At 41.5% G+C, this 72089-nt stretch overlaps 2 protein-coding genes across 3 annotated transcripts; both read left to right on the plus strand.

Annotated features, from left to right (window-relative positions):
• The first annotated feature begins 2067 nt into the window (after positions 1-2067).
• adgrl4 (adhesion G protein-coupled receptor L4) lies at positions 2068-22393 on the plus strand. 2 transcript variants are annotated; one of them, XM_080005203.1, is made up of 16 exons: positions 2068-2157; positions 2726-2875; positions 7122-7271; positions 9178-9336; positions 9751-9821; positions 10549-10740; positions 11565-11748; positions 12113-12220; positions 12825-13024; positions 15252-15431; positions 16024-16227; positions 16714-16934; positions 18258-18324; positions 18445-18536; positions 18943-19111; positions 21965-22393. In XM_080005203.1, exons 1-16 carry the CDS (start codon positions 2112-2114, stop codon positions 22025-22027), a joined length of 2256 nt encoding a protein of 751 aa, XP_079861329.1. In that variant the 5' UTR covers positions 2068-2111; the 3' UTR covers positions 22028-22393. The 2 variants fall into 2 exon arrangements, with proteins under 2 accessions (XP_079861329.1, XP_079861330.1); XM_080005204.1 differs by lacking the exons at positions 2068-2157; positions 2726-2875; positions 7122-7271 and having other exon boundaries at positions 9245-9336; positions 9753-9821.
• Positions 22394-29535: 7142 nt separating this feature from the next.
• Positions 29536-59444, plus strand: vtg3 (vitellogenin 3, phosvitinless; the record flags this gene model as incomplete). The annotated part of the gene is made up of 25 exons (XM_079997058.1): positions 29536-29664; positions 32561-32812; positions 32902-33063; positions 33178-33326; positions 33417-33567; positions 34045-34202; positions 35881-36046; positions 36840-36965; positions 37059-37277; positions 37459-37676; positions 39160-39257; positions 39361-39485; positions 39982-40083; positions 40279-40398; positions 40506-40695; positions 43033-43120; positions 50859-51044; positions 51168-51306; positions 51592-51760; positions 52389-52498; positions 52585-52671; positions 53552-53761; positions 57317-57462; positions 59055-59193; positions 59334-59444. Exons 1-25 carry the CDS (start codon positions 29560-29562, stop codon positions 59442-59444), a joined length of 3726 nt encoding a protein of 1241 aa, XP_079853184.1. The 5' UTR covers positions 29536-29559.
• Positions 59445-72089: the final 12645 nt, after the last annotated feature.

Here is a 72089-nt window from a genome sequence, read left to right on the forward strand (position 1 = left end):
GTTTTGGCACTTTCAACCCACATCCACCCATTCTGATTCTCATTCCTTTCCTCCTGAGCAGAGAATGGGGTAATTTCTCTATGACGTGGTGTTTAACAACCCAAAAAAAAACAAAAAAACGGTTGTTGTTTTATTGCTTATCATCAAAGACACACGCAGTGAATGGCACAGACACAAAAGAGCCTTATCGTTCAGTTTGTATCGCTCGTTTTGTTTTAGACATCACAGCGATTACTCAGAGCATGCTGATAGAAATACACTATCGTTTAAAGGCAGAAATGGTGAACAATAGCGAATTTCATCAGCCGTATTTATGACAGATGTTCCATTGAATGTGTGTCTCGGTGGAAGGAGGCGATGTTACTATATCTGCATGAATACAAAGTGCAAACATTTAGCAAAAAGGAAATAAAGGGAAATATTTATATTAACTGCCACAATGATGGGTGTTATTTTTAACGCATGTAAGAGAGGGGAAAGAAAATGAACTGAAAATACAAGGTGTTTTACAGTCACTGAGAATATAATGATGAGTGAATCCCATTAAAAGTATATACATATATAAATATTTTATTTGTAGAATACACGGTTACAGTATCTTGGATTATACTGAATATATTTGGCTGATTTGACTTTCTGGGTCAAATCTGGGTCCAACTTGACTAAGAATTTATCAAAACAATGACTGAGAAGTGTAAAAGTGGAAACTAATTTTTAAACTTACTTTCAGTGCTAGAGTGAACTTAAAAAACCCTCAATTTCTATTCAGCGAGCAGTCAAAGTGGGGTTAGATCAAATGAACAAATGCATAAGATTAACACTGTAACATAACATTTATTATGATTTAAATTTGATTTATTAACGATTTTTGAAATTAATGGCTTTGTCGATGAAGTTGCCCTTAGTAAACAATGCCATTGTTGTTTCTTTTTCTATTTTCTATGATAGTATGACCCTGGCTAAAAGACAAAAACAAATTCCACATATTTCATTTGATAATGTTTGGTCAGAATTCAGGTTTCTGTGTGGAGAAGATACTCATGGTAGATAAAGTGATCCCTTTATATACTCTAAAAGGTATACTATGTGTGAAATATCCGATTTTCCATTGAAGTTACATTGCTGTAAATTGCAGTCTGTCATTTAAATTACGCTTTTGTCCAAAGAGCCTACTACAATAACTACATTTTGTGAGCAGCAGTCAAAACCTATATACCTATAACCAAAACCTATAACCTATAACACTATATCAAAAGAAACAGCTAGACCTTCTACAGAAAGAATTTTAAAACACACTTTTGTCTAAGGCATTCAATAAGTAAAATTTGTAGATAGCAGTCAAGCCGAGTATTCCACAGTCACAGACAGATGGACCGTCTACAGGAGTAGGAAACTGTGGGAGAGTAAAGAGTATTTTGTGGATGTTGTGGTTAACAAAAAAGCATTGAGGCCATATTCCAACCTTAAGTTTTGAGTAATTGTCATATTGGACCCGAGTTGGTCATCACTATTTGTGGAACATATCGGCTTCTCAAGGGTTACGCTTGTTATTCCGTGGAGTGGCCCATAATGTCTCTTTCCCTTCACTGTCCACTAATGGCCACCCCTGCTGCTTGGAGCGTATTTTGGAGATGAACAGCATTGGAATGTGATCTCCGGCCCCTGAGGAAGACGGAAAGGAAGGGAGGGGAGGAGAGGGGGGTCGTCCTTTAGTCCAGTCAGTGTCTTGGCCTGCTGTTTACTCAGCCCACTACTGTACGTGCTGGAGAACAATGGCAACCAGGGTCACCATGTACACAACACTATCTAAATTCCAACAAAATGAGCCCCAACAGAAACTCACACAGGCCCTTTACATTGGTTTGATGTCTCAAGGGCTGTTGAGGAATACTGTAAAGAGTTTTTTGGGTCCTTTGTGGCACTCCAGCCTGCTGCCTACTGTCCCTGCTCAGTGTTTGTGAAGGCTGATTAAAGATCGGGACAGGAAAGGGCCAGGTTTAAGGAAACAGGAAAACCGATGTCAGGAAGTGGGGCTAGCTACGTCACCCAGCCGGCTACACCCCCCTCCTACAGTCCTCGGCTAAAAGTGAAATCCTTGTCCCAGCTCAAGTATGGAGGATTTGCTTATGTCCCCAATGAAACTTGTTCTATTGACAGGTAAGGGATGTTTTTTTTATACATAGGCCTTTAATGCACTTTAATGTACTGCTCCCAAAAGACCAAGATGGGTATTTCAAGGATCTTCCAAGGATCCTTGGTATGGCTCGGCCGAGTCCATCACTTAATGTATTTTCAAGAACCAATGTACTATACTCCTATTCACAATAGTAGTTTTGTATTGATTGGTTTTCACTTATTGCATTCCAGGATCCTTGTTAAGGCTCTGTCCATGAGGCCATGATTTCTTTCATGCAAAAGAGCCAATTGTGCTATTTACATTTTGTAGGATTTTGTTCAACTTGCTTTTCACCTCTAGCATTGTCATACTTCATACTAAAGCGCAGAACTCTAAAGTTAACTTTTGTTTGTACATTGTAACATAATGGGCTTGAGTCCTTGTAAAGAACTTGATGACTTTTTCCATTTTCCTATGGTGAGAAAAAAAATTAAATAAAAAATGTCCAGTCTATAAAGTGCTTGGGAGCAAAAAAAAAGGTTTTGTGGGATAGACTTTCATGTTTTTTTTTTTTTACCGTGGTACCTGGTTGTTTGTGTGTTCTTGCAGTATGGCTTTCTGCTCTGATGGACCCATGCAGCTTCTCTGACATTTGCGACTCCTGCCACCGACTGGCGACCTGCATGGCCCTGAACGGATCTAACCAGGGCTGCTACTGTAAAAGTGGATACACCGGCGACGGGACAACCTTCTGTCACGGTAAACAAAATGAATGTTTTTAAAAAGATCTCGGCCATAACTCAAACATAAACAAGATGGCTGCTGCGCCTGCCCCGCTGCGAGATAACAGGGATGTGGAAAGTGTTTAGTATGATGGAAGACTGTTTGTGGCTGGGATTTTGTTTTGCTTTTTCTTAATTGTTTTTTTTCATAAACTGTTAATGTGTTTTGGGGGCAGGGCTCCTAAAGCAAAGCCCTTTTCTTTAACAATAACATTTACTATCACGAGTTGTTACAAGTACAGCGTAATTAGGGTTGTCAAAACAAGAATAACTCAAACGGCTCACTTCAAAATAGTAATGAAGAAAAAATATTTTCTCAGGATGGTTGTACAAACACTTGTGGGTCTTATTGTTTTTAATGTTTTCAAAACACCTTATTAGGCTGATACTGCTCCCAACGTTCTCAGAACATGAACATTCTCAGACATGAAACACAGAAGCTCCATCTGCTCGATTTTTAGCGAGAAGTGGGTTTAACCCTTTGAAATACACTCCATGAAAGAGCAAAGCAAAAAAAGGTATTTTACATTAATGACTCATCACTTTTGACCCAACGAGGGAATAACAATAAAACAAAAGTCTAATGTAGAAGATACAGAACTCTACAAAACAAACTAGCTTGTTAAATCAAACCACATATCATCTTTGTTGTGGCTGATCTGAAATACATTTTAGATGTGACACAGCACCGTAGGAATTTATACAATCAAGCAGCCCTTTATAAATGTCATCATAAAATACATTTTCAGCCAAAAAATGACCTGACCTCCTTAACCCCAACCACTGAGCCACAAAAATTGCACCAATTTGGACGCTGCACATCCTTGCAGTACACCCACGAAGTGTGAAGTAAATCGGACAAAAGGTTGTGGAGATAATCAAAGGACATACAGAGATTTCCTTCATACTGTAGTTAATAAACTTGATGGGAGCCCAGAGTTCTAATGACCTGAGCTTTGTCCCTCAGCATGCATTGTTTCTTTCTATTATGTTTTCTGGAAGGTTTAGAATTCCTGGAACCTTTTTTCTTTCTTATTTCCTGACTCGATTATAATGGAGTTGGGTTTGAGGAGGCAAATGTAAACCAAACCATGAGTATTATAAACAGCAATGAGTAATGGATTTTAAACAAAATAGCACAATGAAGCCGGGGTTATAAATCTCTTGTATATGAAGTGGGTGTTTGATTTTAGTTAAGTTCATTTGACGTCAATGAACATATCATTTGATTTATAGCGTCAACAAATTAAGCTATCATGCTATAAATACAAAATATTCTTTATATTCTTGTTTCATACCACGTGCAGTATTAGCTCACAATTATAAATGATAAATTATGTATAAATATTAAGAGCCACAGATCTTAGAGATTATTGAAAAAGAGTTGGTTAAACTGCAAATTTAAGATTTTTTTTTATTTCCATCCACCATCTATCCAATGGGGGACCTCCCAGGACCCAAAGCCTTTCACTACATTAAAAAAAGAACAAGAAAGAAAAAAGAACAAGAAAATACCTCAAAGTCAAAGTTTATTATTACAATTCCTCAGGGTGCTGTTTTTCGTGAAACAATGACAGTTCAAACGTCTGGAACGTTGTGTTGTGTTGTGAAATATTTCCCCCTTTCAATATTTGTCACCTCCCATTCCGAGAGCAAAGGATATCCTCAAGGTGCATCAGGGACAGAAGAGAGGAAAAGTGATATGTCCATTATGTCTGGAAAAATGAACAGAGCAGCTGAAAAAAAAAAAAAAAAAGTAAAACTGTGATTCCAAGGAAGGAAGGAGTTGCATTGAGGAAAACAAATTGGGCCCTCAAACCCCCATGAAAATTTTAAACTAACTGGAAGTGAAAAAGACCCAGGCAGAGGAAAAGCATGTGACCCACCACAGCAAAACTCGCCATCTCACGCATTTCTAAAATCGCCAGGAGCAGCCAAATAAGTTAAAAAAAACCTTTCTTGAAGGAAAATTAGATGTTTCCAGATTTGTGCTCCTTTTTTTTTTTTTTTAATCTCTCAACGTATTTTCAAAACAGAGTTTAATTTATAAATAGTAGAAAAATATTAAACTGTGGAGTTAAATATTCCCGTTGGATTACATTGGGAAACGCAGTTCACTTACCGAGACGCAGAATAGCACTTAACAACGCCGATTGATGGTTTCCTTTAAAGTGAGAGTCCAGGTGAAGATCATTCATCCATATTCCATGTGATATGAAGCCACAATGTGAAACCGTTTTGATAGAATTCAACCTTTAAATCGTACTACCTTTTTACACACTGAGCCATTGTTGTGAAACAGCGAAGAAGAAAAACCCTTCACTTCAAGTCAGTGTTAGCAGTGCGTACTGGACTCAATTTTCCGCGATGATAGTCAGTTCTCCCACAGCGATGTGGAGAACGACAGTGATGCTGAATCTGGTATTATTCCGGACTTGGAGAACATTTCAAACAGCGGATTTCAAACTTAATGTGATGACGAAACTGAATATTTTCAAGAACCACCGGAGGAGACCGACGATACGTCGAAAACGTGATGAAGTCCGTTGAGGTTGGTGACAGATTTTCAGATTTCAGATTTTCTGGGACTCATAATATTGATAGACTCTACATTTTGTTGTGTTGTCTGTACTTTTAAACTCCAAAATAACTCCACTTTTATAAAACATGTATATTATTACTGTTAAATAAAAGCTTTCTTTAAAAACAAAATTAGTTGTTTGTTGTTGAGCTGTTTGTGATTGGCCCATTCAGCAGAATGTGAAGTAGCCATGAGGCTTTGTTTGTCCGCCAACCCCATTTGCATCGTGGGAGCTGGCTGAATGAACCTGGTGTGGGTAAAACTTTGAAGGTGATTATCTCAGAAACACGGTTTGCCACACCCTTGTCATTAACAAGTCACGGTTTTAAAAATATTTGCTTGCACAAGTGACACCTTGTTTGGAAGCCCTGATTCTCCACTTTCAAAAACAAAAAAAAATAACAAAAAAAAAAAACAAAGCCGCCAAATGACCCTTAAGTATGTGGTTGGTCACATGTTTTCTTGAAGTAGTTTCATTGTCTGGAAATCAAAGAAACAATCACATATGAAGGAATTTAAACACACGATAATCAAGGACTGGGCTGGTAATCAAAGACAGACCAAGGCTGGTTTGCAAAGATCAGACCACAAGGAAAGAGGCTATGTCAAACTCAAGATCCAGGACCAGTGAACTGATATTAAAGAATATAGATGTGAAGTTTAGGTTTTACTGTAGACAAATGGGTTTAGGCTTGAGGTTATAGATGGGTAACTTTAGGCTTAAAGGCTCATTTTTACACAAGTTAATATATCTCTCTGAGGTCTCCAAAACATGCTTTTACATTTTTTTTGCTGAAAATACCATTGAAATTATGCATTCGAGCCATTCTGATGCTTCTAAATCCATCATGTTCCTGACGGTGGGTTTAAGTGGGAGGATCCACAAGGTGCCGTCCTGAAGTCTATGAGCCAATAGGGTATGAGCACAAGTTCCAGGAGCCAATGGGGTTTGAGCTTCACTTCTTCCGAGCATACAACTTCTGTTGTATTTACTCCGTAACTTCTACTAATTTCACCAAATTTTGTTTTTGTTATAGCGGTCTTCCCAGCAGCACTTAAGCGCTTAGCGCCCTCAGATGGAGGGTGATTCTAACGCTACAGAAGCCCTAAATTATGTAGATAAGGGCTGCAAATCTGAAGGGTGTGTTTCACCAAATTTTCTGAAATAGACTGCTCACAAAAAATTGACTGGGTTGTCTTATTTCACAGTTTGTGTGTTAGTAGGACAATCAGGGACCCAAATGTATGTGCACAAGCACTGGAAAGGTGAGTTATTCATAATAGGTCCCATTTAAAGTTATTGGTGGTTAAGTTTAAGCTTTAGGCTAAACATGTTTATCTAAAATTAAATAAAAGTCTGGTTTTTAGGTCAAAGATGGATGAGTTTAGGCTTGAGGGTATTGATGGTTAAGTTTACATTTTGATTAAAAGATGGTTAAGCTCAGGCTTAAACCATTTTTTATTTCATTATACTTTATTTACAGAATATTTCACGCAGCAGGAAAAAATAACCAGCACATGTTTTTGCTGTCTAACAATTATGCTTGCCGTTGTTCTAACTTCCAAACCATTTCTCGAAGCAGGCTAGCGTTTCGTTGCTTTTTTCTCTGCTTTTTGCCCCAACAAATTCTCTCTCTTCCAGATGACAACGAGTGCCAGAATGTGAGCAGTATTTGTGGGGAGAAGGGGGAGTGTACCAACACGCAGGGCAGCTATTATTGCACCTGCCTCCCTGGGTTCGCCTCCACAGGACCGGCCCGCTTTCGGACCAACGACGGCACCCAGTGCACCGGTACCTGGAACTGGAATAATGTTATTTATTTGTACACATCCAATTTCCCCGGAGGGAGAGAGGGAGGGATAGATGGATATACTAAAAATAAAAAATGTATGAATTATTTTTTGGAGCAGTGAATATGGCTGTGGACGACTATATACACCAATCAGCCACAGCCTTAAAGCCACTGACAGGTGAAGTGAATAACATTGCTCATCATGTTCCAATGGCACCTGTCAAGGGGTGAGATATATTTAGGCAGCAAGTGAACAGTCAGTTGTTGAGGATGATGTGCTGGAAGAACATTGGAAAAATGGGCAATCGTGAGGATCTGAGCGACTTATACAAGGACCAAATTGTGGCTAGACGACTGGGTCAGACCCTCTCCAAAACGACAGTTCTTGAGGGGTGTTCCTGGTATGCAGTGGTTAGTACCTACCAAAAGTGGTCCAAGGAAGCACAACCGGTGAACCGGTAACAGGGTCATAGACGCCCAAGGCTCATTGATGCGAGTGGGGAGCCAAGTCTAGCCCGTCTGGTCCGATCCCACAGAAGAGCAACTGTAGCACAAATAGCTGAAAAGGTTAATGCCGCTATGAAAGAAAGGTGTCAGAACACAGTGCAACGGAGCTTGCTGCGATGGGGCTGCTTAGCCGCAGACCGGTCAGAGTGCCCATGCTGACCTGTCCACCACCGAAAGTGCCTGACAATAGGTACGTGAGCATCAGAACTGGACAGCTGTTTTCTTTGACATAATTTGAATGGCTGGGTGCGTCTGCATCGTTTACCTGAGGAAGAGATGGCACCAGGACGTCGAGGAGGTTTGATGCTCTGGGCAATGTTCTGCTGGGAAACTTTGGGTCCTTACACGTACCACCTACCTAAACATTGTTGCAGACCAAGTACACCCGTTCATGGCAACGGTATCCCACGATGGCAGTGGCCTCTTTCAGCAGGATAATGCACCCTGCCACACTGCAAAAATTGTTCAGGAAAGATTTGAGGAACATGACAAAGTTGAAGATGTTGACTTGGCCTCCAAATTCCCCACTTCTCAATCCTATCAAGCATCTGTGGGATGCGAGGGAACAACACAGCTGATCCATGGGGGTCCCACACTGATGGCAGTGGCCTCTTTCAGCAGGATAATGCGTATATATTGCATATAGTATATATATATTGAAGAATCTTGAATATATTTTGAGTCATTTTACACTTGTTTGGTTACTACGTAATTCCATGTGTTATTTCATATAGTTTTGATGTCTTTACTATTATTCTACAATAGTAAAAATGAAGAAACTCTTAGGCTCACTGACTCAGACCAGAGGTAAACCCAAGAGCACAACGCAGGAGAGCAGGTTAAGGTTCACAACTCAGGGGTTTATTAGAACAAACAGACCAGGGTCATGAAAGCCAGGATATCCGTGAGCGAAGGCAAACAAGTCAGGCAAGGAGCAGGCAGAGAATCAGAATCTGTAAAACAGGCAGAGGACCAAAACCGGGGAATCAACAAAGTATTAGCAAGATCACTGGACGGCACACTGGAAAGCTCAGCCTAAGCAAAGAGACAATCTGGCACCGGACCGATGAACTAGACCAGTATACGTACAGAGTGCCCGATGAGCAAATGATCTGCGGGTGAGGGGAAGAGTGGGGAACCTCGGTGGTGTTGTAGCAAAGGGGAGTGGCTTGAGCTGAAACGACAGGAGAGTTACTGACAAGACTAGACTAACTTAAATGAGTAGACCAAAGAAATGTTGATCTCAGTGAGGGTTCATGACAGAAACAGCCTTGAATGAGTAATGTTAAACACAGTAACTGAGAGTAAATGGTTCGTTATTCAAAAATAATTGATGTGCAATATTTGGGGGAAAAAAATTCTCCATTCCCCCCTTATTTTATCCTGTCTCATCCTCAGATGTAGATGAGTGTGAGTTGGGGCGTCCACAGGGTCCCTGTGGATCCTTCTCGCTCTGCCATAACACCAATGGCTCCTTCTTCTGCAGCTGTCAGCGCGATTACGTCCCAACGCAGGGGCCCAGGCACTTCCACCCGAGCGACGGGGTCGCATGCACAGGTGGAGGGGATGACAAACACACCTCACTATTTTTCTTCGATGTAGCAGCAACATTTACACACACACACACACACACACACACACACACACACACACACACACACACACACACACACACACACACACACACACACACACACACACACACACACACACACACACACACACACACACACACACACACACACACACACACTGTCATGATGCAATGCATCAGGTAGATGGAGCAACACCATCTTTTCAGAAGTTTTAGCACGACACCGCCGTCAAAAGAATCCGACGTGACGCTGCGTGGTGTTCGCCGTCTCTGAGGCGGAGTTTGAAATGACGTATAAAATCATTTTTGGGTTTCGAGTCACTTATCAAACCAACATTTTATGAGATTTTTTTTCCCCCAATTTTTTTTCTCTCCAGAGAACCCCCAGAGAAACTGCCACAACAGTGCAGGGTGCATTACAGAGACCGTCAACAAAACACTGGCATCTGTGAGTTCTTCTGCTTTAGTACTTTCAATGCAACGATTAACATGCACATGCTGGCACTGCCCTCTACTGGTGCTTAGTGGTAAAACATAAGTAAAATGTAACCATACTTCACTAAATTGTTGTTTAAACATTAAATTCCAATTATTCTTTAATGCATAATATTGTCTACTTTAGTAAGCAAATATGAATTATTTTTTACCAACCTCAACCGATAATTGAAAGTAGAATCACACTTTGGATACATACTTTTATCTTTTTCTGGTCTGTGTTTTTGACAATTTTTTAAATTTCAAACGGTTTAACTCCTTTAATGTCAACTGTCTGCATAGAAATGGACCAATCCTCACGTCACCAAATTTACTTGTCAAAATGCATTCTCTTAGGTAATATAAGAAATCAATTTTTTATCACACAGCATCTTCTTAATCTTTCTATTGCTTACAAATACCTCAACTAACCCTTGCCAATTGCTAGATCTTTTCACTTAATGGACAGATAATTTTGATTATTATACATTTAGGTTTTAGGTTATAGATGGTTAGGTTTAGGTTTAAGGTAACAGATGGCTAGGTTATGGCTTTAGGCTTTATAGAACGTTACGTTGAGGCTCACAACTTGAAAGAGGAAGACAATTTAAAGATGAGAAGAAAAAAGTTTTGGCTGGCGAAGAGATGAGGACATTGAGCTAATCATCATCATGATCATCATGTCTCCTGTTGATTTGAAGATGAGCAACCTCACGGAGCCCCAGAGCCTCCTCGGGGAGATGGCCAGGCAGACCGCCGGTGACCTGACCCCAGTGGAGGTGATCTCATACGTGGAGGTCCTGGCGCGATCCGCCTCTGCGCTGGAAGAGAAGATGGAGAAGGAGGGGAAGGAAGATACTGCCAAACCCACGGCCATCAACTGCACTCTTACTGTAATCTTTGTTTACCATTCGCCTCTAAGCACAGCATCAGTCTGGAACGTTGCCCGACCCCTGATTACCGCCCTGAACTGCATTAGAACTACGCATTGATTACAAGCCAAATATTTATTTATTTATTTATTTATTTATTTATTTATTTATTTATTTATTTATTTTCATAAACCTTTTCATGTAGTTCAAAGATTTAAACTCCAGCTTGCTATGCTACAGTATATTGTGTTGTATTCTTTAAAGTGGTAATCCGTAATATTATTGCTTTAAAAAATCCCCATAATTTCTATGCATTTTTAGCTGGCACTTTATAAGAAGCGACCATTCAATGTATTTGCGTTATACATGTGCGCCTTTATAGATGTATGTTATTTCTGTTGTTGGTGGTGGGGTCCACCTTTCCCGTCAAGAATGCGAATATCAGGCATGTGCAAGAAATGAAAGGCAGCTGCTGTGAATGAGGTAAAGCAGCAGAGCTAGTCGTGGATAGTAAACTTGATGATGTACATTCACCAAAAATACAAACTATCCCCACCACCTCAAGTGACCAAGAAAAATCAATCAAGTGACCGATCAGAATGTTGACTTTCGAGGAAAGCAAGTGACCACTTAAGAGCCAATACGAGGGTAACCCCGGCTGTTGAAAAAAAAGTTGCCGTTTCGAACGGAATCCTAGGATTTCTAGAATAATCCACCCAAAATAGTCAACCTTATGGATTAGCACTTTAAATAGATGAATAGAAATTCAATAAAGTTTGTTATTACACAGACAAGAAAAAAAACGATCCAGGTGTAAGAACGATCTCTTCCATTGTGTTTAACAGAACCTGGTGGCGGCGGTGAACAATCTGGTGGAGGAGGAGGAGGTGGTGGCGTGGAGCCGGATGGGGGAGGAGCAGCGGGAGCACACGGTCACCAAGTTGCTGCACTGGGTGGAGCAGGGCGCCCTGGCTCTGGCCTCCAGCTCCAGGACTCCACAAGAGCTCCAGATCCAAGCCAGCCAGATGGGTGAGAGAGGGGGGCGGGAGGGGGAGGGTGAGCCGCTAACACAGGGTAACCCCCACCTCACTGAAATCACATGAGATGAAATGGTAAATTCAGAGATTTTCCATCTGATTGTTGGCGGTGTGTGTGTGTGTGTGTGTGTGTGTGGTTGTCCTTTTTCAAAACATATCCATCTACAACCTAAACTCCAAGTGTACTCATCTATAACCTAAAGCCTAAACCTACCCATATACAACCTTAACGTACCCATCTATGACCTAAACTCTGAACTTAGCCCTCTATAACCTAAAGCCTACAGTAAACGTACCCATCAAAAACCTAAACTCTCAGCGTAACCATCTATAACCTGTCTTCCTTTCATCCATAGAACTAAAGCTGGTCAACTATTACGCCGGTCGGAGCCAGGGGAAATTATCCATTTCCATAGGAGGAGATAAGATAAATATAACTTCCAAGCCAGACGAGGACAGAAACGGTGAGATGTCTACGCTTGTTCCCATCCCAATCGATGACCCAATGGTGATGATAAGTTTGGCCCCTTTTGGAGATTCAGCTCTTTAGGAGTGAAGAGTCCATTTAAATACGCTTCGTTCGTTTGATTTCGTTGGTTTAACAAGTCTTGAGCCTTGAATGGAATTCTCACAAGAACAATATAAATTTGGGGAGAATGTAAAGTAGTAATTATTAGTGTTTGTAATTATTTTCCATCCGCTAGTAGCAGACCCACTCAGTCACCGAGTCACTTGCTGCGGGGCTTGAGGCTCATCCGTGACCCGCTGCAGTCACCGAGTTGCGAGGGAATGACTCTGGCACAGTGACTCACGGAACACTAGTCGATTAAAAGATTTGTTCGTGATAACCAAATCGTTCTTATGTCTTACAACAATGAGGGAATAGCGCAGTTCTTAAAATAAGGAACTGATAAATAAATGCATAGCACCTCCTTTGTGCTACCTAGGCTTCTTGATGACACCAACCTATGAGCCAGCATTACAGTAAAAATAACTGATAGAAAACTTGGATTTTGTTTTTAAAAGTTAAGTTTACCTCCCTTCCTGCTCCCCCCTTCTGTCCGTCAGGCAGCGTGTCAGTGATCTTTGTGCGTTACGACAGCCTAGGCGACATCCTGAAGCCTGGCTCCGACCCGGGTGTCACCGACTACTCGCGCTACGCCGCAACGGGGGAAATCACCGTCAACTCCCAGGTCATAGCAGCGGCCGTCAAACCTGCTGACGTCTTCAGACTGGACCAAATAACCTTCACTCTCAGACACAAGCAGGTACCCTGAAGAGGACCACTGTTATTATTAATATCCTTTTTGTTATTATTTTTTTAAAGGTTGTATTTTACTCCACTCCAAGTTTGACGTGAGTGAAGTTTTCTGCTCATAGTTGGTTACGTTTAAGCTTTCGGTTATTGGTGGTTAAGTTTAGGCTTCATGTTATCAATGGTTAAGTTTAGGTTTTCAGTTTAGTGTGATTACGGTCAGGATAAGCAAGAGTGGTAACGAGAGTGAAATGCATCCAAATGTCAAAGATTTTGCAAAGTCTGCCGTGGTCTTTGCCTAAGTCACTTAGGCAAAGACAACGGCAGACTGCGCTCGCAGTGCACACGCAGCGTACAATGCAGACTGGTTGAAGAGCTGGTCGTAAGTCCGAACTGTCGTGAAACAGGTAGATCGTTAAGTGAGGAGTACCTGTAAATATGTTTACGTTTAGGATTGAGGTTACAGATGGTTAGGTTTTGGCATTAGGTTTATAGATGGTTAAGTTTTGGCTTTGGGATATAGAGGGTTAAGTTTTAGGTCATAGATGGTTACGTTCTGGCTTTAGGTTATAGGTGGTTACGTTTTTTTTTGCTCCACGCTTGAGTTTCTTCTTAATAGTCGCCTGCCAAGCGCTCGCTTTGGATATTCATTTTAAAAATTCCATCAAAAAGTCATCACACCACATACCCTGCTGACAAATCGCCTTGTCGTTATGAAGCCATACAGCTTTATTAATTCCATTCCGAGTCACGCAGCTCTCTCCATAACTGTCATTTACTTCCTGGGGAAGTAAAAATGTAAATGTTTCGACACGGCAGAAACAGTTTGTGCCAGGCCACCGTCAGTAAACTTGAATCAAAAAGTTAATTTTATCTACACTACACTGTTTGCCAGATGTGTTCACCCTCAGCTTAGAAAACTGTCAATTATATGGTGTAGATCAGTGGTTCTCGAAATGGGGTCATGAAGGGCCCCACAGGGGGGTCCTTCAACTGGTTAGGGGGTCCCCAGCTAAAATGATTAGTAGTTAAACTTCACTGTTATTTTGTTTACTAGACATTAGTACAGTTAGAGAATGTACAATAACAACTGTTTTGCTGCTAGTTTCACATTTTCTCTAGAAATGTAGGATAGACAGGTATGGAATTTGACTAAATCACATCTAACATTAAATGAATTCCCAGATCGGGCTCCCAGAGACAAAATCTTATCGAATGGTGTCAGTGGCTTAATGTACAACCCCATATTGATATAGTATATCTTAATATGAATTATATACGTACCATATATATTAACCAATTATTACGGTATATACGTCAATATACTTGCTTGTTGTTCCAGCAAATCCCACAGATGCTCTAACCCCGGCCACTCACATAATGTAGAAGAAAACGTGATTCATCAGACAAGGCCCATTTCTTCCATTGCTCCATGGTCCAGTTCTGATGCTCATGTGCCCATTGTAGGTGTTTTAGGCGGTGGACAGGGGTCAGCACCGGTCTGTGGCTACGCAGCCCCATACGCAGCAAGCTGCGGTGCACTGTGTGTTTAGACACCTTTCTATCATAGCCAGCATTAACTTTTTCAGCAATTTGTGCCACAATAGCTCTTCTGTGGGATTGGACCAGACGGACTAGTCTTCGCTGAAAAATGGAGCTGGAATTAGCGATGTAGTTGTATATAAATTTTGTCAGACACATTTACAAGGCTACATATATGAAATGATGTTACTCTTTAACAGTTGACGAGCTGACAGTATTTTTAAGTTGTATTTTTGACCTCTTACCAAAATCATTGAAATTGATATGCACGATGCAAAATATAGAAACTGTAAAGTTATAGTTTTATACAACAGGTACTCCTCACTTAACGATGAGTTCCGTTCCTACGACTAGGTCGTTAATTAAAGAGCCGCCCGCCCCCTTACCGATATTTCAGTCTTGGAGATTGCGAACGCTAGCGTGGTGAATACTGCGGGAATAAGACTGAGACTGAGAAAGGGAAATGCGAGATGAGAGGCCCGACGCTGAGACGCCCCGCTGCCGTTTCCACGACCAAAGTTCTCGTACAGCCTACAATACCGACTGGTCGGAGAGCTGGTCGTAAATCCGAATGGTTGTTAAACAGGTAGATCGTTAAGTGAGAAGTACCTGTATATAGTTATTAGGTATTATCATAGTCATATTATCCACTGTCCCCAATTAGTTTATTTTTCAAATGTTTTCCTCTCATTCCACAGCCCATCAACATAGAGGCCGATGTGACCAAGTGCGCATTTTGGGAGTACGAGCAACTGGGCATGCTGGGACACTGGGCCACACACGGCTGCGAGCAGGTTTTCGTCAACAGCACAAGCACCACGTGCAAGTGCACACACCTCACGCACTTCGCCATCCTCATGTCCTCTGGACGCGCCAATGTGAGTATATCTCAGAGCCACTAAGTTATCGACATTGGGTTTCTCAGATGCTCTACAGCTGTTACTATAATCCCACTGTAATGATTTTTCTTTTGAGCAAGAGCAATTTTGTCGTATCTGGGCTTCGCAGCAGTTATCGTTATTATTGGTTGTGGTTTCAAGATTGTTTTAAAGGAGCTAATACAACTTTTACTGAAAACAGTAAAAATTCAAGTAAGTACCTGATGTGTATGTGCCTTGGATTGAACAAGGTTAATGGGTTCAGAATCCTATTTCTAACCAAAAAAAGTACATTAATACTTTTTCTTTTGTCTTCCATTTCATTTATTTCAATTGACTTTTCGTTGAGTGTAAAATCATACATTTTCCCGATAAGCAAACCTTGGACTTGCATAAAAAAAAACATTTTTGTGTTCTTAAATACAGCATTCATTATGTATTGACATTTTTAGATTTAAGTTTTTAACACCATTAGCAATCTAATGTGCGCCTATTCTAAATAAAAAACGTCAATTTCAAACAATAGCACCACATTCCAATTTGAATGAAATTAAAACATTTATATAAGAAAAAAAAAATGTGTGCGTTCCAGCTAGAGGCTCACTACAACGTCCTGATGAGGATCACCCAGCTGGGGATGATTATCTCCCTGGTCTGCCTCTCCATGTGCATCTTCACCTTCTGGTTCTTCAGCGAGATCCAGAGCACCAGGACCACAATCCACAAGAACCTCTGCTGCAGCCTCTTCATGGCCGAGTTTGTCTTCCTGGTTGGCATCAACATGTACACCCATAAGGTATAACTCATCGTCATCTGCCTATTGATCCGGTCCTTCAATTTCTCTCTTTTGGTTTGAATGGAATTGATGAGAGTAACGCAAATGATGCCGATATTGTGCTCAACATGCATTTACTACATTTGAATTTAACTGTTTAACTCAATGTATTTCCATTCAATTCAGCATGTTTCAGGCCAGTTCGATGACTGTATATTGTGTTTTTTTTTAGTTTCCAGACACATACAAATGAACTGTCAATGTAATTTTAGAAACGTAATAACCTAGTTCTAGTACTTATGCCTCTATTGCTCTTTCCACTGAAGTCCACATTAGGCTTAAGTTTAGGCTTTATTTTTATACATGGTTACATTTAGGCTTTCAGTCATAGATGGTTGAGTTTTGGCTTTAGGTCATAAACGGTTGAGTTTAGGTCCTTAAGCCAAAGATTGTTAGGTTAGGTCCTTTCTCTCTCCCTCTCCAGTTGTTTTATTTTCTTCTTTTCAGCTCTTCTGCTCAGTCATCGCGGGGCTGCTCCACTATTTCTTCCTGGCAGCCTTTGCCTGGATGTGCATCGAGGGCATCCATCTCTACCTGATAGTGGTGGGCGTCATCTACAACAAGGGCTTCCTGCACCGAAACTTCTACATCTTCGGTTACGGCAGCCCAGCGGTGGTGGTGGCCATCTCAGCCACACTGGGATCCAAGTACTATGGGACCGATAAAGTGTAAGGACAAGAGCATGCTGGAGGTGTTCTGGGTGGTTCACAACTGGTCTGGCTGGCCTCAGGATCCACATTTGTCTATAGTGATAAAGTAACGATCCAACATAATTTATCTGAACCATTCAAATGTATTTCACAAAATTAATAGTCCAGCGATCCAAAATGCTTTTTGTGCCCTGTTCAACAAGGTGCAGCAGTGTTAGCTTTGATGCCGAAAGTTCGACTGTAGCAAATGATTTATTTTGATTTAATTTGCCATGACAGCCACACGCTGGAGTTGAAAATGGTGTTTCAAAAGCATGGCAAATTCTGGAAATTCCGTACAAAAATAATCATTAATGAAATATGGGCTACTTTTATCAATTTCATAACTCTATGCATCAACACTTGAGTCGTCCTAAGTCGGGGTGATGTCATGGTGTTTCTGCTCTCACCGCAACTCTGCGGTCGGGTGGGTGCTGTGTGGCTATGAGGATGTCCTTGGCACTTTGTGCTGTAGCCATGGGGGGGGGGGGGGGGGGGGGCTGTGCCCTTGGCGGGGTATGCGGCTGGCTTCTGTGTTGGTTTGGTGTGTAGTTGCGGGTTTGGGGGGTGTGGATTGCGAGCTCGGGTCTTGGCCCCATGGTAGGCGCGTCGCTGGGGTAGTCTGCCCCACAATGGGGCTTCTGTGTCCCGTCCGTGTGTGTGCGTGGGGTGCCGTGCGGGAGGTGGCTGTCGGCCTTGCTCCCGCTGCGTGGCTTCTCTGCATCGGGTGCCCTGGTTGCCAGCAGTGGTGGAGGGCCATATCTGGCTGTCTGCAGATGTTGGCCAGGGGCTGATCTCGAGGTATCCTGCACCATGCCACGTGGGTAGGCGCTCAGGGCCTGTGGCTGGTTGTGGTATGGCAGGCCTCGGCTTTGCATGGGCCATTGGTGGTGCTCTCTTCTGAGTGTATTAAGCATGTTGTAACAAATAAACAGTACAAAATTAAAAAAAAAAAAAAAATGTCAATTCTGTCAGCTTTTTGGCAATTTCTAAAAGTCCCCTTCTTCAACAAACTCTCTCTACATATATACAGTGTATTTTGTACAGAATTTCCAATGCTGTGCTTTATGTGGACTAACAGTATACACCCATGGTCTACAAAAAAATTAGACATGACCAGAACTTCAGAATTACTGCCAAAGATTGAATTGCGAATCACATGGAGAGCCAAATGTGTTTGTGTTTATCTGCTCAAATAAATGTCTGGTTAAAAAATAATAAAGATTGCTTTAAACAAGGAAAACGAATATACAGTACGGAGACATTTGTGGTCATTATATAAAAGTCTACTTTCTATTGCAGATGTTGGCTTAGCACAGAAAACAACTTCATCTGGAGTTTCATTGGACCGGCCTGCTTGATCATTTTGGTATGTGGAAATTTCTAGCTTGGAAAGATACAATTTTTTTTAAGATTGTTTTTTTACTGCTATTTTATCTTTATCCTATTTGTTTTTCCATCTTTGTTGTGTTTGACTCCACTTCAATAGGTGAATCTCTTGGCATTCGGGGTAATCATCTATAAAGTGTACCGGCACACGGCGGTGAAAAAGCCAGAAATCAGCCACTATGAAAACATCAGGTGGGAATGCATTAAGTCAGGTTGTGTAAAGCAGAAATACAATTTGAAAAGAGAAATGACTAATGTTCAGAGTATTATGTCATTACTCGCTATAGCCAATGTCAAATTGGTGTTAGGTCATCAGAATTGGAATCTGTTTATTCCACCAAGTACCTACGTACAGTACAAGGAATATGTATCGGTAAAGATTGGTGTGTTTCTACAATTAGCATAGAAAAACCTAAGTTCAAAAAAAAATGAATCTGTAAAATAAAGTACATATCTTTTTTTATGTATTTATTTATAATTTTTTTTTTTACTTTTTTTTGTTGTTGTTTTTAGTTATTTTATTTATTTATTTATTTATTTATTTATTTTTTAACATCATCCTGTGATGGGAGTCACACTAATGACCTGCCCCCCACAGATCATGTGCCCGTGGAGCGCTGGCCCTTCTATTCGTGCTCGGCGCCACCTGGACCTTTGGCGTGCTGCACATCCTGCACGAAACCACCCTGAGCGCTTACCTGTTCACCATCGCCAACACCTTCCAGGGCATGTTCATTTTCATCTTCCTGTGCGTCCTCTCTAGAAAGGTACCACTGTCCGTCCTCACATCGCTTCAGGCCTCAAGGCTTTACAATGAACCCCAATAAAAAAGGAATCTGTTTGTTTCCATGGAAAAGTCAGATTCCGCACGCGAAAAGCTGTGATGCTCTACAATAAGCTCCGTCTACATAGATTTTGGCATACCATCAAGGCTCCGGGATTCGTTCATCAATGCGTCAATGGGTTTTTCAACTCTCGTGACAAGTTTCGGTACGACCAAAATCCACCATTGCTAAAAAAACGCTAAACGGTGTTGTTGGAACGACTTTTGAACTGCAGGTTACACACACACACACACACACACACACACACACACACACACACACACACACACACACACACACACACACACACACACACACACACACCACTTTATTAGGTATGCCTGTTCAATTGCTTTTTCACACAAATAGTAAATCAGCCAATCACATGGCAGCAACTCATTGCATTTAGGCATGTGGACATGGTGAGGATGACTTGATGAAGATCAAGCCGAGCATCAGAATAGGGAAGAAAGGGGATTTAAGTGACTTTGAACGTGGCATGGCTGTTGGTGCCAGACGGGCTGGTCTGAGTATTTCAGAAACTGCTTACCTACTGGGATTTTCATGCACAACCATCTCTAGGGTTTATAGAGAATACGTTTATGGAGAAAAAGAGAAAATATCCAGTGAGTGGCAGTTGTGTGGACAAAAATGCCTTGCTGATTTCAGAGGTCAGAGGAGAATGGGCAGACTGGTTTGAGACGATAGAAAGGCAACAGTAACTCAAATAACCACTCGTTAAAACCAAGGTGAGCAGAATACCATCTCTGAACGCACAACACGTTGAACCTTGATGCGGATGGGCTACAGCAGCAGAAGACCACACCGGGTGCCGCTCCTGTCAGCTAAGAACAGGAAACTGAGGCTATAATTGGCACAGGCTCACCAAAAATGGGCAATAGAAGATTGGAAAAACGTTGCCTGGTCTGATGAGTCTTGAGTTCAGCTGTGACATTCAGATGGTAGGGTCAGAATTTGGCGTAAACAACATGAAAGCATGGATCCATCCTGCCTTGTATCAAGGATTCAGGCTGGTGGTGGTGGTGTAATGGTGTGAGGGATATTTCCTGGCACACTTTGGGCCCCTTAGTACCAATTGAGAATGGTTTAAATGCCACAGCATACCTGAGTATTGTTGCTGACCATGTCCATCCCTTTATGAGCACTTTGGACCCATCTTCTGATGGCTACTTCCAGCAGGATAATGCACCATGTCACAAAGCTCAAATCATCTCAAACTGTTTTCTTGAACATGACAATGAGTTCACTGTACTGCAATGGCCTCCACAGTCACCAGATCTCAATCCAATAGAGCACCTTTGGGATGTGGTGGAACGGGAGATTCGCATCATGGATGTGCAGTCGACAAATCTGCAGCAACTGCGTGATGCTATCACGTCAATATGAGCAAGGTGTACCTAATAAAGTGGCCGGTGTGTGTGTGTGTGTGTGTGTGTGTGTATACACACACACACACACACACACACACACACACAGATTCACAGGCTTACAGTTCCCTCATATCTCAGGGTGTACCACTACTAATAATAAGATGAGAGGCTGAAGCTGTGACCCGCAAGGACACCTAACTTACCAATTGGGAGTTCATTCTGACACACACACACACACACGCATGCACGCGCGCGCACGCTATACATGAGCTAGGGATGTTAATAATTTACTGTTAGCCGACAATAAGAATTTTGACTGATTAATACTATCAGTTAAACAGTTAAAAAAAAAAAAAAAGTAATTCAAATTAAAAAAAAGTTTGTTGCATGGTAAAAGTTGTATAGGCTATACAGTCTATTTCTATTTCTTACATACAACTCATGCAACAAGGGCTCAATACCGGAAAATAACAAAATAAAAATATGAAATATTATTACAATAATCATTGTTTAGTTATCATCATTGACTGTCTTCCATCTGATGGTAAAAGTCTTCTGGAGAAACTAAACCTTCAGTTGCCTCTTTCGTCACTGGGAGGGAAAGTCCATTAAACATATGGGGGTCTCTTTTGTGCGTGTCCGATTATTAAATATTTAGAGGGTTGTACCTGACCCTCTGATTCAACTGTTCAACGCAAATATTCTACGTGGGGGTGCGTATGGAGGAACTGGGCACGAGTTCTTCTGTGCACAATTCCGGTTCATCTCTCCATAATCGCATGGAGAGATGCGTTTGCGTATAAAAATGTATCTATGCTATTGGTGAATAAAAAAAACCATTGTGATTCGGTAAACGGTTAATGATGGTCGGCTATCGGTCATAAAAGAAATGCTGAATTAGCATCCTTAACCTGAGCACATTTAAACTAAGTGTACAAAAATGTTGTTTTATGTTTGGCTCACAGACGGTGAAGACTGAAACTACTTAAGGAGTTGGATAGTATCCCTGGATTTCTTTCAGTGCAGTCAAACCATCCAATTTGGAAACAGTAATAAGCAGAATTTGTTCCAGCAGAATTAACATTTTCTACTGCAACTGCGAGAGCCACTAGGATAGTCACAAATAGTACATATGGGTAGAAATATATGTTTAACACACTTAATATACTAAAATGTATACTTTCAGTATGGAAGCATATACCACCCCCCCCCCCCCCCCACCCCATTTTGTCGCCTTTCCAGAGCTCCCTATTTTTCTCCAATCCAAAACACTAGATTTGCATTTTTGCTGGTATTGGTGAAAAGCAACAGTGACAGTCTAAAAAATGTTTTAAATGTATATAATATACACCTACGCTTGTTGAATTCCTCGTCTTTATTCTCTATTTCCATTTTAACCGCGCAGGTTCAGGAGGAATACTACCGGCTATTCAAAAACGTTCCATGCTGCTTTGAATGCCTCCGATGAAGCAACGCAGCCAAAAACCATTCAACGTTCTCCCACTGTACTGGTTGTACAGCTGTATAACAATGATTTCGATTTAAAAGTCCTTTTCGCAGCAGGAATATCTTTTTTCATTTCATTCAAGTCTCAATCTTCAAACCTTTATATTAATTTTTCTGTTCAATAAACACAATTCATTCAGACATTTTTTAAATGTACACAAATATTGTTTTTTGTACAATAATGGGAGTTTAATGGCTTGTATCTTCTGGTTAATCTCTTCAATTATGTTTCACATAAATTTCATCATATGTTATATTTTTCACAGCTTCTTTGATAATTGATTTTGTGTGTAATTATTTTGTAAATTATTAAAATGAATGTGGTAAAATATAAAAAAGTTTTTTGCTCCAATTTATCGCCAATTAAGCGCTTTTATATTGTATGACTTGAAGTTTCTAGCATGTTTTATTTGGTAATCCCACAAAACACAGTGTTTCCTCTGCCTTCATTGAACTGTGGTGCATCACTAAAGCCCAAATTCATTTGTATTAAATAAAATCGAATTACAATTGATCAAATAACTGAAACTCAATCCAACCAATTCAGCACCAAAACAATACGAATAAATTAGTATAATGCGAATATTAGACTATTCGGAGGGGTTGTGGGGGGTGGCTCTTCCTATCGGCGGGATAGGAGGCCTCCGAGGGCGCCATCCTACAATCGGGAGGCATTTTGCGCACCTGTCTCCCTCTCCGACAATGCAGATCATTTGTTTTAGTCTTTGCTCTTAAAAAATAACTGATAAGAGTACTGTTAAAGTACCAGATCGATAAGTAGTATCCGTAAGAGTAGCGGTACCGTTAAAATCTTAACGCGATCCATCCCTACAGAGCTCCATTCCTCCGGGCCCCATCCCCACACTGTTTTTAGTTCTTTTATTTGGAGAAACGGGACCCAGCTCTTTGTGATTGGGGCGCATGGAAAGCCGTGTTCGCCTCCTTGTCTGTTCGCGTCTGTACGCAGACGATTCACACACAGAAATATATTTATGATTCCCCTTATTTATAATTGAAATGTTATTCCTGTGCAATTTGTAAGCTTATATCTGTTGTATCCTGTTATTGTAATGCACACTGACTGAAGAAAAAAAACAAAAAAAAAAAAACGAAACACTGCTCGACTTGAAGAATCTCTGTCAAGTGATGATAAGACTCAGCGGTTTTCTGGGGACAACCCTACACTATATACTATACATTGCCCCACAGTCAACACTGTGGACATAGTACAGTACATTACAAAAGTATGTGGCGCCATCTAGTGGACAAGGTGTGATTACTCGTTCATTCGAAAGCGCTCCAGTTCAAGTTCAAGAGATTATTTGTCACAAACATATACATACGGTCATACATATATGCAGTGAAATGTCATGACACCCAGTGATCACACACAATAAGCTCTATAAGCTCTAAAAATACTGAAATGTGCGAAATGAGTAAACATAAGGGTGAAATTGGTGAGTGCTAGACACACACACACACACACACACACACAGACACACACACACACACACACACACACACACACACACACACTACTCTGAAAAAGTTAGGGATATTTGGTTTTTGGGTGAAAATTATGGAAAATGTATAAAGTTCATGCTACAGTGATATTATATCATGAAAGTAGGGCATTTAAGTCAAAGCATGCAATGGTGATTTCCTCATCTCAGACAATTGATTGAAACAAAAGCCAACAACAGTGGTGGGTGTACCACAACCAAAAATGTCAATGTCTCAATAACTTGTCATGTGCCCTTTAGCATCAATTACAGCTTGACAAGACGTCTCATGCTGTTCACAAGTCGACTTATTGTCTGCTGAGGCCTGGCACCCCACTCTTCTAGAAGGGCGGCCCTCAGGTCATTGAGGTTCTGGGGTACAGAGTTACGAGCCTCTACACGGCGACTCAGCTGATCCCATAGGTTTTCTATGGGATTCAGGTCTGGAGAAAGTACAGGCCACTCCATTTGAGGTACTCCAGTCTCCAGCAGCTGTTCCCTAATGATGCGACCTCGATGAGCTGGAGCATTGTCGTCCATGAAGATGAAATGAGGCCTGTGTTGTTCATGCAGGGGCACAATGACTGGATTAATGATGTTATTCAGGTAGTATGGGCTTGTCACTGTAACATTCACAAAGTGTAGGGCAGTTCTGTATTGACTAGACACACCTGCCCACACTGTAACACCACCACCACCAAAGGCTTGTCTGGTGACAACAGTGGCTGATGCATAGCGCTCTCCTTGACGTCTCAAACATCATTTCTGCTCAACGTGAATCGACTTTCATCAGAGAACAGCACTGAGGCCACTGGTCCCTCGTCCAGCGTAAATGCTCCCTGGCCCGTGCAAGACGATGATGGCTGTGCCTGGTGGTGTGGTCAGGTAACCTTGCAGGTCGTCTAGCACACAGACCACGCTGATGTAAACTGTTTCGAATGGTCTGACGTGACACTTGGATGCCTCTCACCTCCCTTAAATGTGCCTGGAGTTGAGTGGCATTCATCAACCGGTTCCACAGGGCACTGTTCACAATGAAGCGCTCATCAGTGTGGGATGTGGCCAAAGGACGTCCACTTCTTTGCCTTTCTGTGACTCTTCCAGTCTCTGTATCTCTATTGCAACCTGCCGATGACACTCTGTGACACTCTAAGCTCAGTGGCCATTTCCCTCTGAGAACATCCTGTTTGAAGCCTCACAATGGCGAGGTACTGTTGATCTGTTGAAGGTGTCGTCTTGGTCTCATGATGTCAAAATGTGAACAGCATGATGAAGAGGACTTGTTTAAATACCAATTCTAATTGAACCAGGAAATGTATTGGTCGATTCATGGATCAAACACCTGTTGTGAATTTTGCCGTTCAGCTCCTTGTTGGAGAACAGCAAGTTGTGCAAAAAGTACTGAAACATTGAACAGTTGGACATGTGCATTCAAAAGTTTAGAGAAGGTCAAAATACCTGTTACCTATAAAGGTTATAGTGCATTTTAGGTTCATCCTGAAATTTCACCCGAAAGCCGAATATCCATAACTTTTTTGAGTAGTGTGTATGTGTATATATATATATATATATATATATATATATATTTTTTTTTTTATTTTATGCAAAAAAAATATCCATGCCTAATTCAGTACAGGCCAGGGTCCTAAGTAATACGCAGTCCAAGAGCAACAGACAGAAAAAACATTAAACTAGGTCCATGATTGAGTGGGTCACGGAATAACTAGATATTCATCGTGGAAGCATTGAATATTCACAAGTTTGCATTACATTAAATTAGCATTTTTCATTTTATTTTCTAGTTTGTTTATTTGGTTATTGTTATTGTGATTTTGTTTGTTAAGTTTATATTTACTGTACATTACCAAATGTTCACTGATTTGAGGTTAATCTTTCTGGTTAATTTTATGGTTCTTTTTTTTGTTTTATCGTACATGGCAAATATATCTATCTTCTGGTTAGTGTTTAAGTATACTGCCATAATATTCAAATGTATTTATTTTTTTACATAGTTTTTTTGTTATTTTTCAGGTTCATATTCATTGTTTGTAGCTTAGTGTATCTATATTTTTTTCTTATCATTTTACCATTGCCATTTTTTAAAGATGCCTAAGAATATTAATCTTAAATAAAAACAAGAATAACATGTCTTTTCAATTATTTTAACCCAAATGATACACAAGAAAATCTCTTAAAATATAAGAAGGTATGTGTCTAACCCAGGGCCATACAGGGCGCATGGTGCAATCAGTAAGCAACAGCAAAAGGCAGAATAGAGACGGTCGACTGATTTCACCTTGATGTCGTCACCCCGGAGCCGTTCCGTTCCAACATGACTGATGCTTTCTGCTTCCGTGATGCTGCCTGAGACTGGAAAATAAGTCACCCAAGGATTTTTCAAACTCAAACCACTCATATCATAGACGTTAACGGGCTGCTTTGAGTATTCTCTTTGTAAATCCATATGCGTCATTACCCGGATCATCATAGATCGTAACCTCATCATTTTTCTGTCATCTTGTATCCCCAGCTGTTCTGTTTGTGTATTGTAATGTACCGTTAAATATATAAGAAGAAGAAGACTATTTTTGCAGACATGACAGTTTGTTTGTTTTGTCGCGATGACTTCACGTCCGCCATGTTTCCCCACCGCTCATCTCCATGACAACCGAAGCACGTGAAAACCTCCACCTTAATCACAACTCTAAAAATAAAAAGTTTGTCTCGCAACGTTTATTGTTCAATTTGAAAAACATCATCTGCCTTTGTTAGAAACAAAACATTTCACCTGGTTTCCGCCGTTGCTTGGTGAGAGAGCCTGATTTAATCGCTCCCACATCCACCGGTTTCTAGAACTTTCGGATTTCCCATGATTCAAGGCGTAAGCCGGTTTCTGATTTCCGGTCAGACTGTTTTTGTTTACATGCACTCTTGCTAGGCAGGTCTATGGCAACACCTTTTAGCTTTTGATGCTTTTTCTTTAATATTGCATACAATATTCAATTTGCACTAAAATTACAAAGTCCATTCTTGATATCTGAAATTCAATCACAATCCATTTTAATAAGTTAATAATCAATAACAAAAAAAATATATATATATATTGTCAAAAAATAAAATGAACATTAATTCAGTGATATAAGGAATGGAAATGTTCATGCCATTCATTTTATTTCAATTTGCTCAAGTTCAAAGTTTTTGATATAATTGACTATAAAATGACACCATTGAAATTAATGGGAGGAAAGTTTTAATTCTCACTTTAGTTATAATTTGATTTCCGATATTAAGAAATTAAATTCTCATTAAGATGCAATAAAATAGTATTTCTAATATCGGTATTTAGCATTTTTATTCGTTTAAAATAAGTGTATTGTCTGATCAGCAGAAGAAGACACACAGTGGTTATAACTCACTGGGGTTTATTGTTCCTTCCAGGTCCGGGCAATCACATGCCATAGAACTGTGCACCACACCTCCAACACTTCTCCCTCTCCTCCTTCTCCCTCTCCCCCTTTCTCACGAGACAACACATTCTAACAACCATAACAAGTTCCCAATGCATGCAGGGAAACTCAAATGCTGGGGGTCATGCGGATTGTACAGCCATCAGGAAACTGCAAGTCCACAAGACAACCAATCTCTATCAAAATGTCTGATCTGAGGATACAGGGGTCCTCAACAGTCGCAACGAACACTGTGCTGCTTATCCCATGCGTTTTTTCTAGGAAGTATTGGTATACTGTATATAGTTTATGTGAAAACTTAATTCACAAAAGTGTGGCTATGCAAATCCAATATTGATATAACATTTGAAAGAACGGGAAAAGTTACACAACAAACAAACATAGGGTTTGCCAATAAAATAAAGCATTAAACAATAAACAGATTGTTTATGTGTACAGGGAAAATAGAAGAAAAAAACGTATTGATCAGCAATCAGCAATTCTGAAAACTTTTTAAAGAATATTTGACGTAAGGAGAGCTGTTTTATTTGGTGAAATCCTAGAGCCTGAGATATAGAAATGTGTAATTGTGTTGCTGTATATGTTAAATGTAATTCTATGTTAAAAATATGAATATTCGGACTCTTCTAAAGAACTTTAGCTTCATCCATGTGATATTTGCCGAGCAAATATGAGCTTAATAATATTATTTAGAGTAGGTGATTCAGTATTACAACAGATACAGTCATAAAATAAATTAGAAACTGATTCAGGTTCTGAATTACATAATGAACATAAAGGAGACTTATCCGGTAGAAATGTTCTAAGATATTGATTGCAGGTATCATAATTGTGAAATATTTTAAAGTGAACTTCTCTGAGTCTATTTCAGATAAGGAATTTGTTCTGGTCAGGAAGCATTGGTATTTCTAACTGTGTATGACGCAGGGTCACCACAGAGGGTCCAGGCCTTTGCATTATAGTCTGTATCCAAGCCCGATGAGAATCCAATATATTTATTATATTTATATAGTGTGGTTATCTCATATTATTGTAATTTAGAATGATAAATCACTAGATATAATGTAACAAAAGTAAATGTTGAAATGTCTAAGGTAAATATTGAATGTAGTTAAGTCGAAAGAGTGTTGTTCATAGTGATAAGTGAGAAACATTCATTAACATGAAACACAAGCTAAATTTTTTGTTTATTTTGGGGAAAGCATGTAAGGAGCTTGCTTGATATGTAAGAAAGCGATATTTTGAAATCTCTAAAGTTTTCAGAAAATGTCAGCATTTTTTCTGTAATGTTCATACACGTAAGAGGTTACACATGCATCGATCAGCCACAACCTTAATACTGAGCGGTGAAGTGAATAACATTGCTCATCTTGTTCCAATGGGACCAGTCAAGGGGTGGGATATACTAGGCAGCAAGTGAACAGTCAGTTCAGTGCCCATACTGAGCCCTGTCCACCACCAAAAGTGCCTACAATGGGCATGTGAGCGTCAGAACTGGACCATGTAGCATTTGAAGAAGGTGGCCTGGTCTGATGAATCATGTTTTTTTTTCTACATCATATCGAATGACCGGGGTTAAGTTCTGATCTGATCCAGCATCTGGTCCATGGAGACCCAACCTCACAACTTACAGGACTTGGGATCTGCTGCTGGCGTCTTGGTGCCAGATACCACAGGACACCTTCAGAGGTCTTGTGGAGTCCATGCCTCGACAGGTCAGAGCTGATTTGGCGGCAGGAGGGAGAGCTGCACAATATTAATGGTAATTAGTGGTGATTTTAATGTTGTGGCCGATCAGTGTACTGTATGCTGTATATGCTTAGTGTATGAAACATGATGCAAATTCTACTCCGGCTAACGCATGCAATCATGCACTTCTAAATGTATTCTTTTAAAATACATTTAGAGTGTGACTTTTTACTTTCTATTTACTTCATGTTCTGTGATTTCTCTCTATTTACACTCCATTTAATGTTCTCTGGGTCAGTGGAGAGTCATTTGTGTCAGGGTGACACTTTGCGGTCAGCTTATCTATTCCACATGTGCCCGTGCATCACACTTTGTCCCCTGCCTTATTTAAGCCCCAACCAACTCCCCCACCACCCCCGATCAAAACCGTCACAGCATATAACAACAACCCAGAAGCCTTTCTCTCACTCCTGGATTAGACCATGAGGGGCCTACTCCTCTGCTGCCTCCTGGCCCTGGCCGGTGAGATTTTAAATATCAAATAATTACTTATTCCATCATGGTTCCACAGATTGTAAAATTAAAATTGTATTATTAATCGTCTTGTTTCTTTTTTTCATTTTTTTCTTAGCGTCTGAAAATCTCCGTTACGGTGCGTCTGTTTTATTTGTATTCACCAAAAGAAAATAATCACTGAGCGGGTTAAAATAATATGTGGTTAATCTTGTTATTTTAACTACTTTTTAATCTCTCTGTCTGTCTGTCACTCGCTCACTCACTCTATTCCAGATCTGGTGTTGGACTCCAGGAAGACATATGAGTATAAATATGTAGGGATGGTGAATTTTGGACGTGGGTTGCCGAACCTTGCAGAGTCTGGAGTGAGATTGTTATGTAAGGCCAAGGTCTCCAATGCGTCCCCTCAGACCTTCCTCCTGCAGGTAAAAAAAAAATGAAAAGCCCCTTTCCCACTCTCACTGAAAGCCGTGAATCTACTGGCAAGCTGTGTACTGGCGCCATGTGGGAATGGGAACCGGTGTCGATGTCCCGTAAAAGTCGTTTCCTAAATTTTGCCACTCTCAAGTCATATAATTTCCGTCAAAATGCCAGGACGACTGTGAATGGAAGTGTGTGGGAACTGATTTAATAACATTTGGTGAGGGTTATTGTGTCCAGGCGGGGCCTGGTCCCCTCTCAGTCAGTGGAAGGAAGAGTATGTGGGGCAGGGAGACGGGGCCCGAAGTGCTGGTCTAAAAAATTATTCTGTTTCCTAGTCTCGCATGATATTAGAAACCTCTCAAGTGAACATTACGTAATGTATCGGTAACAGTCATCTATGTGGGACTCATATACTCACATACAGAACTTTTTCATAAAGGATGCAATGTGGGAATGACTACCTATCGCCTTTGCCGGATATTTTTCATCCAGCAATGTTACGGATTCCATGTGGGAAAGGGGCTTAAGAATCTCCTTAGTCTGTGTAAAGTGAATTCAGTGATTTGTTTCTAAACACATTATACAAGTGACAAAGTAATTGCTGAAAACATGTGAAAGTCAACGATGTAGTGCTGAATTGTGGAGTTGGACAATTTAACAGTTTCTCACAATTTTTCTGTAAAGAATTTTTGTGCTGGTCTGTAATGGTGGCTCGATGACGCACTTGAGCCATTCTTAGCATGTCCCCTCCTCTAACACTGTATAAAAACCTGGAGGACATCAGTATCATCGGGCTCGAGCAGAGGTTCCCAACCACCGCGATCAGATCAGCTCCACAGTGGAGCAGCTTCGTAGAGATCAGGGAGATCAGGGAGATCAGAGCAATCTTTTCTTCAAACAAAGCAAATAAAAAAAGTGTGTTTTTATTGTAGAAGTATTTAATTTACTCCGTTTCCAAATTGAACAAAAAAAACAAAACCTGCGCTTCCTCTGCAGCATCACGCATGGCAACTTAACCCCTCCCAAATTACCCACTCCCACTTCATCCTGGCGCTGCCGTGCACTTGAGAGAGGCTGCACCTCTCCCGGGATTGGGTATAGTTTCGGCACCTTCAACGGACGTGGCCCAGACATTTCAGAGCAGAGAATACTGCTTATTTTTTCACAATTCCGAAACCTAATTTTATATACTAGGTGATGGTTTTTTTTCAATCATTGAAATTTGGCTGGGTGGATAATCACACATTTTTCTGTAGTAAGACAAACTCAGAAAAAACATTTATTTTTGCTTCACACTGACTTTCATTTTGTTGGAATTTTGGTATTTAAACTAAGGTTTGAAGTTTGCCTATCTTCCTTCCAATTATTAATTTACATTATATTGGCTTCTAGAAGTTGTTGAATTGACATATGATATTTTTAAATATGTTTACATTTCCATAACTATAACTAAAAACATGGAAGATTATATTTATTTATTTATTTATTTATTTATTTATTTATTTGTTTATTTGTTTGTTTGTTTATTTATTTATTTGTTTATTTATTTGTTTATTTGTTTATTTGTTTATTTAGTTAGTTATTCATTGATTTAGTTATTTTTTTTAATTATTAATTTATTCTTAGAATGTCTTTATCTCTTGTTTATCATCTTTCAGACTCAATTTATTTAAGAACTTAGTCAATTAAGAGGCAGAGCTGAATTCATCATAGAGGATCCAAAAGTGTTCATCGTGTTTATTTGCTCATGCAATAGGTATGATTTACCATATGCATTATCATATAGCTGTAAACGGTCTTGTATTACTCCTAAAGCCATTAAATCAATGTAAGACAACCGCATCTGGAACAGGAACCAGTCTACTCAAGTTTTAAAGTGATATACAAATGGCTGTCCTTGAAGACTAAAAAGTCCATGTATCATTTTCCTTTTTACTGAAGAAGTAGAAAGGTCTTTGTGGAGAGTATCTCAACTCAGATAGAATTATATACAACCTTTATTATCTCCACCAACCTGTGTGAAGGCTAACTTTTCTTACATCACTATGAGGTGTTTCAAGAAATGTTCAGCCTTTTGATCTTAACTTCATTATAGGAAATTATATCCATGTGTTTATTATTTCAGACCTTACAGCAATATATAAGTACAAGATATTGTATCGCGTATGGGAATAGAGGTGGGGCGGAGATTTCCCAGCATGCTTTGTTATTGTGCGTTTTGGGGTTGTTTTATGTGTTCTTAGTTACAGTAATGTTAATTGTCATGCAGTTGTTAGTGTTAATTATCCAGATTGTTATTACTTTTATGTGTTGTGATTATGTTATGATTGTTGCACCAGGAGTGAGGGTGTGTGTGTCGTTAGTAACCTGCCTGCCGTGATTAAAGTGTGGTGGGACAAAGGGCTAAGCACTCTGTTGAATAAAGAGTGTGAGTGTGAGTGTGAGTGTGAGTGTGAGGACAAATCTCCTGCCCCTTGCTAGAAGAAGCCCTAGCTTACAATATAAATGGATATGTAGGCTTTAAGAGGCCATTTACTGTACATCCCCAAGGTATTGATGACACTTGGAGAAGCTACGTTTCCCACTGAAATTACCAGATGAGCCAACTTTACATACACTGTGTAGTCCCCTTTTCAAGGGGCACTGACACTTAGAGAAGCTATATATCTGGTTGAATGACTGATCCAACTTTCTGTATACTGTGCATCTGCATTGTCAGGGGTATTGACACTTGGAGAATTTTTGTATTTCATTGAATGACTGAGCTTTACATACTGACTGAACTTTACATATACCGTACATCCAACTTTTCAAAGATTATTGAAAGTTTGAGAAGCAATATGTTTTTTGTTGAAATTACTAATCCAACTTTCTATATACACTGCCCTTTTTCTAAAGGTCTCAGATCTAGCCTTTGAGGAGTTCAATGGCTTCCCTGGGAAGAGCACCTTTAATGCCTCCCCGAAACTCAGTGAACGGATTGCCACACAGCTCACCAAACCCTTCATGTTCGAGTATGCCAATGGACGCGTTGGTAACATCCAGGCCCCTGCTGAGGTATCTGACACAATTGTCAACATTGTAAGAGGAATACTTGGGTTTTTCCACATCACCGTCAAGACCACCCAGACAATCTACGCGGTTGAGGAGGTAAACCAATCATTGATGACCACCATAACATTGACAATTTATTGATTGGAACAAGTAAGCACAGAGTCTTTTTTGGGGGTGGACTGCAGATTGGCATCCATGGACTGTGCCAGAGCAATTACGCAGTGGAGGATAACTTGGCCACCAAAGAAATGATCATCACCCAAGTGGTGGCCTTCAACAACTGCAGAGACAAAGCAGCGTTCTACAGCGGAATGGCTACTGCTGTTGAAGACAAGATCGCCAGAGAGGTTCTCATGATCACACCTGACCTGACCTTTTATTTGTATTTGATTCAATCCAAATGAAGAGGTTCAGCAGAACAATGATCAATAGCGTTTGCCCATTTGTGTCCTCCAATCCAGAAAGGTGAATCGATAGTGTCCACGGTGAGATACGTCTACACCATCAAACCCACAGCGAACGGAGGAGTGATCACCAAGGCCCGCGCCCTTGAGCAACAGCATTTCACCCCCTTTAACGTGAAGGGTGGTAGCTTCTATATGCAAGCAACGTAAGAGGAATAAAATATTTCCAACAGCTGCTTTCAAATGGTTCTTCTGAGTGTCCCTGTGTCCATTCAATGTCCCTCCTTTCCTTTCAGGAAGGAAATGGAGCTACTCGGGGTTACTGACACCATGGAACACCTGATTGTTGGCCCCATGGAGCCAAAAGGAAGTCTGGTCTTCAAGTTTGTCAATGATCAAGCAAATATCCCCATCCTGATGCAGAACCTGGACAATCCTGTGCCAAAGGTAAGACTTTTATATAATGCTATCCCAATAGGTGGTACTAAAAACTACTTAAAGCAAAACACATTAGATTAGAAGTTGTACATACTTTAAACATTTGATATTTAATCAGTATGTCATAACAAATTGAATCAGGTCTCTGAGAGAGTAATTATCTCATCTTCTAAACGTAGTTTCAGAACAAGTGGGCGAGAATAAATTCCACGAAAGCCTGTTTTAATTTGAGATTTAAAACATGGGGGGCATATTTCACAGATGCTGTAGCTCATTTTGAAGGCTTTCCTTAAGAAGTAAATGCTCGGCCATTAGAACAAAACACAATAGTGCCTTTACAGAACAGCCTTTCACTATGCAGAGAAAACCCTTTCCTTGGCAGTTTCACAGATACACGCTATTTGCAGCGTTTATTAATGAGAACCAATTGAGCAGGAAGAAGCCTCATCATCCTCATTATACAGTATTTCTTATGTTTTCCACCAGGTTGTTGAATTGGTCAAGCAGTTGGCTCAAGCCAATATCTACAAGATTGACAGCCCGACAACGGAGAATGTGATGAAGGCGTATCAGCTTCTGCGGGTCGTCCCCTTCGAAGGACTGGAGGCCATGTGGAAGCAATTTGCTGGAAATGAGGAGCAAAGGTATGTATCACTTAATTCATGTATCGGTGATCTGATTCACTCCAGCAGTGGCTGCCTCAGCGCAATATACTCTTGTACTTTGTTTGCTTTTGTCCGCGTGTTCTATTTTAAGACACCAGGACTCTTACTATCAAAGAACTGCTGTTTCCATCAGAGCCGATCGGAGATGGAGCCATTTGAAAACCTGAGTCTATTGCATGGTCATTTGACGCGAAACCCTGGTGTGACCTTTCCCACTAATGACAAATGCCAGATGTAAACAGGTGTTACTGGGTTTTTGGCGCAATGGGAAAGGGGTACAAGTAGGAGGCTTTTACATAGGAGGGGACAGAGCTCTGTATAACCGGGCAAAGAATACACTGGCAAAGGAAAAACTAAAAAACAGGTTTTTGCCAATGACCCTGAGTCATTGTTGAAAAGCCTAAGGGACCTCATCTAATCCAATCTAAACATCACCACCTACAGGAAGCCCCCCCCCCCCCCTTCTTTGAGAGACTGGTGCTGGCTCACCTGAAAGCCATCACAGACATCCTGTAGTTTTGGACATCCTGCAGTGTGCCTCCCAGGCCAACAGGTCGGTGGATGACGCCGATGAAGTCAACAGAGGATTACACCACATTCTCCACCATCTTGACTTATGCATGGATCCTGTTTTTTAACTTCAGCTCAGCGTTCAACACAATCCTTTTGGAACTACTCCACTCCAGGCTCCCCCAGCTCACCGTGTCTGCCCCCACAGTCAATGGATTACCAGCTTCCTCAATGACAGGAAGCAGCAAGTTAGACCGGGTAAACTTGGCTGGCCCTCTGGTGCAGCCACAACAGCCTAGAACCCTAATATTGTGTAGCTCCCCCTTGTGCCGCCAAAACAGTCTGCAGCTACGCAGCCCCATACGCATGACAACTTTCTATCATAGCCAGCATTTACCGGTTGTCCTTCCTTGGACGACTTTTCGTTGGCACTAACCACTGCATACTGGGAACACCCCAGAAGACCTGCCGTTTTGGAGATGCTCTGACCCAGTCATGCTCTGACCCAGTCATGGGATGCTCTGATCCAGTCGTCTAGCCTTGTCACGTCGCTCAGATCCGTACGCTTGCCCAATTTTCCTCTTCCAACACATCAACTTAAAAAACCGACTGTTCACCTGCTGCCTTATCCCACCCCTTGACAGGTGCCATTGGAACGAGATGAGCAATATTATTCACTCCACCTGTCAGGGGTTTTCATGTTGTGGCTGATTGGTGTTTATAGTAATAATTTAATATGGAGAAAAACATAAAAAAGTAATATAAAACAACAGCCATGTTAACCGTGCAATAAATTATTCATACATTTCTTATATTTAGTATTTGTAGTATATTTAGTACACTTAGTATTACTTTAGTAAATTTGTTTTTGAATATAAGTACAGTGTTGCTGTTGATTGTTGAATGTAAGGACAGTTTGACTCCAGTTTTTGTGAAACTGGAGTCAAATTCCTTACATGTGTAAAAGCATGTTTGGCCAATAAAACCCGATTTCGATTCTGATGAAACATAAAAATAAGTTTATAAGAGTATCTGAAAATGAGTATGACTTGTTAAAATAATGCAGTAGCGAATTCTGTATTATCATCCTATGAATCTTCTTACTCTCTGACCATTTCACCATTTCTTTCCCTTCCTGACCGATAAGACGTTGGTTTTTGAACCTGATTGTGGAGGTGAATGACGCTCGGATCCTGAAGTTCCTGGAGCTGAGGTTCAAGACCGGAGAACTGTCTGTTGTGGAAGCGTGGCAGACCCTCCTGCTGTCTTTCAATCACCTCCAGGCCCTTCCAGAGCTGGTGGAGATGGCCAAAGTGAGCTGGCACCAAGAGAGAAGTCTTTTAGGCTTTGAAGAATCCTCCCTGGGGGATAACAGGATGCTGTGAATGAAAGACATTGGTTTCACATGAAAGAAACCATGAATTAGTTACTGAGTTAGCTATTTAGTTAGTTAGTTAGTTATCCCTCCTGAATTTGAAGCTTAGATTCAAGGCTGTAGAGATCTGTCTGTTGATCAACAACATTTGATCAGGTCCACTGCTACCTATGGCTAGCGGGGATTTGAACTTATCAATTGAGTGCTTTAAAAACTAGAGGTCTGCATGCAGAGGATCCGTTTGGGGGGGCAAATGTTAGGACAATTCTAAAGGCCTATGACCGACAGGGGCCCTAAAACTATATTAGAACATTAGGGTGAGGCACAATGTGATATCTCTTCATGGGGCCCAAAATCCCAGGCGGCGCCACTGTCTGCATGGGTATGAAATTGATACCCAAAACTGAGAGCCCACCAGCCAAGCAATGGAAAAAACGTAGATGGCAGAAATAGGTTTGTCATAGTTACCTTCCTGTTGCTGATCATTGATAAAGCATAAATCCTTGGGGAATATAATGTTAGCCTCATTGCCAAGTCCTTCCTGAAATTGATTTTCATCACCTGTAGCCAAATTTGAAATCCCAAAATGCAGTATAGTGACTATGAAGAAAGATGCTACTCTAATCAAGAAGCTTTCCTGAGGGTTAGTATACTGAGATGCTTAAAGGCTTCATCAAAGACATGGGTTTGACATGAAAGAAAACAGGAATGTCTTATCTCTCTGTGTCCAGGAGTTCCTGACGATCCCCTACACTAAATCCAACCCATATATCCATCAAACTGTGGTGCTTGCTTATGGCTCTCTTGTCTATAAGCACTGCACATACTACACACCTTGTCGAGTCACTGCTGTCCAGGTAACAAAGCAGCTTTATCTGCCTTGTCCAAAGCATTTACTGTTATCATTTAAACGTAAATCTAATAATTGTATTTGGTCTCTACATCCATAGCCCCTGTTGGACATGGCTTTGGATGGTCTGAAGAAGGGCAGTGAGGAGGACATGGTCCTGGCTCTGAAGGCCCTGGGGAATGCTGGTCACCCAGGCAGCATTAAGACCATCATGCGTTTCCTGCCGAGCGTGGCCGCCAACCCTGTGGAGCTCTCACCCCGCGTGCTGAGCACCGCTGTGCAGGCTATGAGACACATCACCACCCGGGACCCCCACAGTGTGAGTGACATTTCCCATTCAGTGAGTTCAGGATCAGAATTTAGAATCAGTAGTTATTTATTTAGTTAGTTAGTTAGTTAGTTAGTTAGTTAGTTAGTTAGTTAGTTAGTTAGTTAGTTTATATTTCTGTATCTGATGGGAGTTTGAATTCATCATCACTGTCATGGTTCTGGTCATCCAGGTACAGGACGTCACCATGAGCCTGTTTGTCCAGAAATCCCTCTCGGCTGAGGTCCGCATGCTGGCATTCATGGTTCTGTTTGAAACCAAGCCGCCCTTGGCCTTGGTCTCCACCGTGACCGCCCATCTGATGGAGGAGAAGGACCTCCACGTCGCCAGCTTTGCATACTCCTACTTGAGGACTTACTCCAGATCTGTAACTCCAGACAACCACTATCTGTGAGTGTTTATTTTATTGTTTTTTTTCCCCAACAGTTACAGTTGCATCTTGTGAGAGAGAAATGCAGATGACCAATCGCTTGAATGACGTTTCACATGTTTTATATAGGACAATAGCCTTCTTGTTTGTTACGTAGCTTTCAAAACACATTGCCTTGGGGTTTAATGAGTCCCTCAGAGATCATATGAAGAGACTGTTCTTTCAGATAATGCCACACTGTATTGTAAAGACCATATCACATTCCATCTTCACTCAATCTTGTGTGGAGATAAGGGTAGCCCCAGGGGGCCTGACAAAGCATTGTGGTTTGTTTTAAAAACAGTAAGATTGTACCTGTGTGACCTGAATTTGACTGTTAAACCATTGTATGAGAGAAACACCCGAGGATATGATTGAGGAGGCATGTAAATCCTGTGAAGTCCTGTAAATGACAAGCTGACCAGTGGTATACAAGTGTCTCAACTGTTTTAGTCGTTATCTATGTTTTACTAGCTCGTAAAAGGACCATTTGTGTAAACCCTCAATGTATGCTTTCCCGGCACCAATAGAATTGAATGTTTTTCTTTGTTAAAACAGTTCTCAACTGTTACTGAAGGCAACAGCCATGGCTAGTCTCAGAATGGGACACAACCTCTCAAACTCCTTTTAAGCAGAAGCAGGGGCAGACTGATCAGACCACTGTTTTGAAATACTCTGAATCATTATTTCTTATTCTGCAGAATATCTTTAATACTCTCAGTTTATTTTTCTGTAGGGGGCAGATTAACCTCACCGTTCACGCAGTGAAAATTCTCCAAAAAACTCTAGAGATTCTTTAGAACTACTTGAATGGGAATCGGAAGTAAATCTGATCAGTAGATGAGTAATGTCTCATGTTCTCAAAAGCATCTCTGCTATGCTAATTTCATAATGTTAATTACAAGCCACTCAAATGTTATGCGCAGTTATTGTGAAAATCAGAATCAGTTTATTCTGCCAATTACATTTTCATATATGAGAAATATGCAATGCGCCACATAGACAGCATGACTTGCATTGCTGTAGAGACAGTTAGCAAAAGAAAGAGCTTAAGAGTCCTAAAAAATAAGAATATAAATAATATAAAAATATACAGAAATACCCCAAAATACAGAATAGAAATATAAATAGAAAATAAAAAATAGAAATATACAAAAATATACAGAATATGTAACAAAGTGCCATTCAACCATTGCACAGAATAAATGATTGGTCAAGGTATATAAGCTGTACAGATCAAGTTTTTTTTTAATTAAAATATAGCTTCTTTAGGTATTATGCATTTAGTTTATTTATGCATTAGTTGCCCATTTGAAACATCCTTAAAATGTTCTAAAATCCTCCAAAATTTTCAGAAGAAACACTATAACAAATACAAGCACAAAATAAATAAATACAATAACAAAGAAAGAATTTGTCATAATCTTTCTTTTATTCTTTTCTCTACTCCCTTCTGCACTCTAGCTCCACCGCCTGCAATGTGGCGGTGAAAATCTTGGCCCCGAAATTCGGCCGCCTGAGCTTCCGCTTCAGCAAAGCCCTGCACATCGACGCGTTTAATGGTACGTCGAAATGAAACCATCTGTGAGAAGTGATTTTATCTTTGGAAAATGTCAATTAATAATATCTTCTGAAGAAATGACTATCCTCCTCTGCTCCCTTTAGACGACTTTCTGATGGGCACCTCGGCCGAGCTGCTCATGCTGAGAAGTCTCACCAGTGTTTTCCCCACAGAGATGATCATGAGGACCAAGTATTTTTTCATTGGCAGGACCCTGCAGCTGTTGGAGGTCTTGAGATTGATTTTATTACATTTAGCAGACGCTTTTATCCAAAGCGACTTACAATTATTCAAACACCGACGAACGCAGCCATCAGGAGCAATTCGGGGGTTAAGTGTCTTGCTCAAGGACACTACAGCATGCTAGTGGGAGGAGCCTGGAATCGAACCAGCAACCTCTAGATTACTCGAAGACCAGCTCTACCTCCTGAGCTACCATCCCCATGATTAGTGGGGGATGGTAGCTCAGGCGGTAGAGCTGGTGTTCTAGTGATCTAAAGGTTGCTGGTTCAATCCCAGGCTCCTCCTGCTAGCATGCTGGAGTGTCCTTGAGCAGGACACTTAACCCCTAATTGCTCCTGATGGCTGCGTCCGTCGGTGTTTGAACAATTGTAAGTCGCTTTGGATAAAAGCGTCTGCGTAATGTAATGTAATTAGTAGTCTCATATCCCAAGATAACATCAACAAGTGTAGTATTTCCAATATCCTACTCTTTTTTTTTTAAGTTTGGTTTCCGCGCTGAAGAAATCAAGCAGCTGTTTGGAGCCACCATCCCTGGATTTAAAGGAGATTTCAGTTTCAGTGACATCCAGGCCGTTTTTAGAGTGGTGAGTTCATCACTTGGGCTCTTCCTACAAATTTGGAACAATATATACTGTACAGGTAACCAAAATTTGAGTTGAGCACAAATGTTTAGTCCATATATACTTGTCTCTTCTGTTATTATGTTCAGTGTGCATATGGATAACCCTCCGTATCCATATTGTACATCCAGGTCTTTTATGTCTTTTTTAAATTTTTAGCTTCAAGATTGGGAGAAACTGCCCAACGACAAGCCTCTGCTGTCTCTGTACTCTCGGGCCTCTGGGCAGGAGTGGATGTTTGCTGATTTGAAAAAGGAGCTTGTCCAGAGTTTGCTCAAGGTGAGAAAAAAGTCATCATGAAAGGCATTACGATCCCACCAAATGCTAATATGTTAGTGCCATGTAATGTTCTTCATATGCCCATGCTCTCTTGTTTGACTGTCCAGGCTGTTAGCCCTTCTGCTGGCAAAGACACCCCAGTCCTGCCCATGCTTGATAACCTCCAGAAGGGCCTTTCATGGCACTGGACGAAGGCTTTCCTGATCTGGGAGACGCGCTACTTCCAGGCCACCACGCTGGGCTTGCCTCTGGAGATCAGCAAATACTACCAGACGGTCAACGCTATCACAGCTAAAGGTGAGCACTGCTGTCTTAAAGAGATTGATTTACACTCGATCTGAAAATGCATCTGAAAGTGGCATCCTGCCCTGTAGTGGCTGGTGAATAAACTGCGTCTCGAGGTTTCCCATCAAGCTGACTATCCTGTCGGGAAAATGTATCTATTCTTGCAATTCTCTTTTCTGTTTTTCCAAAACATGTCTTTGCCATTTCCACTGAATGAAAGCACGCTTAAAAGATTCCCTTTACATAATGTTTGATAAGAGCGCCCAAATTATATTCAGATATTTTTTAAGTCTTTTTTCATATATTTAAAATCTTTCTTCCTTTTACACACAAATAAATTAATAAATTGCAGAAACATTGACAGTGAAAATGGCAAGGTCCAATATTAAAATTTCATACTGTGGGAGACTACCTATCGCTACGGTTTCAGGGAGGGAGACAGAGATTCAGGCATTGAGGTGCCAACAAGACAGGGTTTTTATTCAAACGAATAAACAAAAGGCTCGCTGGCGAAAACATGAACATATATCAATATTAGAATAATCAGATTCCAGGTCTGTGTGCCTCGTGATCTGGTCCGCAAGGACATGTCTCCTGCACAACGGGATCCCCACTTTAAGACAACACGTAAGAAAACTCTCCCAGCAAGGTCTGACCAATCAGCGCTCATGAGGCTGATAAGGCCGATCCGGTACAGCTGTTCCGCACCAGTGCCGTCACCCGCAAACGGTTGCATAACCACGTCCCCTCATCTGCCACATACCCCCATAACCCGACTTGCGCCGGGGAGCAGTCCAGCTACCAACCCTGCCCAAGGCAATAGAGGAAGTCGCCTACCACCACCTGTGCCCACCGCCTATGGATCACCTTGAACTTAAATGGCTGAAGAGCCACCTACCAATGATGATCCGCTTGTTGGTATCTTTCATGCCGTGAACCAGTCAAACTGCCTGAGCCGTTCTCTGCTGAGCCCCTCTGACGTATAACCTTATAACCCTCACTGACATTCCTGAGCATGGAGCAAATTCTCTTGTAACAAATGTGCCAGCGCTTGTAGCTTTGCCCACCAGTCCCTAACATACTAAACTTCGGTGCTAGGCCCTTTCTCCCAGTTTTTACTGGAAAGTGCCAGGGTGGTATTGGTCACAATTGGAACCTCCGGCCCCAACTCATCCCCCTCAATCACTGTGGTGGCCAGAGACACGGACACCCGCTCCTTCAACTCCTTTAGGAGGTTAAGACGATAAATCTGAGTCACCTCGCACCGTCCTGTCCTAACCACACAACCTCATAATCGACCTCCCGAGCTCATGGTGCAAACTGCCAGAGCCGAGCCCATCTGTTATATAACTGTCCTTAATTAGGTACAGCACCCCCAGCGTCTCCTGCTGAAGAGTGGCTCAAAGGGAGAAAATCTTATCGGGGAACCTCCTGCATGGCAAACAACAGATGGTCTTATGACTTACTGCATATGGCTTTAGTTGTGCACAAACTTGTGAACCATGTTCTTCAGCATCTTATTGAACCACTCCACCAAGCCATCAGTCTGGGGGTCGTACATAGCTGGTCCGAATTGAGCAGACGCCCGACAACTGGTCAAGTTCCCGAAGTGTAAAAGAGCCCTGGTCGGTCAGGATTTCCTGAAACAGTGCCTGCGCCACACTTTTGGCTCTCATACTTCAGAGGGGCACTGCCTCAGATTGCCAAGTTGCATAGTCCACCACGACCAACAAAAAACAATACCAACGAGCACTGCAGTATAATGAGATACATACCGAATCTTTTGAATGGTGCATTGACTAGAGGGAGGGGCCTGGCGAGGTTGGTGTAGCCGGAGGATTTATAAATTCGCACTTCGGACACACAGCGCACCATTTGAGCACATCTCTCCAAATGCCCCGCCAATTGAAGGGAAATGAAATTAACCTGCCTTTAACGCACCCCGGCACCCTCCTGGTTGCATCCCTCTCAATTTCTTCCTCATTTACTGCCATAACTATGACAGGAAGAGGTCACATGCCCAATTGCTGTTCCAGTTTTCCTGGACCTAATTAACTTTGTTTTTTCTATACATGTTGTCATCCGATGTTTATGTTTTTCTGTGTACAGGTTGTTGTTTGTTTCTATGTTTATTTTTTCCCATGTACATGTTGCTGTTTGGTTCTATGTTTATTTGTCTCAACCATGGTGACTTTCCTTCTCTTGGAGTAGTGATTAGTTGTTTATAGACCAAAACATGGTAAAATAGTTCAGGGGGCTCAGCAGAGATCAGCTCATTCAAACCAAAACAGTATCAGCTCCATTATCATCATCATCATCATCATCATCATCATTGTCTCTGTTTTGTAGCCAAGACTTCAGTAAATCCCCCGGTGACGGAGCACATAGGCCAACTTCTGACTTCCGAAATCTCACTGGAGACTGATGGGTTTATCGGGTGAGTAGATTCAAAACGACTTCATGACAAATAAAATGACATATAATTATTGACAGGTGATAAATCATAGCCATCTGGAGGCATGAATTTGCCACCCCCAAAGCCAAAGCCCACGTGAATGGAACTTCACTACAGTGGCTGAATGACATGACACGAAAACATTAGTTGCCAATAGCCTTCTCCAAGTTAAAGGCTGAACAGTCAAAGGAACCATTTTATAACAAGTTAATGAGTTTTATAACTCATTACAAACTCTCTATTGACAGAAATGGTGTAAGAAGAGAATGATTGAGACTCATTTGGTATTTGAAGAAGTTCTGCCTTTGGCTGAGTTTTTGTTCTACAGATACTCCTCACTTAACGACCTACCTGTTAAATGAACGTTCAGACTTAGGACCAGCTCTCCGACCAGTCGGTATTGTGTCCTGCGTACAATCCCGCGGCGTGCGCGCTGCGTGCGTCTACCCCGCAGTCGGTCAGTATTCACTACACTAGTGTTCGCAATCTCCAAGACTGAAATCACAGTTAGGGGTGTCGTGGTAATGTATATAATAAAGGATCATGAACAAGAGTTAGTCTTTGCAAAGAGAGAAGAGGGAGAGAGCGAATCGCAGTACGCAGCCTGTAGTCGAGCTCACCCGTCCTGCTGGATACAGGAAGTACGTGTGTATATATGTGGTGCGATGTATGAGACAGTTGGGGTGGGGTGATGCACTGCCCCGTCTGTTGATGACCTTAATGTCCTTATAAGGATTTGTCTTCGACTATATGTTTTTGTGTGTTCTGCTAGCGGGTCACAGGTGTTCCTTGCTGTGGGAATAACACGTCCTTGCCTAGAGTGCATGCTGTTCAGATAGTGCTTGGCAAACATGTTATTGTAGAAGTGGAAAAGGAGGATTTTGCCTATACATATCTCTCCTTTTGTTTATATTTAAACAACAGTATGAAAGAAAATCATCTCAAAAACAGCAAAATGTGAGCACACTCAAAATAGGCAAAAACAAGTATTAACACATTCAAAAAATAAGAAGAAACAACAAAGTATTAACACTCAAAAAATAAGCAGATAATCGACAGATATGTAAAAAACCTCCGTCGGCGAACCCGAGAACATCCAAGGACTCACACCCGAAGGTTTAAGAGAACCCATCATAAAGGTAAGAGGGACGGAGGTCCCTAGCAAACGGTGGAAATGTCGTCGTCTGAGTCGAAGTGGGGGAGGGATAGGGGGAAAGGATCGTCGAGGGAGGGGAATCTGGGGAATAGCAGAGTAAAGGACGAAAGCGGAAGAAACAAGTTTGGTGATGGCCGAACGAGCAAGGTGAGTAATACAACATGATAAAACCAAAAGGAGGCCCAAGCGGACCACGACGATTGCGCTGGCACGAAGAAGCCACAGGCGCCAGCCTGTGACTGGTGAGCCACTAGTCCCATCCCGAGGGGGGAGGGACGTAGTCAGCCTTCATATCTGCAAGAAGGGAGTTAAGCTGTGTAATTGTATGGGAGATATTGCAGGCTGCATCTGGAATGTAGGTGCAGCACGAATCGCCGATAACATGACAGAGGCCGCCACTGGAAGCTAGGATGAAGTCGAGGGCGGCTTTGTGTTGTAGTAACATATTACGTGGATATTATTTGGGGATATGATCTGTATTCCATACAGCCTGGGCCCAGTTTGTACACGGTCCCCAATTGCATGTATAACATATATATATATATTGCCGTCTCGCCCAGGGTGAGTCCATTGTCATAACATGAATGGGGAAAGTAATCGCAGGGGTTAACGATGACGCCAGCGAGGGTAGTGTCGTTCGATGCAGAGAAAGTAAAGTTCCGCGCGCCAGGCTTTGTGACGCCCGTGGCATACATAGTTTGTCCGTTTCCAGAATAAATGGCGCGCTTAATACGAATTGGGCGAAACGAGGGGGTGACGTTGGTGTCAGGGTCGGTGGTCGACGTAGCGTGAGAGTGCATTTCATACCAGATCCATGGTGCAACTAACATTACAGTGATAATAAACAAAATGGTCAGCGTGCCGCGCACGCCGCAGAGGCCGGAGAGTTGGAACAGGTGCTAGGGTGGACGGCGCTCCATGGTGTCGTCTGCTTCTGCTGCCTTGAAGTAGTGTGGTGTGTGGTGGTCAGCGTCGTTCGTCTATGACCTATGGATGCATTTGTCTATGACCTAAGGTGGACGGTTGCCAGCACACGTCACCTTGCAACTAACAGTGTTCGTAACAGTGGTTTTTAGGGGATGGGAGGGGTTGTGTGTGACCCTCCTTGCTGGATGTTACCGGGCGTGGTAATTTCAGGCTGTGGTTGGAGGCTGATGGTCTTGCAGTGACTGGCGTGTACCCATGTTGCTCTTTCCTGGACTTTTATCGCCATGTGGGTGGTCTGGGCCCAGCCAGCGCTGGTGTTTCCAGGACTTCCGGCAGTGATTCTTTATCACTAGAAGTCGCCCGGTCGAATGTTGTGCAGGAGCCCGGTGGCTCCTTGGGGTAAGGCAGAGCCTACCTGTTGTCTGATTTCAGAAAGAGGTTGGTTTGGTTAAGGAAATGCAATATCCTACCAGCGTGTCTTCGCAGAGGTTGGTGTCCATCTGCGGGCCTGGAGGTCCCAGTCCCACATTGGGAGGGGCTTCAAAAGGGACCTCAAAAGGGGAAAGGTTATTACGTTCGTTTCGCTGCAGCATTTAGCCAGTTTGTTTTTCAGTGACCTGTTTCAACCTTCTACAGCATCCCTGGATTGTGGGTGGTAGCTGCAGTGTGTTTTTAAATCAAATTGGAAATGCGTCAACAACTGTGTGAGGACATTGTTTACAAAATGGCTGCCATTGTCAGGGGACAGTTTTTCCGGGATTCCCTATCTGGGAATTATATCTGTCAGTAAGGCTTTTGCCACTGTTGACGCCATGGCATGTTTGGCGGGGAAAGCTTCCACCCATTTGGAAAACATGTCAACCATGACCAGACAGTATTTTTGTTTCTGCACGGTGTAAATTTGACGAAGTCCATCATTACATGTTGGAACAGGCACGTTGAGGTTGGGTGTGCGGCGGGGTATGTGAGGCCTTTTGGCCTGCTAGGGTTGTGTTGGAAAATTACACACTTGTTGCAATATGTGGCTGGAAATGTGGAAAAGCCTTTTGTGAACCAATGGGTTTGTACTTCTGTGCACATCCCTCCTTTTGACACAAAGTCCAAACCATGTGACAACTTAGCGAAACAGGGGAACAGGCGCCTGGGCAGGCCGGGTTTGTCATCGGGGCCCATCCAAACCACCTTAATGGCCCCATAGGCGGTGCAGGCATCCTCAGTCCATGTTAGTGGGGTGTAAGACTGTGGGACAGGGTGATTTCCATGAGGGGGCAGTCGAGGGCTGAAAAATTGGGGATGAAGTGGCGGCAGTAAGAACACATGCCGAGAAAAGAGAGCATTTGCTTTTTGTTATATGGTCTGGGGACATCGATGAGACGTCGGGAGACAAACTGAAGTTTTCTTAGAGAAACCTTATGGCCCTCAGATGAGAGGTGCCGCAGGAGTGTGAGGGTGTCCTGTTCGCACTGGGCCTTCGTGGGAGCGGCAACAAGAAGGTCGTCCGCATACTGAAGGAGGGCCATTCCCTCGGAAAGGACGACGGGTCCTTTCCGAGGTGCCGGCGGTTTGGATAGTTAACGACCGGTGTGGGCATTCGTCCAGCACGAGCTGAACGGTTCGGAGAGTGTAGAGCGGCGCGACGAATGGTAGTTTAAACGCGTTCACTGAAGGAGAAAAAAGACACTGCGGGTGTGTGACGTTTGGCCTCCAGTCAGAGGCGTGAACGCAACGGCGCGTAAAGGCGCCCAGGTGTCGCCATGTTTCATGTGGAGATTTGGAAATAGAGACATGTGGGGCCGAATCGGGGACGGTAAACAACGACTGTTGGTCGGGGTCAAGGCGTATAGAAACTACGCAATGCTCTGAATCGAGAAAAATACCAGACGTGAGGAGGCGGTCAGTTTGTTGATGATAAAACTCGTCCTCGTACGCTTTGTCTGGTCCATGTGTGTCTGGTATGTGCGAGGTGCAGTGGAGATCTTCGGCGTACTTGTGATTGGAATTAGGATTGACAAATGGTGCCGCGGCGCGTGACAGTCCGCTGCCAGCGGTGGCGCCCGTGAACCACTGGTAGGCATACAGCGGAGGGACCACGTCGAGACAGACATAGGTGTGATCTGTCGGCGTCGCCACAACCCTCAGCCCTTTGGGTGTGAAGGTGATGGAGATGCCAAACAAACACATCAGGTCCCTACCCGCTAGGTTAATAGGGCACAAAGCAGATATCAAAAAAGAGTGCTTCGTGGTCCATTCACCTTCGTCTGTGTGCCAAGTGCAACGGGCGCGGGGTAGAGACATTTCCTAAAACCGCTTGACCGCTCGCGCAGGTACACCATGAGGAGTGGCCGCTTGATTTTAAACATATCTCCCTGCTTTGAATAACAGAATGGGTGGCGCCTGAGTCCGCCAGAAAGGTGAGAGGTTTATCATTTACTATGCACGTTATGGGAGGCATTTTCTGATAAGCTGAGGAGTCACAGATGGCATATGTGCTCACCGGGTTGGAGGGGGAGTTTTCTACTAATGCAATTTTCTGACATAGCAAAGCAGGCAGTGTATCAGTGTCAAGCGCGTCTTCATTGCTGGAGCGAGTGTAGGTGCGGTGTGTGTGTGTCTGTACATTACCCCACACGGAAGCCTCATCCGCCGTGATGGCAGGAGATCAGTCAGATCCGAACGGGCCAACTGGGCGTGCTGGTTGGGGTTGGGGTAGCATCGTTTACGTGGACGTGGTTCGGGGCATTCCCTGGACCAATGTTCGGTTTTTCCGCAATTAAAACAGCGGTCGCGGCCGTCGTCACCCTGGTTTGGGATTCTTCGAGCCGGGGGTGGGCCCTCACGTCCTCGGTAGCTTCGCTCGCGTACCCGTCCGAAGCTCCGTTCGCGCTCTCGTCCTCTGCCTCGTCCTTGTCCATGGAAAGGTAGGGTGCTCAGCGATGCCAAGGGGAGGCGGGCATGGAGCAACTTGTGTTTGTCTTGGCCTTTTTCTCTCCCTCCTTTTCTTTCGCCTCTGCGTGTTTGGTGTGACGCAGGATGTCTGGCAGTTGGTTATCTCTCCACCCGCCTATCAAACTGTCCATGAGTCGTCTCAGGAGCGGCGGTTGGAGCCCGTCGCAGAATTCCATTTTGAGGATGGTTTCGAACATGGATTTCACACCGCCATCGAACGTGGGAGGACAAACTTGTCCTGAGAAGGACGTGCAAGCGTCCATCGTGCGATGATAAAAATCAGTGACTGGTTCGTCGGGCTTTTGGCGGCAGTCTCTGATCTTTCCGAGGTTGAATCTGACCGGGAAGTTGCATTAGATGGATCTGAGTATCATTTCGACCCACGTTTCCCACAGGCCAGCATCGTCCCAAGCCGCAGTGCTTGGTCGGGGCAGGTCTGGGTTGTTTTCTTCTACATCGCGTGCGATGCGGGAGTAGTTTTCTGGCTTAAAGTGGAGGAGGAGCAGTTTTTTGAATTCCATACCGATGGGCCGCGATGCACGGCACCAGATGCCGAGGACCTCTGCGAGGGCTTTTCCTCCCTGGGTGACGTCTGGCCAGTCTTTGATGGAATCGCGCATCTCACCATCCATTTGGCGATGGACTAGGACCGCAGTGCCGTCCGGTCCTGGGGATTCCATCATCGGGCCTTGGAATTGTGATGGCATGCTTAAAGCGTGGAATACAGCGCCTCCCCAAGTTGTGTGTGGGCTGGAGGCAAGGGGATTTAGGGCTGACAGGACATCCTTTGGTGATGTTGGAACCATCATGGGGCGCGGTAGGGTTGGTGGTGTTGATGGGGAATTCAGCAGGGCGGAGTCATTAGTTGTGGACGCAGAGACTGCGGACGCAAAGCTTTCTGGAGGGGCCCTGGGGGGTGGTGTTGGTGGTGGATATGGGGGCACCCAGTCGTCCCTTCGTCTCTGACGATCACCCTAGGTCAGAGTCGGATAGAGGGGGGGGGGACACAGGCATATCAGTGGCAAGCTCAGCTTTTTCAGACTCAACACCTTTCAAACTCTTACTTTTCCATGTTTCCTGACTTCGGGCTTGTGCTTCCGCCTCTCTTGTCCATATCCCTAGACATTGTTTATGGACATGCATTCTGTCTAAATCTTTTACTGACACTTTCTTTTTCTTTCTCAATCTCTCCTCTTCCTCTGCAATTCTCTCACCCACTTTCCCCAACTGGGTCGTACTTAAACTTCCCCCCGCGGGAAACCCGTCGTACGCGACCCAGTCTTCCATACATGACATGCATTTGTCCCCATGTTTACTTCTCATTCGCATATTGATCGGAGAACCTCAATCTGGTTTCTCCTTACTGGGAGTGGGCCCCATGTTGTTGTTTTTTTTAGGAAACCCACAGATATTTATTATTTATGTATTATATATTAAATATATATATATTTATTCCGGAAACGTACGAAACGAAATATGTTTTAGTATAGGACTGCTATTTGAGGACTTCAACCTCAAATAATTCCTTTTTCCAAAACGCGTAAATTTCTAGAGGACTTTAACCTTGTTTAATTATAGAAGGACTCTAACCTCCTATTTTCTAGAGGACTTTAACCTCTGTTTTCATGGGCCTCTAGCCCGGCATGCATGCACCGTAAGTTTGCAGAGGACTTTAACCTCTGCCCCGTAAGTCTGTAGAGGACTTTAACATCTGCAGATTATTATAAATAGACACAATTTCAGAATATTGTTCAAAATCACAATCGATCCGTGAGTATTTTACCGTGTACTGCAGGAATTTTTGTACGTGTAGATCCCGCGGAGACGGCCGGGTCCAACAGCAGATGGTCCTCCCGTCCTCCAAGCAATTGGGTAAGAGGCAGGACTCTAATCTGTGATGTCCTGGATGATCAGTCACTCTGTGCCGCCGGTCCGACGATCTTCCGGGGATCCCACTTCTGACACCAAGTTTGTCGTGGTAATTCCTGTAATAAAGGATTGTGAACAAATTCTTTGTTGCGTGTATTAATTTCAGAGGAACAGAGTTAGTCTTTGCAAAGAGAGGAGAGGGAGAGAGCGAATCGCAGGACGCAGCCTGTAGTCGAGCTCACCCGTCCTGCTGGATACAGGAAGTACGTGTGTATATATGTGGTGCGATGTGTGAGACAGTTGGGGTGGGGTGATGCACTGCCCCGTCTGTTGATGACCTTGAAGTCCTTATAAGGATTTGTCTTCGACTATGTGTTTTGGTGTGTTCTGCTAACGGGTCACAGGTGTTCCTTGTTGTGGGAATAACGCATCCTTGCCTAGAGTGCATGCTGTTCAGAAATGCTTGGCAAACATGTTATTGTAGATGCGGAAAAGCAGGATTTTGCCTATATATCCTCAGACAATAGACCAATTTGCTTAACGACCTGGTTGTAGGAACTGAACTCGGTCGTTAAGTGAGCAGTACCTGTATTTGAGAAGCACAAAATGACACATGAGATGAATTTGCTTAAGTAAAAGTACCCTTACACAACACGGAAAAAACAATTCAACAATTATTAGGCAAACAAACCCAAATATGTCCAGAGCCCCAAGTTATACGTGGAAAAGCCAACCCTTGAGCAATTGAACATCAGGTTGGTCCAGTTGGTTGGGGAGCATTACAATAATTACATTTTTCGGGGTGTTTTTTTCCCCCCACAGTTTCACCAAGGACAACTGGGTGTTCCACGGGATCAACACGGAGCTGTTCCAGTGCGGCACGGAGCTGAAAACCAAAGCCCCGCTCAGTGTTCCGTGGAGCTTCAGCACCAGACTCAACATGAGAGAGAAGAAGTTTGAGTTAGACTTCCCCCCGTGCCTGAAGGAGTTTGAACTCTTCTCCATCAGGTAGGTCCTACTCGTGTTTTTGTGTTTTCTAGTTTAATACAATATTAGAAAATGAAAACAATGTTTTGTTTTGGTTTTTTTAACTTTGAAAACCTTGCTTCCTGTTCCTGTTCTGTTAAACAGCTCCAATGTGTACGCAGTATCCAGGAACATGGAGGAGCCGGCTCTGGCCAAAATGACGCCAATGATGCCTACTGCCATCGACGCCAACGACGAGGTGTCACGCGTTGGCCCCCAAATAGTGAAAAATGAGCCGAAACTGGTAAACAGGATCCAAAAAAGACAACAAATTTACTCAAATAAGGAGTCTTTCATTTGGAAGAGTTGACATTTCTGAAAACAAGCAGAAATCACTAGGGAGGATATAGGGGAGTAAATTACAGCGGTGACAGGGGGGTAATAATACTAATAACACTACTTCTACTACTACTACTATGACTACTACTAATTGTAATAATAATAATAATAATAATAATAATAATAATAATAATTTCAAAAGTAATAGCTTAACTATAGCTAAAACCTGACCTTTTCTCTCACCAAACAGATGGTGGAGGCCAACATGTGGCACCCAACATCTAAGGTCTGTTCAGAAAGCAGCATCTTTGGAGCAGGTGTATGTTTTGACTCCGAGCTGAAGAGGGCTTTCTACCATGAGGAGTATCCGCTTTACTACTTCCTGGGATACACACACCTCACAGCCACTGTGATCCCAGGTGCGGAAATAATAATAATAATAATAATAATAATAATAATAACAATAATAATAATAAAACAGGTTTAGATTCAAGATAAGGTAAGATAAGACAAGAAAAGACAACACCTTTGATCCATGGCCAGACAATTTCTGGTGTTAGATAAGTGCAATTCCAAAAAGAGCTACAATTTTTAATAGAAATAAAAATAAAAAACATTAAAAAATCTAAATAATTTTTTTCAACAATGTATTAACGTTTTAATAAAATAAAATGATGAAAAATAATAAAAATAATATATAACTAAATTTCTCACTAAATGTATGTAATCATACAGTCTCTGTGTGTGTGTGTGTGTATATATACTGTGTGTGTGTGTGTGTGTGTGTGTGTGTGTGTGTGTGTGTGTGTGTATGAAATTTACATTTCACATTAAATTACATGATTTAGCAGAATATTACAAAGGAAAATATGGTACAATAGAAAAAAACATAAATCTGAATATACTTTAAATGAAAGGTCTATATAATTGATATTGTACTATAGTGTTAATTTTACCCAAGTTATATGGATGTCTGTGCACAATTAACACAAAGAGAATAACTCTCTGAATATTTTTCCCCGAATCCCTCTCCTTGTTTGACGTTAGTCCATCCAATCAAACCTGTTGACAAGATCCACTTGGAGGTGAACGCCGGGCCGGGCCGCCACCCACTGAGCATGCACCAGCTGCTGGCGTCTCTGAAACGGCTTTCCAAGGTATTTGGCTGCACTCGCAGAGATGTAATCACAGCATCTCTTGTTCCCAACATTCGACTCGGCCTAATCCTGATCTGTGTTGCCAGGAAGCCACCAACCAACTGAGTCTCTCCTCTGGCTCAGCCTCCAGCGCCAGAAGGTCCCATCACAGCCACCACGACACAATAACAGAGGTATGCTAAGGGTGCTGGACCTGCCCAATGTGCCACCGGGTGGGATGGGAAGACATAAAGATACGTATGATTAGTAATATGTGCTAAATATGATATAATGGGAATATAACTTGTGTGTTGCAGTTCAATGCAAATAATGGGGGACAAATCTCAAATTTGCATTCAGTTCAAACACTCTCCGTCATATTTCATTGCTTGTGCTATTTTCATGCTGTGCCAAAGTTTTGTTACACGTTATATGCAAATGTGTGACCTGCCTAATTGTGTGACACTGAGGAAAATTTATTTTGCAAATTTCAAGTACAAAAAAACTGTCTTTCGGGATTACCTACATTTCTCTCATATTTGTATGACAGTATCCTGTTCAGATATGCGTTGGGTTATTTTGAGGTTATATGTGTGAGAAACTATCAGAGAATCAGTTTCAGCAAGTCCTGTCAACATTTTGGTGACCTTTTGGATAAAGTAAAGTGCATTGATTACTTATTAATTTTCTCGTGGCCGCCTACTGCCTTCCCATCTTTCTATACACTAATCCTTTAGATGCGTAGTAAATACACAGGGAAAAAAATGGCGTCACAAAATTCAGCGGTCCATCCATTTGGGTGTAACACCGATTTTTGATTCGTCAATTCCTGCACATAAGCTGTGTGTAGTACATACATTTTAATAATTATTTTTTTTATGGGAGGTTGGAAGGGGTCATATTTGACCACTGGGCCGCCAGGTGATGACCCCATAATGTCCTCAGGCACTATGTTGAATTGTTCCATCATCAGCGTATCAGCACATGGTGATATGGATCCTCAGCACATAATACACCATATATCCACCTGACACAGCATCCTAATGACTGTATACTCCGTGCTCCACCTCTCAGATGTGGAATTCGGCACCCCAGGCCGTGTTCGACGTCAAAGCACTGGCCATGAGCAGCAGCGTGAAGCCGGAAGGTTTCGACGCAGCTGTCTACTACACACCGGAGGCCAACCTGGAGAATATCCAGCTGATCGTCTCACAGATCGGAGAGGAAGCCAACTGGAAACTCTGCATGGACACCATTGTGGACAAGGCCCAAGTGCATGCCAAGGTAAATAGAGACGTTGAAACAATTGACAACACAAGTATTGCTTTTAACAACAACATTTTTCAAAAATGTAGAATCTCCTTTTTTCTTCTTCTTCTTCTTTTGGCTGCTCCCGTTAGGGGTCGCCACAGCGGATCATCTGCCTCCAATACCTTCTGTTCTGCGCATCTTCCTCCCTTACACCAACCGCCTGCATGTCCTCCCTCACCACATCCATAATCCTTCTCTTTGGCCTTCCTCTTTTCCTCTTACCTGTCACCTCCATCCTAAGCATCCTTCTCCCACTGTAACCCTCATATCTCCTACACACGTGTCCAAACCATCTCAATCTCGCCTCTCCCACTTTTCCACCAAACTGTCCAACCTGAGCTGTTCCTCTAATGTACTCATTTTTAATCCGGTCCATCCTTGTCACTCCCAATGAAAAGCTCAACATCCTCAACTCTGCCACCTCCAGTTCAGCCACCTGCCTTTTTGTCAGTGCCACCGCCTCTAAGGCGTACAACATAGCTGGTCTCACTACCGTCCTGTAGACCTTCCCCTTCACTCTTGCTGGAACCCTTCTGTCACAGATCAATCCGGACACTCTTCTCCATCCACTCCACCCTGCCTGTACTCTCTTCTTCACCTCTCTCCCATACTCTTCGCTGCTTTGGATGATCGACCCCAAGTACTTAACTCATCCGCCTTCTCCACCTCCACTCCTTGCATTCTCAGCTTTTCGCCGCCCTCCCTCCCTTTCAGGCACCTGTATCCTGTCTTACTCCTGCTGACTTTCATTCCTCTTCTCTCTAATGCATGCCTCCACTTCTCCAGGCTCTCTTCAACCTGCTCCCTACTCTCGCTACAGATCACAATGTCATCCGTGAACATCATAGTCAACGGAGACTCCTGCCTGATTTCATCTGTTAACCTAATCCTTGATCCAATCCCACCTCCACTTTGAATGCCGTCGTCACGCCTACTGCACAACTTACTACTGTCTGACTGCCCTCATACATATCCTGTACCACTCTTATGTACTTCTCTGCCACCCCCGATTTCCTCATGCAATACCACACTTCCTCTCTCGGCACCCTATCACGCAGTGCAACTCCCTCTGGCCTTCCCTGTACGTTCATCTGTGCCAAATATGCTAATAATGTTAATAATTGTGCACTAATCGATAATAGTAATAATAATAATGAATATTGCTGCAGGCAGCAATACACGTCGTCCAGTTTAGTCGTGTTGCGAGTGCTTTCGATTTTCCCGGGTTCTTTTAAAGGAGAGAAACAGATCTCACGGGAGAGGCAGATCTCACAGGAGCATGCTGTGATTTCGCGAGAAGATGGATGTGAGTACCGATCGAACATGGCGGCGCCCAGTTGCACGGACTAAAACACAGACAATCTGCTCCAACTCAGACAAATGAGAAAGCGAATTGTAAAATATATTTATATATATGTATTCTGTATATATAAAGAGAAAAATAACTGTGCGAAACCAAAGTGGAGGACCTCGAGGATTACATTGATTATTATTATAACAAGTACGTGATGGAAGAGGACCATGACCAGAACAATCCAGTGAATAGAAAGAAGACAGACTCAGCAACTGACACAGATGATCTTATTCCCAGCGCTGTAGAGGTTTGTGTCTTGGATGACAATGATGAGAAACTGGACATGCTTGGTCCAGTTCTCCGAGACATTTCCGAGATCAAAGCCAGTCTTGATTTCCTGCTCTGCACGGTCGGTGAAATGCAAAAAGACTATGTGGATCTAAAAACCTCTGCGAAGCTTCTCACAACGGAGATGTAATAATAATAATAATAATAATAATAAAATTAATAATAAAAATTATTATGAAAGAGACTATCCTGAACATCCAATGCAGAAGTATGCGGGACAACCTCATCTTTTCTTGGATCCTTGAGAAAAAAACCGAGTACCCAGAAAACATGGTGAAAGACATCCCCCACACCGCCTCGAAACTCCCCACGGACACTGTGAAGCACATCACCTTCTGCCGAGTTCACCGACTGGGACACCGCGTGGGGAACCGTCCCTCTCCATCATTGCTAATTTTAAACACTTCAAGCACAAGGAGCTGGTTAAAAGCAAAGGACGACTCTCATGTACTCGTAAAAATGTTACATCACTAAAACCCCATACCAACGTAATGTAACATAGTTGTGTAGTTGAAGCTCAAAAAAGAGTGAAAGAAACAAAATGACGGCTGTTTATTGGATAAATATTTTATCCCCTGACAATGTTCCAAAGTTGTGCAGACTGTATTTATCGCTCTCACTGCAGCGGAGCGTCTGCTCTGGTTGTTCATAGTGCACAAGCTCCATTCATGATGAAATGTTTGACTCTTTTGAGACCCGGTTCTGGATGAGTCACTCAGTAAAATGAGTCATTCAGGATGATTCAGTTGGTTTAATTGTTTAACAGTTGGTGAGTTCCAGTGAACGAGAGCGAGAAGAGTCATCATTTACTATTATTACTTTTTTTTTGCAATGATTGCAATATATTTTGGACTGGCAAGTATCATATACATATAATAGAAAGGTATATTTGCACTAAAAAGTAAAATAGACTTTCATTTGAAGTTTGAAGTAGACATTTCCATGTTAGTTATATGTTGTGTTCTACTAAAACTCAGTGAGAGTTACAGGTTGAATTATATTGAAACTTGGTGACCATCCCATATTCTATTTTATTTTAACTCAATGACCGTTCCATGTTGTAATTTATTTTATTGGAACTCGGGGACATTTTCATGTTCTATTATTATTCCATATTGAAAAATTAGCAATAATAAACACACTGTGTCAAATTCAGTTATTTTTTTTCACTATTGTGGTAACTACACCCAATATATACCCAATGAGAGCAAATTATAAGAAAATTTGATTTCTCCGATCACGGATATAAACTCAAAATGATCGGATGACAATGTAAAAGTTATTTAATAGTCAATGTCTTATTATGAACATATAATTTAATGAAAATCGGCATCGGCCAAGAAAATTCCAATCGGTGCATCTCTAGTTGGTGATGTTGAACATGTTTGGTAACTTCACAAGATGATGCATTTCAAGGGGTATATGCTCATGAGATGAATGTGTATACTGTGTTTAGTTAACTCGTTACGAGACGGCTACGGTGAGAATAACTGATGGAGTACTTTAGCTGCAGTAACACAAACGCCACGGAGACTCCCTGTTACACTATTGTAGTACTCAAAATATTGTGCCATGGTTTGGCAGGTCTGCATTAAAATAAGGCAACAAAATAGTAATAAAGAATCAAAGAAGCAATATGCATTTAATACTGCATATGTATTAAATGCGTGCGTGTGTGTGTGTGCGTGTGTGCGTGTGTGCGTGTGTGTGTGTGTGTGTGTGTGTGTGTGTGTGTGTATGCATGTATGTATGTATATGCATTGAAATTTAATATAATACAATTTCAATTTTGGGTCAACAATTTCAGTTGGGTCAACCATTTAGACCTTGAAAGATCACGATCATTTCTTTGATAAATTTCTTCATTCTCTTTGTGTTCGGACCAGGCACACATGAGGTGGGGAGCCGAATGTCAGTCTTACATGATGTCCATGATAGCTTCCACAGCTCACCTTCCCGGGTCCAAACCCACACTGAAGGCCAAGGTGCACTGGAGCCGCATCCCAGAATACCTGTCGGCCATGGGAAAGAGGTGAGTATCCGCCACTTGAAGTACAAAGATAATTAAAATTAGCTCTTGTGTGATTTTTGGTGGAATGCAGAGAGTAAATCAGTCCCATTCAATAAAAATTGTGGCAAATGCCTTTTTTGCCTTGGACTTTAACATAGTCCTCAGTTAATATTTTGAGTTTGTGAGTCAAAGATTCACTCTTTTGCATTAGTGACATCCAAGTCATTTAAAAGATGTATTCACTGTGACCGCATTGTTCGCTAAACTCGCATCACTAACTATTTGTGGATTACAATAATAATAAGCAGATTTCTATGGGTTTGTGATTGTGGCAGTTTCGCCTACCACACACCTTCCAAGTGATGTTTTCAGGGACCTCCGGCACAGAGACAGACGACGGGGTTATAGACACACAGTTTATTGTAGAGACTGGGCTAGTTGGAATAAGCCCAGGAGCAGATGGACATGTGTCATGACAGGGGCTCCTCTCCCGAGTGTGTTTGTGTCGGGTTTAACCTCTTGCTCATCAAACCAACCAACGAGCAGGAGCAACAAGGCCGAAGCCTACCCCCCATACACACCCACACACCAAGTAGAGAACAAAATGTTTTACAAAGAACTGCCTAATATACAGACTGTGATACAGGGTTACCATACCAAAAATGAATAAAACATCTGACTCTGAAACAGAGTTCCCATTCCCCAAACCAGCAAATGCCCACCAAAAAACATTAACTAGTCCCATTCCAGGAGACCTGGTTCCTGGGAACAGCACAGTCCACTGGCTTTCTTCCACCAGGGCGACGACAGACTGCCCCCTCCTTCCTTCCGGGGTGTGGGGCTGCGGTGCTGGCTGGTGAAGGTGTGGTCGGACTTGGCTGTTGCGTGGGGCTGCCTGGAGCGGTGACCTGGCTGCTGGGCTGCTGCTGGGCAGAGTAGCTAGCTGCCAGCAGTCAACTGTGGTGGTTGCTGCAGCTGCTTCTCGCCCGGTCCTCCGCTGGACAGCCTGAATACTGCTGCTGCCAGTCGTGAGAGGGCTGGTGCTGTGTCCCTTCCCCGGGGAGAGTCCCTGTTCAGGTGTCAGTGTGGCATTTTCGCCTACCACGCGCCACCCAAGTTGCGTTTTCAGGGACCTCCGACAAAGGGACACAGACGACGGGGCTGTAGACACGCCAGTTTATTGTAGAGAGTGGGCTAGTTGGAATAAGCCCGGGAGCAGATGGACGTGTGTCATGACAAGGGCTCCTCTCCTCTCCTCTCGCAGCCACACTGATCACCTCGATCCAGGTCAGGTGTGGCTGCTCAAAACGCACCATCCCCACACCACAGTGATGTTTTGAGGGGTTAATAGGATAGTGGTATAGTGCCATGGAATTATTTCATTGTAAAAAGTGTCAGAAAAAGGTTTGGAAACACTGCCATAGTGGAGGTAAAGGATGAAGGGTTTGGGAGAAGGAAGAGGAGAAGAGGTCGAAGTAGATTACACTCGCTCGCTTCTTATGGCGTTGTCGTCAAGTCCTTGTCCTTGAACTTGAAGTAACCTCTGTGTTTGTAATTAGACGGGTATTGAAGGAGTATTTTACGGCTAATGGACCTACACCCCATTTCTCCAGAATTGAGAGGTATGTTCCGGGCGTGGCCTTACTCCTGGGTTTCAACCAGCAGCACAACTCTAATTCCCACCAGGAGGTCTCGGCCATAGTCGTTGCCACCTCAGCGGACAACATCGACGTGAGGGTGAAATTCCCAGAGGTATAAAAAACTTTCAAATATCAATAATAATAAGGGGATGGGTAAATGGGTAATGGGTAATAATAACAATAATTATAATAATAATAATAATTTGAGAGGATTAATTCACATTTTTGTCCTTTTCCCCCCTTTTTTTTCAGTACACGGTGTACCGCCAGGCCATACCCATCCCCTTCTCCATTGAAGGCATTCAGGGTGTTCAACAATATAATGGAAACTCCACAATGGATAATATTGACATGAGAGCTTGATGAGAATCAAAATTAAATGACATATTTTCAGTAGCCAGTTTTTTGTTTGTTTGTTTATGGACAAACTATATGTATATGTATATTTATATATATATATATATATATATATATATATATATAGTATATATACAGTGTATATATACAGTATATACACATATATATGTATATATATAATATACATAATTATAATACATTCATAATTCATAGATATAATTATAAATATGTATAAATAGAGAGAGAGAGTGAGAGAGAGATTTTATATATATAAAGAGGTGTGCATGTGTGTGTGTGTGTGTGTGTGTGTGTATATTTACAGTGTACATATACAGTATATACAGTGTATATACAGTGTGTGTGTGTGTGTGTGTGTATACTGTATATATATATTGTAAATAGTTGAATATTCCATACTTTAACTATATTGGACTATATTCCAACTACTCCTCAGAACGGTGTATATCACACCGGTATCATCAGAGTGCCTTTCGCAAAGTCACATGAAGCAGAAGATTAAATGCCGGTGCTGTTTTTCCTCAACCTCAACTCACTATAGTCTTATTTTGAGCGAGTAAATAGAATTCACTCATTTAAAGGTAGGAACTCAATAACTGGGCTCAAAAGAGCTTAAAAAACAGGCATGTTTATTAAACTATATCAAAGTGGTCAGCTGCAGTGATGATGAAAATGATGAAATCCTTGGAAATCATCAAACGCTTTCTTTCTTCAAAACAACCCATGTAATAATGTCACTTCTCAAATCAAACCACAGTGTCAGTCTGAGTCAAACACAGAGTAGAGCAGACTTATTTATTCTCAGAAATATAAAAAGACACTAAAGGAGATCTGGTGCACAGCATTGTTCCCTGAGTAGGATACGAACCATAACCCAAATATAAAGGTTATGGGTATTATTACTAGTAAGTTGGCCTCTAGGTTTTCATGATATATTCTAATTAGCCAATATGTATAGATATATTGTATTTCTACATAGATATAAATATATAAACACAAAAAATAATCAAAATAATAATAAATATAGCTGCAGGCAGCAATACACAGGGTCCAGTTTAGTCATGTTAGGTACATGTTACAGTTTTCGGAGGTTCCATAAAACAAATTGTTTTATTTCGACACAAATTCCAAATTTCCCTTCAATCTCGTATGTCAGATCAGTAGAATACTGTATATTTAAATCAACCGTGGGTTTTATTTTATTATTTTTTTATTAGTGCAGATTGGTAATTTTCTAGGAATCATGATAAATCTGACAATTGTTTTATTGAAAATAAACACAACAAAACAAAATATCCCACTATTTATGAAGATCACAAAACAGGTTATATCTTTGTAGTAGAAAAAAAGGCAATCTTTAGAAATTCAAATAGACATTTTGCAATATAAACAAGGTTGTCAAATAAAACAATATTTATAAAGATCGCCTCCTGGTATGTAATCGTTTTAATACAAAAACAAGGCCATCTTCAGGAAGGTAATTTAAAAAATGATAAGCATGACATTTGTTATCTTTTTATTGCCAAAGCAAGGCAATCTTCTGAAAGGTAAATAATCTGTTATTCCCTTTCATTTTCTGTTTTTTACTTCTGTAACATTAGTCACCATCTTCATAAGGTTCTTAATCTTTCAAACTGAAGTGGAAAACACCTTCTGTGATTGATTATAGTTTTCGGGGTTTCGTGAAAAGCAGCACGTGTTGCAGTTTTCATTAAACGCAGGATCGGCCAAGGTTGTTTGAGTCCACAGGGCGCAAGTTGCTGGATGTGAATGACTTCGGAGGGACTTAGCTTGGACTTATATGACATCAGATGATGATGTCAAATCGCACCAACGTTCTTCTGCTTCCGGTAAAAAACACTTTTTTTCACTAATTTCTGCTCCAAATATACATCTATATTGATCAACCTCGAACAACGACGTTTGAAACGTCCCGGTTTCAACGAGACCTCAACCATATCTGTGCATACTGCGGTTGCTATGTTTCAGATCATTTTAGCCAGAAAAACACCAAGAAGATTAATAATAATAAAGTAAAGCAAAAACCGTAGGGTTATAATTATGAAATAATATATAATAATAAAATGATCATATAAAATAATATAGTTTTAATATTAATAAAATAAAAATAACATTTATTAAAAATATATGAATAAATAAAAACACATGTATAATATATAATGATATTTTATAACATATCATTAATACAAAATACAATGTTGAATAATTATATTTCATAATATATAATTATTAATATAGTATGTATTTATTATTATAGTTTCTGTATGTATTTTTCCATATTTTAGATAAATCTAAAATAATTTTAGTTATATCTATATATAACTGCGCTATTTACCAAAGGAATGGGAACAAGTGAAGCAAAAAACAGCAAGGCCTCAAACACAGCATTAAGTATGGTGTGAGTTGAATCATCATTTTAGCAGATAACATACATTCATGAGGATCTCCTATGCTATTTTATAAATTCTGTCTGGTGTGTGTATACAGGGTGACTTTTTGGGAGGAGGAAAAAAATAGATAAAAGCTTTATTTTCTCTCCTGTTTGAACTTCCTCTGCGGCCAAAGAGTGGTATTTGCACATCCTGGATCACTGTGTTTTTGTTTGCTAAACTGATCCAAAAGAGGGAGTGGATGTTTTTGGCAGCGACGCACAATGTCACCGTGTCCTTAAAGAGCTAGTTGCTGGTTTTAAACCTGCTGTCACGCTTTATGTTTCAAACTATTTGTTTTGAAACCGGGATGCACTTATGCTGCACATAATGATTTGATCGTTATTTGATGAAAGAATTGGACATGATTTAAAGCTCACAAACCCAAAGAATTGAATGAACCTAACAAACCATCAAACGGAACAAACCGAATAAACTGAATAAACCATACAAACTGAATAAACTGACACCAACTGAACAAACTGAATAAACCGAACAAATCAACCAACCTTTTAACTCTTGGCTCTGCTTTGGAAGATGGTGTTGAATTACAGGGAACAAAGAACAGGATGAGCACAGTTAAAATGTTATTATGTTCATGAATAAAAATAGGGAAAAAAATAAAATGGCAATATGCAATAAACCTAGGACTTAGCTGGAAAAAAAAACCTTATATTGTGATAATATATAATGATAATATACAACAAACTACATCAATTAACAAGAAGATTAGAAGGAAATCCACATAATTTACAATAAAACTAAAAATAAACCTAAATATAACCGAAAAATGAACAATAAACATTTGGCAATATACAATATACCTCGTCAGATTCTTCTTCTTGAACTACTGCACATAATGATTAGATCTTTATTTGATTAAATAAATGGACGGACATGATTTGAAGCACACAAACCGAACAAATCAAACAAATCGAACAAATCAAACAAACCAAATGATATTGTAACTCCCAGCTCCTCTTGTTGGCTCTGCTTCCGACTTAGCCAGATGGTGGACATTATAACGGATAATGGCACCATTATGTTCAATCTACATCCCCAAATATCCTGCATTGGACTATTGGACCAGGATGATTGGAACATCTCTATCTAGTCTGCCATGTCATGACTATCACAACCTCATTTTGGGTCGTTCAACTGGTCAAGGGCATCCTGACCATGTGCTTGTGACCGGCCACCAGCAGGTTGAAATGAAATGGGACAAGTATCAAATAATTAGTAAATGATCAATGGGGTCATTTGGACGAGGAGGGAGAAGCTCCGTCCCTTTTCCTCTCCATCGCAGCTCTTCACCCTCTGATGGTGACACGCCTCATTAAAGGGGATTGTGCAAGAAGCAGCCAGGCCAAAAGCCAAGGACATCTGGATAAGGGAGATGGATGGGGTTTCTAAATCTCTCTGCCCACTTTCATTTTTGGGGAAAAAATAAATAAAATCCCTATTGAGATCAGGATGCTATTGAGATTGAATGGGAGGGCTGTTCACAGAGGCAAGGTACAATTATTGGTAACGCACATTTCATACACGAGGGCAATGCAATTCTACAAACAAGGTATAAAATACATTATATAAAGGCAAAATAGGGTTAGGGTAAGGGTTACATTTGGGTTGGGGTCATGGTTAAAAAAAAATGCATAAAAAAGCATAAAAGTATAGAAATAAAAAGTTAAAAACATGATAAAAAGACAAAGTAAATTCAAAGATCACATACAGTGCACCATGCATACAGGTCAAATAATTAATAGTTATTAAAAGCAAATCAAAATGTAGCAGAAAACAACAGCGGATTAATATTTCAGTACAACCAATAAAATAGAGCAAACACACTTAAATCTCAATAATCGATAGATCAGTTACTAAAATGGGTGCAGGTCTCACATCTAGCAATTCAATAGAAAGCACAGCAGGTTGGGACCTGAAGTTTCCTGAAGTTTGAACTCTTGCTGCAATTGGTTCCCAGCACCATGGAGAATAGTAAGTGAAATCCCTTTTCTAAATTCAGAGGCTGTAGGAGTTTTTATTGCTCCATATATATATTTTTTTGCCACACATACAGTGTACAGGTACTCCTCACTTAACGACCGAGTTCCGTTCCTAGGACCAGGTCGTTCAGCGAATTGGTCGATAAGCGAGGACCCGTGTTATTTCACGGTAAGGGGGCGTGGCCATTGTGAAGGCTAGTGTAGTGAATACTGACAGACTGCGGGAACGACACTGAGACTGAGAACACTGATGAGATGAGATGTATACAGTGTATTTAGTGCATGTAGTGTATATAGTATTTATAGTGTCTTGTACATAAAGGGTGATGAGACGCTTGAAGCTGAGACGAAACAGGTAGGTCATTAAGTGAGTAGTACCTGTAGTCATTTTTTATTGATCATTATTAACAGTTCAAGTAAAAAAAGAAAAAAGGTCATTGCCGCTGCACACATACAACCTGAAAATATAAAGGAATATACTTGTAGAACAACGACAACAATAGCAACAATAAGAATAATAATTAAAATTAAAAAAAAGATAATAACAATAATAATTCCCAATCACGTGGAGTCAAACTATACGTGAAGGATTTAAAACAGTTTGAACATAGGTCGCAGGCATTTAAACGGTACTGGGAAATGAAATATAATCTCAAAGATTGTTATGAGAAATAAACAGGTTGCACGCCGATGTTTGAAGAAAAAACTAAAGTGAAGAATATATATATATATATATATATATATATATATATATATATATATATATTTATATATATATATATTTATATATGTACAGTAATGCCAACAACATATTATATATTGATATATGCATAGTCCCATATGGCCGCTAGAGGGCAGTGTTCACCAGCTTTCCAAAATGCGTGTGGCAACATGACTTTGCTCTTTGATACTGAAGGAATAAAAACATGAGTCACTGCGCTGCAGACACTGGACACACTGGACACACTGGACACACTGGACACACTGGACACACTGGACACACTGGACACGCCCGAATCCGAAAATAAGTAGGAAAGAACTGAAGCAAAAGCAAGTGAGGAATGTTAACACGCGTCGATGAAGGATATTGTCATTCACAGGGTTAGGGAGTGACACGTTCCAGCGCCTTCAGACTGGAACTTCATCAGTGTGTTTCATTCGTTTAAGAGCATTCATAAAAATCCCAATACAGTGATTAGGAGTTGAATTACATTTTATTTTCATGACTCGTTTCATGATTCCTCCGCCCTTCACGGTCTCATTGTTATTTATGAGTACACCATTGTTGCTCTCAGATCAAATGTTGAATCAAGGTTTCCAAATGTCCCCGCCTTGTTTGTAGTTCCACGTCTGTGCCCTGTGTGTTGCACAACCAAAAACCCAATCTGGGGTTTGTTCACATTTGGCACAAGAGGGACAAACACTGAAATTGGGAGTTAAATGATTTATTATTATTATTATTATTATTATTATTATTATTACATAGCATCAAATATATTTTTTACTTTAATTTTTTCTATTTGACCTGGAATACAAGTGTCTCTTTTCTCTTTTTGTCTGCTTCGTTTTGGCAGAACAGCCACATAAATGAGCAATGAAACGAAATAATTTAGTTCCCATAACTCATCGTAACTAAATAACAATCGATTATAATTATTGTAATCGATTGTTATTGAGTTACTAAGAGTTGTGTCTAGATTCCAGCAGGGGGCCGTGTTGAGCTAACGAGGCTGAAACGTCAAAACTTTCCCATGAGTCTTATGTTCTATTTTTACTTCCAGGATTAAATTTTGATGTCATCCCAGTATCAGTAGACCTATTCATCTCCTGTTGCCCCAATTGAACCCTGACACCGGAGCCACGCGTTGAAACACCGCGTCACGGAGTTGGAAAAAAAAAATCCATGCCTTTTAAAATGTTGATGTAAATACTTACTTGTATATAATTACAATTTTTAGTCCCTAACAAACGTAAGAGACAGCGTTGTCACTTAAAATGTTGTCGTCACTGAAAAGAAAATACAAAAATTCACAATCGATAATCAGAGGTGGATCATTCCATGTCCAGAAAGTCAAAACCTGCCGTCTGTTATCCATCCACCCATCCATCCATCTGCAATCCTGCATCTGTCCATCCATCCATCCATCCATCCATCCATCCATCCATCAATCCATTGCATTGACCATCATGCATCTGTCCATCCATCCATCATTCTATCCACCCATCCACCCGACCGTCCATCCACCATCATGCATCTGTCCATCCATCATCATTCTATTCATACGTCCATCCATCCATCCACCATCATGCATCTGTCCATCCACCCATCATTCTATCCATCCATCCATCCACCCACCCACCCATCCACCCATCCATCCACACATCCATCCATCTGTCATCATGCATCTGTCCATCCATCCATCATTCTATCCACCCATCCACCTACCCATCCATCCACCCATCCATCCACCCATCCATCCGCCATCATGCATCTGTCCATCCATCATCATTCTATTCGTATGTCCATCCATCCACCATCATGCATCTGTCCATCCATCCATCATTCTATTCATCCATCTACCCACCCATCCATCCACCCAACCATCTGCCAACATGCATCTGTCCATAAGTAAACCTACCCACACATCCATCCAAAGACGAAGGAAGGACTTTCCCTTTCTGGACCTGGAGTGATCCACCTCTGATTATTAAGGATGTTTTTCCATGTTTATCAATAGACCTATATGAGTCTATATAGTATATATATATATATATATATATATATATATATATATAATTATTTTTTATTTTTATTTTTATTTTTTTTATGAAAATACTTGTTTGATTTTATTTATTACATTTTTATTATGCTCGGCTCTTGGGTGCTCTCTAGAGATCCTCCCCGCCCATGGAGCTGGTGGTGCTGGTGGAGCATCTCCACGCGCCGCACTCTGCAGCCCGCTGTCTGATCTGACTGCTTGTGAAGAGCCGGCGTCACCATGGCAACCCCAGAGTTCATCAAGGTTTCAGAGCAATAAAGGGAATCGGGAGTCTGTGACGCTCTGATGTCGTGAGCATCTTACACACACACACACACACACACACACACACACACACACACACACACACACACACACACACACACACACACACATTTTCCCCCCTTTCACATAAACACAAATACAGGCAGTGACGCCAGAATTTTTTTTTTTTCGTCCCAGATAGCGCGACAGGAGCCAAAAATGCATTTTACTGCTTTTCCTGATCAATCGGATAAGAACATATGAGATTAACTTCCTGTCTGAACTTCCATCCTTTCCATCTGTCCAACCATCCATCCCGCCATCACTCAACCACCCATCCATCCACCCGTCCCTCTTGGACCTCGTCACGCTGGGGCACAGTCTTGCCTGAGTCGCGTTGCTTGGGAATGCAGCCCAAAGTGGGTGGTAAACTCCATCTAAGGCTAAATACTGTCCTGGCACGAGACCGATAGTCGACAAGTACCGTGAGGGAAAGTTGAAAAGGACTTAGAAGTGGGCATGAAACCACTAAGGTAAGCAGGTGGGGTCCACGCAGTGCGCCCGGGGGACCCAACCTCACAGGTCAGGCTCGGTGACCCGGTGTCGTGAAGATCCCGCCGTTAGGCACCTCCGCCCGGGCCTCGGCTGGCCCCGTCGGGCGCTTTCACTCCGTGGCGGTGCGGCCGGACCATCTCTGGGTCGGCCCGGGGAAGCGGCTCCTCTGGAAAGCTGGTGCTCAACGCTCGAAATTTAATCTGGTAAATCGCTATCTCGAGCTTTTTATGCTAACATTTGGGTGAAGTTGGTGTTGGGTTTGAAAATAGTGCCTCTGTTGCAAATGCCAGGGCCATTTTTTGATCTCAGTCCAGCACTGCCATCCATCCATCCAGCCGTCCATCCATCTATCATCCATCCATTATCCATCATCTGTCCATCCATCCATCCAATGTCCATTCATATATCATCCTTCCATTATCCATCATTCATCCAACCGTCCATCTGTCTGTCCGTCCGTCCATCCATCCATTCTTCAAGGTCTCACATCTATAAGCAATTTGGGGACTCCAATTAACCAGCAAAGTCAATGTATCCAATCCATTGAACAGAGTAGGATTTCATGAAATAAACACCTGTGACACCATTTGGATGAGGAAGAATTCCAAGGAAGAAAAACCAAAACCAAGTCTCAAGAAAGGGATTCCCTCCTTTCAAGTGTGTGTGTGTGTGTGTGTGTGTGTGTGTGTTCTCTCCAGATTAGAGTCAAGATGGTGTATGTACAATCCTCTATTAGGTAAATGCAGTTAAATATAGCAATTTACTAATTTTCAGTGTCTGCTTTCCTCTGTCGCACAAAGACAAACTCAAACATCTCCTTTTCTTTCCTTCTTTTTTTTTTCAGTAGCACCATCTGGCCCACTGGGGGTAGGATGGCGCACACACATGCACGCACGCACGCACACACACACACACACACACATGCACACACACGTTCAAGCAGTGCATCCCTATAGTTTTTTGTTTATTTTTAAAAATCTAAAACATATTCCCTACGGTATAGAAAAAAAAAACCATTTCAGAAAATGGTACAAAAATTGCAGTGTTTTTCAGTACCTTAACATCTTTAACGCGTCGTATCTTATGGGGTCATGAGCCATTTCCATCATAACCCTCAGAGAGTTCATTACATAACCATCACACTGCGTCTGATGCGTTTCACTCATTGACTCCACAGATAGACCAGTGTTTCAGGGGAGGACGACATGAAGGTCTTGGGTTTGGGGTTTTCCTTTTTTTTGGACAGCCAGTGCGGATTAGTTTGCTCTGCAGGAATAATGACTCTCTGCTAACATCCTAATCTGTCTGTCCAAACACTGCGAGGAGGAGAGGCTTCTGTCTGTTTCATATTTGGGGCGAACAGATCGGCGTATTGTCTGCAGCCGCGGCAGAGACGACGGAGCGTGTCCTCCTGCCGCCTTGGGGGAAATGCAGCGCGGCTTAGACGTATTAAAATTAAATCCTCCTGCTTTGCGCAAACAAACCGGGAATTGTCAAAAGCGCAAGAGATGTACTCAAACACATAAATTCTCGTTTATAGTTTGCCTTTAAGTTGCAAATGTAGAGAGCTTTGTAGCAACAAAAATGCACCTATGGTGTGCACATGGTGTTCAGACAAAAACGCTACGGAATGTGATGTTTATTGCCATCCCTAGCGTTAGGGGAAAGGCCGAGGTACAAGTAGTGTTTTTCAACACTCACAGCACTAGCATTCCGTGAGTGTGCCGCTTAAAAAAATAATATCATGGAAATGAGCTCAGGTGCAATATCAAATTTGCAAGTCTGCACTTATTCATCGGTCCCAGTCAGAACAGCAGCTCTGTGTTCATCACAACAACTCCAGTTTCACATTGAAAGTGAGAGCTGTTAGTAGTGATGGAAAGTTCGACTCTTTGGGGCCCCGCGAGTCGAACCTGCGGGCTGCAGCAACACACGGGGTCCAGTTTATTTGTTTAAGGCACGTGATACATTTTTTGCTTTTTGTCTAATGCAGCAAAATCTACTGAAGCTATAAACATAATGTAGTTACGTCCATGTAATTCCACAAATCAAACGTTCATGTCATTACGTATGAAGCGTTTCCATTTCAACCAGAAATCAACCATTGATTTTAAGCTGTAATGTGACATAAGTGTTGTATGAGTCAGTTTTAAGTAACAGTTCTAAATAGCTGAGTTTACTGTCTCTATGTTGTTTCTAAGTTGTAAAGTAGAGTTATTAGGAAATTTGGTTGGTGAGTCATACTCATTCAGCTCTATTAGTTTTCTTGCATGTGAATCAACAATTGCATACCACCATCCCTGCTTGACAATTGCACATGTATTACCCAAAATTGCTAATAAACATGCATTATTATTATTTGACAGTGATTTCTTAAGTGCTCTATCAATTGGAATAGCTATATCATACAACACAGAGTCATAGTGATCTACACCAATGCAGCGAGCAAACGGGTCAGCATACGTTGTTTGGAATGTTGTATTAAACATACTTTGTCTTGTTGGCAATTCTGCTATTGCAATATCATCTCTTCCTGGAACATTATCATTAATTCTACTAGATTTTTTCATATCCTGATAAATATTATTCTGTCATCTGGAACAATAACAAAAACAACTTTTGTAATTACTTTTCATAACAATAACAATAAAAACATTTCATTTTAGAAATATATAAATACATATTAGTTGTAATTACTACTTTATTGTATTTTTTTTCTGTTAATAATCTACAATTGTAAGATTCAGTTGAGTAGATTACTTGTCTGTATTGTAATGCGGACAACATTTATGGAACTTTGACATTAATTTGACATTAGAATTATTATGGAAGAACTTGTCAATACTACACTTTCTGCCTTTTCATTAAAGTTTGTTCAATTTAGGTGTAGGAAAAATATATATATAAAATATAAATATATCGAAAATATATTTTATTTTTTTAACTTTAAATTCAATATTTTGTTATAACTTACCTTGGTTGGATAGGTACATCTGGAGTCTCAGTGATGGTAGATGATGTGTGTCCCGTATACGTACATTATGACGTAGTAATGTAGATTTACGATAGCAGTCGAATTTAGGTAATTTAATTGTTGACTTTTTTCCTTGGATTACATTTTCAATAAATTACGTTTCAGAATTATGTTCCAATATTTTTCAGTAATCCGGCAAAGTTATGGGGACTACTGAGATAATATATCAATCGAACAGATCTACTGACATCTACCAGGTAAGAAGGTAAATAAATACACACATAAATCGATAGTTTGGTAACATCAAACAAGTACAGAGTGACCGAGTCTACACTGCACAGTGAACAAGGTCCGAATGGACATTCTCAATCGGAATCTGTACATTTATAGTCAATAGTATGATGACATCTTAAAGCGTTTCTATAAATGTCATCTTGTTCATGAATAGTGAAGTGTCAGTTCAGTGAGACCAGCTGAATATTTGGGAACAAAGTTGTTTGGTTTTTCATTATTATCTGCGAAACAATTTGGATGAAATTCAAACCACAAATTTGACATTACATTTAGCAGACAGTTTTATCCAAAGCAACTTACAATTATTCAAGCACCGACGGACGCAGCCATCAGGAGCAATTAGGGGTTAGGTGTCTTGCTCAAGGACACTACAGCGTGCTAGCAGGAGGAGCCTGGGATGGAACCAGCAACCTTTAGATTACTAGACGACCAGCTCTACCTCCTGAGCTACCATACCGTAGATTCTGTCATTATTGTTTTCCAGATACTTTTAGCCAGGTTGGATTGCATTTGACCGCGTATGTGATATCTGTCAAATTTGGTCGGTTTTTCGCTAATTTCTGCTTCGTATGTGGATCGATTTGGATGAAACTTTAACCACTAGGTGTTTTTGATAGCGCGGTTCAAACGAGATGTAACCGTGTTTGTAGGTTCTGCCGATGTTGTGTTCCAGATATTTTTCCGAGAAATTTAAATAACAATATCAATTAGGGGTATAATATAATAATAATATATATAATAATATATATAATAATAATCATAATAATAATAATAATAATAATAATAACAATAATAAGCACAGTTTTACATGTTTTACGACTTTTTGAGCGGTTAACAGAATACTGGTGTAGTGCTGTGGGACTATTTCATTGTCAAAGGTGTTGCCATGGCCGAAGACAGGTTGGAAAGCACTTGTGGTAGAGGATGGACATCAGGGAATTTCAATTGGTAATAATGAGTGAGTCACGTGCGCAGAAGGGCCCTGGCCTCATATGTTATAAGATAACAGTGTGGTTTCTAGCACTGCCGAGGTTGGCTGCTATGGCGAAACAAAAGCGTTACAAGGCCTAGCAGAGGTTCAGGATCCCAGGGTGGAGGTTTATTTCCCACTATGCCTGGAAAGGCAAGGAAGAAGTTGACAAGTTGACAAGTTTAATCAAGCTGTGTGAAGCCTGACAAGTGCAAGGAGGGAAGCGGGGATCACGCATGTTTATGTAGGAAGCTCAGGGGAGTAGATCATTCATCTTGGCTGGGATTCAGTCCGCATTTAAGCTCAGGGTGGATTCTTCAAAAGGTTCTTCTAGTCCTGACCCAGCGTCCTTTGAAAACAAACT

Source organism: Zeus faber (assembly GCF_960531495.2).
Source record: "Zeus faber genome assembly, chromosome: 1".
Classification (NCBI taxonomy): domain Eukaryota; kingdom Metazoa; phylum Chordata; class Actinopteri; order Zeiformes; family Zeidae; genus Zeus; species Zeus faber.

What these genes read in the sequence shown, in the direction of transcription:
- adgrl4 (XM_080005203.1), top strand. Translation starts at nt 2,112, where the DNA reads ATGGAGGATTTGCTTATGTCCCCAATGAAACTTGTTCTATTGACAG. An exon ending in TGTCCTCTGGACGCGCCAAT is followed by an intron (nt 15,432 to 16,023) that starts GTGAGTATATCT and finishes TGTGCGTTCCAG; the next exon opens with CTAGAGGCTCACTACAACGT. An exon ending in AGCCACTATGAAAACATCAG is followed by an intron (nt 18,537 to 18,942) that starts GTGGGAATGCAT and finishes TGCCCCCCACAG; the next exon opens with ATCATGTGCCCGTGGAGCGC.